The 67,841-nt window shown below is 36.4% G+C and overlaps 9 protein-coding genes across 19 annotated transcripts; 4 read left to right on the top strand and 5 right to left on the bottom strand.

Moving 5' to 3' along the window:
* Positions 1–1,569: 1,569 nt before the first annotated feature.
* Positions 1,570–4,187, bottom strand: LOC106656978 (lariat debranching enzyme-like). Its single transcript, XM_014378205.2, has 3 exons — positions 3,727–4,187; positions 3,272–3,563; positions 1,570–3,203 (listed from the first exon to the last, which is right to left on the bottom strand). The coding sequence occupies exons 1-3, from the start codon at positions 3,921–3,923 to the stop codon at positions 1,683–1,685; spliced, it is 2,010 nt and encodes a 669-aa protein (XP_014233691.1). The 5' UTR covers positions 3,924–4,187; the 3' UTR covers positions 1,570–1,682.
* Positions 4,188–5,599: 1,412 nt separating this feature from the next.
* Positions 5,600–7,168, top strand: LOC106657104 (tubulin alpha chain-like). The gene is made up of 3 exons (XM_014378413.1): positions 5,600–5,615; positions 5,730–5,967; positions 6,048–7,168. The coding sequence occupies exons 1-3, from the start codon at positions 5,613–5,615 to the stop codon at positions 7,166–7,168; spliced, it is 1,362 nt and encodes a 453-aa protein (XP_014233899.1). The 5' UTR covers positions 5,600–5,612.
* Positions 7,169–7,759: 591 nt separating this feature from the next.
* LOC106656906 (serine/threonine-protein phosphatase 4 catalytic subunit) lies at positions 7,760–10,730 on the bottom strand. The gene is made up of 6 exons (XM_014378080.2): positions 10,252–10,730; positions 9,379–9,556; positions 9,156–9,308; positions 8,825–9,076; positions 8,474–8,712; positions 7,760–8,388 (listed from the first exon to the last, which is right to left on the bottom strand). Exons 2-6 carry the CDS (start codon positions 9,526–9,528, stop codon positions 8,259–8,261), a joined length of 924 nt encoding a protein of 307 aa, XP_014233566.1. The 5' UTR covers positions 9,529–9,556; positions 10,252–10,730; the 3' UTR covers positions 7,760–8,258.
* A 207-nt stretch (positions 10,731–10,937) lies between these two features.
* Positions 10,938–12,286, top strand: LOC106657165 (protein POLR1D-like). Its single transcript, XM_014378526.2, has 3 exons — positions 10,938–11,023; positions 11,269–11,452; positions 11,574–12,286. The coding sequence occupies exons 2-3, from the start codon at positions 11,430–11,432 to the stop codon at positions 11,947–11,949; spliced, it is 399 nt and encodes a 132-aa protein (XP_014234012.1). The 5' UTR covers positions 10,938–11,023; positions 11,269–11,429; the 3' UTR covers positions 11,950–12,286.
* Positions 12,287–12,294: 8 nt separating this feature from the next.
* Positions 12,295–27,377, bottom strand: LOC106657164 (carnitine O-palmitoyltransferase 1, liver isoform). Of its 5 annotated transcripts, none has more exons than XM_014378523.2 (13): positions 26,725–27,377; positions 17,751–17,984; positions 17,545–17,675; positions 17,184–17,460; positions 16,722–17,045; positions 16,043–16,555; positions 15,942–15,967; positions 15,581–15,646; positions 14,483–14,597; positions 14,141–14,410; positions 13,922–14,071; positions 13,636–13,845; positions 12,295–13,558 (listed from the first exon to the last, which is right to left on the bottom strand). In XM_014378523.2, the coding sequence occupies exons 2-13, from the start codon at positions 17,889–17,891 to the stop codon at positions 13,454–13,456; spliced, it is 2,328 nt and encodes a 775-aa protein (XP_014234009.1). In that variant the 5' UTR covers positions 17,892–17,984; positions 26,725–27,377; the 3' UTR covers positions 12,295–13,453. The 5 variants fall into 5 exon arrangements, with proteins under 5 accessions (XP_014234009.1, XP_014234011.1, XP_023318384.1 ...); XM_014378525.2 differs by lacking the exon at positions 15,581–15,646 and adding an exon at positions 15,076–15,138 and having other exon boundaries at positions 26,725–27,376; XM_023462616.1 differs by lacking the exon at positions 26,725–27,377 and adding an exon at positions 26,611–26,627.
* A 2,386-nt stretch (positions 27,378–29,763) lies between these two features.
* On the top strand, positions 29,764–34,296 carry LOC106656928 (xenotropic and polytropic retrovirus receptor 1 homolog). Of its 3 annotated transcripts, none has more exons than XM_014378123.2 (10): positions 29,764–30,166; positions 30,870–30,967; positions 31,042–31,195; positions 31,272–31,513; positions 31,576–32,205; positions 32,283–32,628; positions 32,736–32,759; positions 32,879–33,048; positions 33,125–33,258; positions 33,329–34,296. In XM_014378123.2, the coding sequence occupies exons 2-10, from the start codon at positions 30,899–30,901 to the stop codon at positions 33,588–33,590; spliced, it is 2,031 nt and encodes a 676-aa protein (XP_014233609.1). In that variant the 5' UTR covers positions 29,764–30,166; positions 30,870–30,898; the 3' UTR covers positions 33,591–34,296. The 3 variants fall into 3 exon arrangements, with proteins under 3 accessions (XP_014233609.1, XP_014233610.1, XP_023318450.1); XM_014378124.2 differs by lacking the exon at positions 29,764–30,166 and adding an exon at positions 30,195–30,525; XM_023462682.1 differs by lacking the exons at positions 29,764–30,166; positions 32,736–32,759 and adding an exon at positions 30,196–30,525.
* A 242-nt stretch (positions 34,297–34,538) lies between these two features.
* On the bottom strand, positions 34,539–38,801 carry LOC106656971. Of its 2 annotated transcripts, none has more exons than XM_014378196.2 (9): positions 38,320–38,801; positions 38,004–38,268; positions 37,830–37,941; positions 37,393–37,540; positions 37,240–37,327; positions 36,823–37,165; positions 35,592–36,750; positions 35,122–35,249; positions 34,539–35,028 (listed from the first exon to the last, which is right to left on the bottom strand). In XM_014378196.2, exons 1-8 carry the CDS (start codon positions 38,432–38,434, stop codon positions 35,185–35,187), a joined length of 2,295 nt encoding a protein of 764 aa, XP_014233682.1. In that variant the 5' UTR covers positions 38,435–38,801; the 3' UTR covers positions 34,539–35,028; positions 35,122–35,184. The 2 variants fall into 2 exon arrangements, with proteins under 2 accessions (XP_014233682.1, XP_014233683.1); XM_014378197.2 differs by having other exon boundaries at positions 38,004–38,241.
* Positions 38,802–39,151: 350 nt separating this feature from the next.
* Positions 39,152–41,559, bottom strand: LOC106656955 (malate dehydrogenase, cytoplasmic). Its single transcript, XM_014378173.2, has 4 exons — positions 41,189–41,559; positions 40,411–40,606; positions 39,624–40,324; positions 39,152–39,541 (listed from the first exon to the last, which is right to left on the bottom strand). The coding sequence occupies exons 1-4, from the start codon at positions 41,189–41,191 to the stop codon at positions 39,443–39,445; spliced, it is 999 nt and encodes a 332-aa protein (XP_014233659.1). The 5' UTR covers positions 41,192–41,559; the 3' UTR covers positions 39,152–39,442.
* Positions 41,560–48,755: 7,196 nt separating this feature from the next.
* Positions 48,756–67,835, top strand: LOC106656880 (period circadian protein). Of its 4 annotated transcripts, none has more exons than XM_023462602.1 (14): positions 48,756–49,355; positions 56,200–56,283; positions 57,399–57,607; positions 58,872–59,017; positions 59,634–59,832; positions 59,916–60,128; positions 61,811–61,995; positions 62,141–62,425; positions 64,497–64,646; positions 65,544–65,793; positions 66,004–66,661; positions 66,746–66,957; positions 67,049–67,635; positions 67,710–67,835. In XM_023462602.1, exons 1-14 carry the CDS (start codon positions 49,252–49,254, stop codon positions 67,800–67,802), a joined length of 3,375 nt encoding a protein of 1,124 aa, XP_023318370.1. In that variant the 5' UTR covers positions 48,756–49,251; the 3' UTR covers positions 67,803–67,835. The 4 variants fall into 4 exon arrangements, with proteins under 4 accessions (XP_023318370.1, XP_023318369.1, XP_023318376.1 ...); XM_023462601.1 differs by having other exon boundaries at positions 56,197–56,283; XM_023462608.1 differs by lacking the exons at positions 48,756–49,355; positions 56,200–56,283 and adding an exon at positions 56,890–56,980.
* Positions 67,836–67,841: the final 6 nt, after the last annotated feature.

The raw sequence follows: 67,841 nt of genomic DNA, 5'->3' as shown, positions 1-67,841 counted from the left end.
AGATGATCAACCACTAGACCTCACAATTAAGAAAGAATTTGAAGAAAAATTCTCAGAAAAACTCGAAAAAAAATCTAAAGAAAAGGTCAAAAAATATAAAAAATACAGTCCACAAGCCCTAAAAATAGCTATTATATTAGCGTTTAGAGGTCGTTCAAAATCTCTGGTCGCCAAAGCTTACGGTGTACCCTTACGTACATTGCAGCAAAAAGTAAAAGAAAGAAGAGATGCAGTTGAAGCACTACTACTACTACAGTACGAGCCACAAAAAGACGAGAAAGGGAGGAGAACATTAATTAATTTCTCCTATTCTTCCGATGATGCTAGAGGAAAAATATAAAATTGATTTAATTAAACATCAAAAAGTTGTACATAGTAGTTTTATAATTAATCGATAACAGAAAAACATTGTAATATAATTATTTTTTTGTATTTGAATGAATTTGACACTTAATAAATTGATAATATTATTTTAAATTACTGTTTGAATGATTAATTTTTAACTGACCCTTTCACTTTTTTTTGTGTATAATTGAATAATCAACATAGCAAGACAATAAATAATTTTCATATGGTATATTACAATAAATTTTTCAAAAATATATGATGATTAGAACATTAATTTTCTACTTGTTATAAAATTATGGTATGTAATGTTCTGAGAAGGGAAATTATAACTTTTTAAAATTACTGAATACAATTATAATTAAATATGAAAATAGAATTTGAACTTGAAAAATTTTAATTTTTTATTCGATGAACATTTCAATGACTTTTAGCTCATTTAACCAATGCAAAGACTTATTTTTAAAAGTTGAACTTTGTATTTGCATTAAAAAATAATAATTTAAAAGAGTTGAAATGAAATTATTATACTTACAATGAAAGCTTATTTTAGTACAATATTATTGTAAAAAATTGGAAAACATTTAATTTTATGTGTAAGTATTGACAGAAACTAGAATTTATTAGAAAGCTATAAGTCGAATAAACCTTTTATTGATTCATTAATGCTTACAGTTACATTTAAATACTTTTTAGATTATAAAAGGAGTATATTGATTAAAATTTAAGTTTGTTTGAAATTATCAGTAATTTAATTGAAAACTATGAACGAAGGCAGATTTTTATTGGATCCATAATGAATTTCACAAGTTCAAAGTCTAATAATTGCATAGTGGATACTAAAAAAAACTGATACGATATGAGGTCAACAATTTTAAATTTTTAATTTTCTGAAACTTTTATGATGGTAAAATAAATATTAAACTATAAATTCAAGTTTATCATTGTAAAGTAAAGTTTTATTATATTTTATATATTTACAAAATATTTACTATCTATTTGTAAAAGAGTGTACATATCTAATAAGTTTATTACATTGTTAATTACGTATTTTTGGACTGCGATCAAAACTTTATAAAATCAAATTTCCTACACCTAATGTCATTTTAATTTAATTAATGCACATCAAAATTCATATGAACTTATTCAAATTTCTTCTAGACTAGTACATAGGAATACATAATCTCAATTCTACACGATTAAGTTGACAAATATTTATTTATTTATTCATGATGAATCAATTAGTTGAAAAAATAATATTCAAAAATTGCAATTATTTGTACTCTGGTGACAACTTAGACAAATTAAGATTAATTATAAAAATTTGGTAAGTTATTTTACATGCTCAAATCAGACTCATCTGTTCTATATGAAGCCTCATTTCTTCTTTTAAATCGTTTAATTTGAACATCCCTGGTATTTGTCAAATGATATTTTTCATTTGTTAAAACTCCTCTGGTTCTTTTTTCTGAATTTTCAGAGGAATGTGAAAGTGAATTACTTGGAGAAGAAACAGTTGCATTTTTTTTGTTAGGTGTTAACTCCGATGAATTATTTGATATTGGAGTTGGCGAAGTATCTATAAAGAAGCCAAAATTACTATTGTCTTCGACTCCTTCAGATGAATGGATATTAACAATATCTATCTTATTCGATTCAGCAGAAGAATCTTCTGTAAATGAATTATTTTGATAAATGTCGGAGTATTTTTTGGCAGGTGGTAAAACTAACGGAGTTCGTTTAATAGGAGTTGGTGCTGTATCTATAACAAAACCAAGATTACTGGTATCTACAATTCGATTAGTTATATCTGAATGTTGAGTGTCTTTTTTATTTGATTCTGCCAAAGAAATTTTGGTAAATGCATCACTTGGAGAAGAAGTGCCTTGATTTTTTACAGGTGGTAAAAGTAATGGAGTTTTTGAAAATGGAGTTGGCAACGTATCAATGAAAAAACCAAGATTACTTTTATCTATGATTTTAGCACTTGTATGAAGACATTCGACATCTTTTTTGTTTGAACCTGCAACCTCATTTGAAAATTGTTCTGTTCTGTTTTTGGCAGGGGGCATAACTAATGGAGTCCTTTGAATTGAAGCTGGTGGTGAATCTATGTGTCTTGTACAATTATTAACCTTGGTTTGACAAGATTTATTTTGATTGATATGACCTTGCTTAGATTGTGTTTGAACAAAATCTGGCGTTTTTTTTATGAGTTCAAAAGGATCATGAATATCAAGTTTTTCACAAAATTCAGTAGTTTGATTATTAATGGCTAAATTAGGTTTGAATGCAAATCGATTTAGAGGTTCATTAGTGCTGAATGCACTTACACTCTGTTGAAAATTCATTGGCACAGTCAAGTCAGAATTGAATTTTTTAAGAATCAACTGCTTTTCTTCTTGCGTGGGGGTGAAATTATATCTTTCTGTTTGTGATACCCCTGGCATATAGCACATGCCATTTTTTATACTTAATAAGTGATTTGTCAAGTATAATATAGTAAGCCATTCTTTATCATATGATATATTAATTGGCAAACTTGTATCATGCTTTATATCGATAAATTCAAAGTACTTTCTGCGAGGTAAACATTTGTCTAATGCTAAAAATGTTGTGGTCTTAGTTTTATCTTGATTCTTAACTGTTGCATCAAATCTACAATGCAAATGAGCTGCAAACCAATATGTTGGATGATGCTTTCTCAATATTTCCATCAATGGTGGACTACCAAGTTTATTGGTTTCAATATCTCTTTGGAAAAATGGCTTTATCCTCAACAATGCATTCAAATTGCCGTACTCTGCTATACCCGAAGGCCAGTCGTGAGAAATAAAGATGTCAAGTTTTCCTGAAAGCTGAATTAATACAACATTAGTTGAGATTTTTGCAATGATTTTAATGTTAGAATGTAACTTTCATTTACCTGTTTCAATCGAAAAACTTCTAAGTTTCTGGTGTGATACACACTCCTCACTGAACCATCGTTGTACGGAGGATATTCATGATGTCCTTTCATAAAATCGTGGCTCTTATAAATACCTGATATACCGCCAATACGTATACCAGCTATATTAATGACCGAGGCATATCCCAAGTAATAAATATTGGGAGCTACCCATCCACCGTAGGCCAATTCTTGAAGATAATTTGATGCTTCATGATTGCCACCGATGAAAATGGTCAAAACTGGAGCTAATCTCTCACCGGAGTAGTACCTGCAATGTCAAACGAAAAACAAACCAATGTCAATAACGCACAATATGAACTCAAGTTTGAAGAATGAATTTGGCTTCTCAATGAAGTGTGCATGCAGCATTCAAGTTTTAACATAACCTCAGATTGCATGAAAAATAAGTCATATATTCTTGTGTTACTCACTTGTAGAACGAGCCCTTATTCTTAAATTTGTCCGGCACAGCCATGCACTTGAGATCCTGGTCATTTCTGACGGATTGAAAATCGCCGCAGCAGATGAGCAAATCGATTTTCTTACACTCGCGTCTCTCGCAATCGAGCACCGTGTCGTAAATCTTGTCGAGCTCGCCGTGAGCACAACCCTCGATGGCGATCCTCATCCTTTGTGTTAAAAATACTTGTTTGTAACGACGAAAAAAAAAGATTTCCCTAACGCACACACGAACACGCACCGTAATTCTTGTTATTACTATGTTACACTCGATGAAAACAACACAGTGAGGCTGGCGTGCTTTGCTTGTTTTGATAAATGAAGGAGCTGCTGTATTCGGCTGCTACTGCATTAGGTGTGGCAGAGATTGTGGGTCCTCGTGCATTCAAGTCATTGGGATCCACGTGGTTTTGTGACTAACTCGAGACTTAGATGTTAACAATGTATTCCTTTCAATGCTATATGTATGCACTGGAGTACACAATAGTATATTACTGCCCTAGGCCGCGAAAAACAGAAAAGTCCCAGGGCTCGTGTAATTAGTGGCCGAGGCGAAGCCGAGGCCAATAAACACGTGCCCTGGGGCTTTCTTTTTTCGCGGCTTAGGCCTGTATACTATTTTTCATACCCCGTGGCCCGAAAATAGCTCTTCCCGTTTTGCGCAGCGGCCGGGAAGTAGTCAATTTCGGGCCGCTGGTATGAAAATTCTGTTTCAAGCAGTTAATTTTACTCAAGTATTTTTGTTGTTAGAAAAGGAAATATTTCCTGTAAACCGAAAATTACGAAAGAGAACAAATGAACTATAAAATGAACTATGAAAGAGAGAAAGAAATTATCAGAGCAATAACATTGATTAGTATAGAGTGATGCCAATACCCAGACAGCCACAAAGTTATGTATTTTGTATCCAGCCATTTCCTTTTAAAATTATAAAAAAAGAAATTAAATTTTCTCATAATGACATTAAAAACTTGAAGATTATTCGAAAAACTTACTGAAATAATTTATTTAGAGTCTTGAGAAAAATCACTCGTCACACATCCAATCAGTTTTCAACTCCTTACATTTCCATTTATTTATTTGGAAAACATGTTTGTTAAATGAAAATTAACAAAACTTATTGTTTAAGGACATGTTTGTAAATGAAAATGAGCAAAATTTATTATTTAAAGAGACACACCTGTGTTTATATGCTAATCTAGGATGAATTTTAATAATAAAAGGAACTACAGACATATTTTTCATTGTATATTTTAACATCAGAAACAAAAAATTTTAATATTAATCCTTAATTTTCATGTTTTTGCATTCATTAACATAAACACAGGTGTGTCCCCTTAATTTATTTTCCTCATTTCTGAGTTATAAATATTATTAAAAAAAAAAAAAAATTGTTCACATTAATAAAAAAAATATCGCTAAATCGGTATCGATTTTCAGCCTACTGCAATGCAAATTATGGTTGAAAATTTTACACCCTTGGGAAGTAAAGTAAAATTATTGAATTTTCGTAAATCAAACTCGTTGAAAAATGTGTGCTTTGGCCTTTGAATCATTTATACAGAATTACGAATTAGGCCGACAACATGTGTCATTTTTCATTTATTTCATTCAGTTTCCATAGGCACGCGGCTACGGTCACACCGCTGCCCGTATTAATCGCGCAAACCCCCCTTTTTTTTCGACCTCTCGGTCTTAACCCAAAATTCTCAGTCATGAAAATTTAAAAGTCTTTAATTTTGCCATCCGCGTCAAGTACCCCTCCAAAAAGAAAAAAAACTCACCTCTCGATACGTCAAAATTCCTAGTGTTATCCTTACAAGTCCTGCTGCGATAAAAAAAAAATTCCGCCATCGCGATGGTTAGTATATTCAAAAAATAATAATAATAATAATAAATAAATAAATAAAATGCAGCATCGCGAATCGGTAACGCCGATTTTTTTTTTTTTCTTCCCACCCCATGGATTCGACAGCAGCAGCAAAACTCGCAACGCCAGTGCATCTGCATCCACGTCGGCCAGGCGGGCGTGCAGATCGGCAACGCCTGCTGGGAGCTGTTCTGCCTCGAGCACGGCATACAGCCCGACGGCACGATGCCCTCGGACAAGCAGATCGGCAACAACGACTGCTACGACACCTTCTTCAACGAGACGAGCAAGGGCCACATGATACCCAGGGCGCTGATGATCGATCTCGAGCCCACGGTCATCGGTGAGTCGCAACGCTACTACTCGGTAAATCGCTGAAGAGAGAAAAAAATCGTTACCCATAATCTCGCGTGCGCCGTGTAGACGAGATCAGACGCGGCACCTACAGACAGCTGTACCATCCGGAGCAGCTGATAAACGGCAAAGAGGACGCGGCCAACAATTACGCGCGGGGCTACTACTCCGTGGGCCAGGAGCTCATCGGCACCGTGATGAATCGGCTGCGTCGCTTCACCGACCAGTGCCAGAGCCTCTTGGGCTTCTTCGTCTTTCACTCGTTCGGCGGCGGCACGGGCTCGGGCTTCGCCTCCCTCCTCATGGAAAAGCTGTCCCACGAGTACGGCAAGAAGAGCAAGCTCGAGGTGACGGTCTATCCGGCTCCCCAGGTCTCCACGGCCGTCGTCGAGCCCTACAACTCGATCCTCACGACCCACGCCACGATCAGCCACTCGGACTGCACGTTCCTGGTGGACAACGAGGCCATCTACGAGATCTGCCGGCGCAAGCTGGGCATACAGAGGCCCACCTACACGAATCTCAACAGGCTCATAAGCCAGGTCGTCTCGTCGATAACGGCCTCGCTGAGATTCGACGGCGCCCTCAACGTCGACCTCACCGAGTTCCAGACCAATCTCGTGCCCTACCCGAGGATACACTTCCCGCTGGCCTCGTACGCCCCGGTGATATCTGCGGAGAAGGCCCACCACGAGTCGGTGAGCATCAACGACATCACCAACGAGTGCTTCGAGCCCGACAATCAGATGGTCAAGTGCGACCCGAGGAAGGGCAAGTACATGGCCTGCTGTCTGCTCTACCGGGGCGACGTCGTGCCCAAGGACATCAACACGGCCATCGCCCTCATGAAGAGCAAGAGCGGAGTCAAGTTCGTCGACTGGTGCCCGACGGGCTTCAAAGTGGGCATAAATTATCAGGCGCCTACGGTGGTGCCGGGTGGCGATCTCGCCAAGGTGCAGAGGGCCGTGTCGATGCTCTGCAACACGACGGCCATCGGCGAGGCCTGGTCCAAGCTGAATCTCAAATTCGACCTCATGTTCGCCAAGAGGGCCTTCGTACATTGGTACATCGGCGAGGGTATGGAGGAGAACGAATTTTCCGAGGCCAGAGAGGATCTGGCTGCTTTGGAGAGAGATTACGAAGAGGTAGCGGCCGAGTCGCCGCTGCAAGGAGAGGAACTCGAGTTCTAGAGTAGTCGTCCCTTCGTCTTAAGACCTTGACGTTAATGTTGCAGTATTTGAGGTATTATTTTTGATTCAAACGTTTGAAGAATGATAATAATGTCAAGTTTTTATTTGCAGACGTCTTCTTCAGAGGTTGCAGATTTAGCTGTCGTCGAACGGCCAACGCCGATCTTTTATTATGCCCTGTACACATGCAGCCAACGTCATTTTGTACCAATTTATTCCTGTTATTTACTTGACTCTTTTACATGTTTTCGATGTTTTAAAATTGTTACCGTGATAAATGTGCTATTTGTATATTTTTTTATCATACTCAACCAACGTCAATGTCCAAATGATTATTATTTATTATAATTTACAAAAATATTGTACAACCGTCTTGAAAATGTACGAGTATCTTTTATTTTTATCCACCTTCTTTCTTTTTCTTTGTACCCCCGCTACTTATAGTTTGTAGTAAATAGTTTTTTTTTGCTTTTTTATAGCGATAATTACAATGGATAAATATACTCGAGTTCTCTTCAGTATACAGAAAAAAGTTTTTGCACTTCGTCTTAAAAAAAAATCACACACAAACAATTTTTTAAATACAAAAAAAAAGAGTTTTACTTTCAATTTTTTTCTTAGCAGTAATAATCATAATCATAATTGTATAAATTATATATAACATACATTATATGTGAATACTCGGAGTAAATTTTAAGCTTTACAAGTTTGGACTTGTTTTTTAGACAAACATTAAAATGTTAAAAGTAAGTTATCCAATATACAAGAAAACCCAAGGATAATCGGTAAAAAAAAGAATATGCTCGATGTATTTACCATTGTAGTAAGGCAGAAACTACGCAAGTTCATAATCAAGATAAAGTAAAAAATTGCGCAAAAATTAATTTACAATTGTGAATGTATTGGTGTATTTCCAAGTCAACAAGCACTCAATGTTCGTTCCAGGATTGATAGTTTGTCGTCATGAATAATTATATGTTTAATTATTAACCACTTCTAAACGTCGGTCCATAAAATTGAATGGCGTCTGCATTAAAAAAGATTTCAACCGTACAAAAGCAGCAGCTACGAGTACGAGGAGAGCGACACTTCACAAAAAGTAATCTGCTTGAGGCTTTTTGCTTGGTGTCCCCCTGCTCTCTTGAGGTGCTGCCTCAAATATAGTAAAATCTCTTTGCAAATGTTCACTCAATTCTAATATCGCTGCTACGTTACCACACCTGCACAATTCAAACAAATACAATCAATCAATAACCAGTTAAAAATTTTCAATCAAAAATGTAATTTGATTGAATAAAATCCTACCTGTAACAGTAGTTTGGAGCTGACCATACTGTCAGTACAGTTTCATTAAAATGCCATTTATAGCCTTCCATCACCAATTGATGTGCACGACAAATCATATCAATGTCGTTGGCAGTATTAAATTGCGATACAACATCACTGCCAAAAAGATAACCAGCTCCACGAGGTGAAACACCCCATCCTTGTGTTTCTTCTGGATCAGACCATAATAAATCACACATTGGACCATCATGTGGAACCTAAAAATTTAAGATTATGATATGTTTAATTGAGTTTAACAATGCAAAAATTAAAATATTATAAATAAAACTTTGTTTCAAGATATTAAATGAAATAGTAAATTAAAATTACCTCTTGCTTCCTGTCTATCGTTCGAATTTGATCAAGAGTTTGTATGCTTGGCGATAATCCTCCATGCACACAGAATATCCTTCCATCAATGATAGCTGATAAAGACAGATAATCAAAAATTTCTGTACAGTGACGCCATACTGTATTGCTTCCATATTTACGTAGGCATTCGTCATAAAAGCCATAAACTTGAGTAATTTGCCTCGACTCATGGTTACCTCTGATTAATGTTATTCTATCTGGGTAACGCACCTTTACACAAATTGTAATGATTAGTTTATCACAGCATCATTTAAAATATTATTTGATTGATAATGTAGAATTTTCATACTTTGAGAGCAAGCAACAGCAGGAAAGTTTCAACACTGAAAAAACCTCTATCTACAAAATCTCCCATAAACAGATAATTTGTTTCAGGTACATCCCCACCAACTTTGAACAATTCTTTGAGATCGTAAAACTGTCCATGGATATCTCCACAAACCTATAAAAACATGATTTTTAGTAATTTATTATATTTTTAGTACAATGATCATAAAATTAGTAGTCCATACCGTCACTGGTGAATCAACTCGCTGAACATTGCTTTCTTCAATAAGAATTTCTCGTGCCTTAGCGCATAATGCTTTTACTTCTGCTTCACTAATAATCTCACACTTTTTGAGTTGTTCAATCTGCCTATCCAAATCACTTGTATCAGACATTTTTCTTACCAGTAATTGTTGACAGGTTCTGAAAAAGAAATTTAAGTCATCATTTTAATTACAGTTGCTTTAGTTGATAATTCAAGTATTGTATAGAGTTGGAAAAGTTATTCGTTGTTATCGTGCTGTTTTTATTTTCATATAAGTAAAATCGATTGGGATACATTATAATTTCTGAATATTAACCACAATATAATTATTTGTTTTTATGAGCCAGCAAATGTTTTTAAATATGGCTGTGACTCCAAAACCAGCTTTTGCATTGCCCACAATCGCAGAGTACCGATTAAAAATGTCAGTGTCAGTCTAATAATATATTAAGCTTGGTTGTTCACACCTGGGTACCTACATCCATACGATGTTGTCAAAAACTCTTTTCTTGCCTTAAACTATACACTTAAGAATGATCAAACCGATTATGATCATCAACAGCATGAAACCAAAGTAATACACGGATATGCCCAGAAATACGGTAAAGATAATTAAACCAGCGAGCACAGCCAACCAGCCGCAAAATTTGCAACCAGCCCAGCTGGCCAGCCTGAAGATCTGATAAGTGTCAAACGTTAATTCTTTGCGTTCCTCCGTCATCGTACACATTATTGCATTATCAGCTTTATCGATTTTAATAAAGGTGTACGAGTCAAACGCAAGCTCTGAACGCAAACACGATGATACGAACGTTTTTAATTTGTAGCAAACGTTGCAAAAATTTCTCCTTACCAAAGAGGAAGAGAAGAGGGTACACGCACAAGTGCAGTAAACCGGACGATGGTAGTAGTGGTGGATTCGTTTTATGGTGGTGGTAGGCGGTTGGATCCTGCGGAACGGTGAAAGTTGTTGGGCAAAAAAAATAATAAAACTCTGCTAACAGCGGCGATGTGCTTCCTCTCTCTTATATATATGCGTGTGTACTCGTCAATTCCTCGAGCGCCGCATCGATGATGGCTCTCGTTATAAACACAGGTACTTGCGATATTTTGACTGTAACGATGCTCGGGATGAACCGCGAATTATCCCAATCTGGATGCTTCCGTTATCTCCTCGAGTCAATGGATTTTTTTTTTTGCTCTCCTCAGAGCACTCACAGTCACTCGATATATAATCAAAGCCGACGATAATACGACACACAAAAACCTCGAGGGGGGTTAACAACGTCGTCTATGGAGACGATGCCGTATATAATTATAAAATCTCTCGAGGGTTCACCGACTAAACGTAGATGGCCGTGTGCGCAGGCAGCAGCGCGAACGAACCCGAGCAGCCAACGGCGCACTCTATGTAGCTACGAAATTTTCGGCCTGAGTTTGGTCTATATATGCGGGTTAATTCTGCGATATGCAGCCGCGGCAACAAAACGCAGACAAAAAAACCGCAACGTCGTAAGGGAGAATGCCGAACGAGACTGTCTCGTTTACGCCGGTCAGAGAGCAGGGCCAATAATTTTTAGCCGTGTTTTTGGCGGGAACTGCTCGGTCAATTACCGAGGGCAACGGTACGTCGTGCATGACGCAATAATATTCAAATTGTGGCAATCGATGTTCCATGCGACAAGATCGATAAATGTTCGATAACGTTAATGTTTAACTTTAAAGATGAAAGAGTGAGCGAGTAATTCATATGGCTTTACGTTTGATAGGGTCAAAACTTTCTTGATGCATGGTTAACGCGCATATTTTCCGCGCACCACGCAGCATCTAACCTTTCGAAACCAGTTACAATTTTCATTCATGATTTCAGTGTCCTACACAACACAGTAGTTATCCTCAGGCTGAGTCCATAATTTTGGTATCGTCGTCGCGTGTGTTTACGTTTTTGCCCATCAAAACAATTCGAGAACGATTGACAAGCAGAGGCGGTGAATTTTGAAAGTTTACCAACATTTTCAAATTCCCTTCATCATGGACGACGAGACATTAACTAGGTAAATAATAACTACAATATATGATTATAATTTTCAGATAACCTCGAATTTCGGTACTTTTCTGGTGTCCAAAAAAAGGCGAGGTAAAGAATTAAAAAATTTTTCTTTTTATTATCCATAGAATGGCAGCAGAAGCTTTATTGAAAGAAGCTAAGGAGGCAGAGAGAAGAGCTGACGTTATGGGGCCCAGTGGATACGTCAAAAAGAAAGATAGTATAAACAAGAGGTTCTTGCATTCCACACTCAGAAATGCAATTCAATCGAATAAACACAAATCCAAAAGTTATTGTAATTATAGTAATAGAAGGCAAAATGTTAGTGATTATAAAGATAGCAAATACCAAAGAGAAGAAAGAATAAGTGAAAGGAAAGATAGTAAATATAAAACCGAATCTAATGTAAAAGAAAGAAGTGATAGAAAATACAGTACAAATGAAAATGTTGGTCGGGATAAAGATTGTCAATCTAGAAAACCAAGAGACAAACGTGATTCATGAACTTATATTGCAAAGTATTGTTGTTCTTATTTAAGTAATTAGATTAATAGAGTATATACTGTTGTTTAATGAGATTAATATACTTATTTTTGTACTGAAGAATTTTATCTTTTGATTCCTGAATAATAACTGTGATCTGTTTTTGTAAGTTTACTGTATCAATTATAATGTTTTAAAAACATTGAAAAGTTTAATAAAAAATTAATTATAACATCTAGGAAAATGATTTTTATTTATTCTAATGACAAACTTTCTGTGTACATATCATTAAAAAACAAGGTAAAACAATACTCAAAATTTAACAATTTTAAAATGGTTGATTTTCATTGAAACTTCTGTTTTATTTTTTAAAATAAATTTTCATGAAGTTGAAGGAGTTGTTAAAAAAAATTAATCATCTACAGCATAATATTAATTACATTTCAAAAACCTTATGTAACTGGGGCACCAATACCGCTACCGATCATGTTAACAACATAAAAATATATTCATACAAAATTATTTGTAATATTTTTTTGCATTGATAGGTTGCACATTTTAGGATCATGGCATTACTTAACATTCCTTAATACTAAAACTTGGCGCGATCACATATTACATTATTACAAAAAACAATTATCAATTTTATTAAGTTCGCGCATGAAACGTTTATTTTTTTCTTAAAAAAATTCATAGTCTTGTTTTTAATATAAATTTTCACTTTTTTGTACGAATAACAAAAACGATTACAGTAACATTACTGCAAGTTACTTACTAATATAAGTAATCTTTATACTCTAATTGCATTGTTCATTAATGGTAGACATCTTTTTTCACGCTCATTTATTTAAATAACAAAAGTACTGGAACTATGTAAATGGAAGCTACACAATGATTTTTTTCCTTAAATATCTCATAAATATATTGCAAAATTGTTGATGTAAAAAAAAAACAATTGATTTAAAAATAAATCTAGCGACTACCTTAATTGTACAACTAACTAATATATAAATCTATACGCTTGGGTATAAATAAAATCTAGATAACAAAAATATCAATTGTAATTTCAGTACTTTTGCTCTTCAAAAAACAAAAAAATCTCTCGTAAAAGACTATATAAATTCTCACATTGATGCAGGAGCAACAATTCAATCAGTCGGAACAATCTTGATTCCGCAACTAAAAATTTCCGCAGTATATTGCGCGAGATATGTATACCTATCCGATGTGATCATCAACTCACTGAAACGTATATTCTTGACACTTCATATAATTTACAAAATTCATTGTCGAGATACACTACGACGTTTTTTATTTTTGCATTAATGTGCTTTTACACGTTGTGGCTAAACGTTGTGTGCGTCTATGTAATTTCTAAATTTACAAACGCCCTCACATCAAGCAAATGAACTTTTGCGCTAGCATTTAAAAAGATTCTTCGATTAACAGACTCGCAATTCGATCGCATTTCTATGCAATTCTTAACTTTCATTTATTGTGCACATTCAATAAAATTCAGATGTCATTACGTGAAACCATTTACTTGATTCTGGATCTTCTCGCGTTCTGTGAACAATTCCTTCATGTCCATCAATGCTTTCTTTATTTCATCAGCAAATTTTTTGGAGCTCTGCGTGTAAAAAACATTCTCATAAGTATTCGAAACAAATGAGTATAAAAGTATCAATGGATTAACAATTTTCATACCGTTTTCGGGCAGGCAAATTTGCTTGAAATATGGAAGAAAATCATATCTTCCCCGGCAATGATGTAAGAAACACCGTAACCATCATCGGCCACGGGTCCAAATCCACCTCCAGCGGATATGCAATCAGGGTATTTTTTTAGATCTAATTTTGATGTTTGTCCATGAGGTGTTTGTGAAGTTGACAGCCTCCATGGTTCGCTGAGTACCTCCTACAAAAATATTTATATAATTAAATAATTTGATGTTATTTTATTATATGAATGAGATAAGGAAATTTTGTTTTACCTTTAAGAAAGGAGAATCCACTTCCAAATATTTAGAAACTACATACAGACAAAATAGATGTCTGTCAATTCCTTTACCGCACATGGCATCTTGGTAGCCTCTTTGATGTTGAGCTACAGCTGCCATGAAATATTTATGTCTATCTTGAACCTGATAGATATAAACTTAGTTATTAATCATTTTAAATTTTACCAAAAGAATAATTAAAATAGTAATTACTGTAGCATTTTTATTTTCCATAGCTTTGACCCAAGCTACAGATTCAATCGTGCACGGCCTGACAGTTTCAGTTCGACCCTCGCGATAAAGTCGAGTCATTGATGCTTCGTAGGTCAAACTGAATTTTCCAGCATCCCGATAATAAGCTAATTGTAGAGCCATTTGAATGTAAGCGTCTGGCGAAACCTTCGACTTCTTCATAAATCCTTTTCCATATAAATCATGGACATAGATACGAAGATCCAAGCCATTCACGAGTTCTTCAGCCACCTTAAGTAAAATTTTCAGTGAATATAAATGTTACTCTTTAAAAACAATAAACATAAATTTTGAAATTCATACCAAGTAAGCAGTTTCAATGGCTTGAAGAGCTTTGGGGCTCAAATCCCACTGCAACCTCGTTGGCATTGGAGGAGTAAATTCTGGCGTTCCCTTTGTATGTCCATCTTCTTTAAATCTAGATTAATTTAGATTTATGGATTAATAAAAGAATTATATAATTACATTTTAACATAACAAATGCAAATATGTAAAAACTGATAATGAAAAAATAAATTTCGAACTGATTTAACAATAAATCAATTTTTCAATCAATGTTATGATAAAGTTTCATGTTTTGTTAATATTTTATGTACATTTCATGTTATATTTTTTATAATGTTATGAATTATGTACGAAATTTCAATTGTATTTTACAAGTTTAGTTGATCTCGGTAAAAATTAAAACATTACCAGATATTTACACATTACTTGTAATAATTATTTGTATTAAATGAATTTAGTATAACTTGACCAAGCTTGTTAATGACCATTCATCAAAAAGCAAGTAAACATAAAAGGTGGTAAGCAAAAAAAAAAGAGAACGATTACATGCGTGGAATGAGTATATGCGAGGAGTGAAAGTAAAAAATTGGAATGTTTGTAAGTGCAATTACCCAACTTCCATATCTGTAGCAAGAACGTATTCCCAAAGAGCTCCCATTATGGGGGCATCTGCCCTGAGAATTTCATGAAAATATTTAAATTGTTTTTTGTTTTTCTTTTTTGTGAACAAACGTAAAAACGTAAACGTTCTCCATACCACAAAATTACAGATAAATTCATCACAGTTAAATATTCATGAGTTCACACGGTAACCAATTTTATCTTTTGAATAACGCCCTTCGGGGGAGCAACCCTGCACCTCTTTTTTTTTATACAAATCGTTCAATTTTAGGTTTTTCGACCGAGTTGTCATTGGTATTATTGCACAAAACTATAATAGAATATAAATTACAACAAATAAGTACAAAATTATAATAAAAATATCGAATGTATAATATACAGGTTTGTAAAAACAAGTAAAAATAAATAAAAGGCAAGGTTTTTTGTTTTAATAAAAGCAACACCTCTCTGCCCCTTTTTCTAATGTAAACAACGGGTTTCAAAGTGAATTCTTACTGTGACATTATCGAGTCTTCCACAAGAATATACTCCCAAACATGTGACATCACTGCTGCGTCGGCCCTGCTCATCACATTATATCCAGGTTAAATAAATTAGTAGGTTCACAAAAGTTATTCATGAACAATCTGAGACTGTATAGAGACTACTGCAGCATAATTCAACGATTTTGTTTTCAGAGAGATATAAATTTATGAACGTTTGCGGACCGATCACCACGCTCTACACGCGGTACTCGGCATCTATTTAAAGATTTTTTTTTTCAATCAAATATCACGATGATAAAACATTTTAAAACGGCTGAATTATCTGTAATTTTAACATCATCCCCCGCGATTTTGAATTCCTTCATACTTACCACGAGTGTTCAGCATTGAAACCAATCTGAAATCGAAATAACCATCGTTAATAAATAAACCACGATAGAATGCATGAAAAAGAAAAAAATCAAAAACTTACCCTTCCATTGCTACCGACGCAGAGGGTGAACGACTTGTCGAACCATCGATCGTGGCCCTTTCCGTGCAGCAAAATCCTGCCGTAATTGTCCAGCTTCTCCGGATGCGACTTGTCGAACTCGTACGGCACGTCGTCCAAGGCCACGACGAAGGCCGATTTCTCGATGAGATCCAGCGAGATCTTGTTGATTCCCCGCGCGAAGTGCTCCTCGCGCGATTTCGCCCAGTGCACTCGTTCGCCCCCGGTGAGCGAGGCGAGTCTCTCCTCGCCCTCGTACGGCGAGCTCGTGTCGTCCAGGATCGACTGGATCTGCAGCTCGATCTCGCAGGGCTGCAGCAGCCGATTCTTGTGATAGATCGGCAGCCTGAAGTATTTGCCCTTGTGATAGACCACGACGTGCTTGGAGTCGTTGAAGTGCACGATCCTGTCGGTCTCGATGCCTGGGATTCTGGTCGTGTTGAAGACTCGCTCGTACTGCCACGAGCAGAGGGGAACGATGCCTTGCACGAGGATCTGTATTATTGACAAAAATTAGTCGTTAGCGCCATTGCACATTGTTGTCGCACTACGGAGAGGAATGTCTCGTGTTTTTTTTCGCACATGAATAAACGATAAAAACCAGTTTGACGACTTCTTCGAAATTCCATTAAAAAAAAAAAAAAAAAAAGTCAATACGTACGGGCTCGAGATCCTGACGCTCGATCAAGCGTCTGTACTGCAGACACGAGTGGATGACGCTGGCCGCGCGGGCCGACTGCACCCTGGTCGGATGCATCAGGATCGCGTCGATCCCGTAGAAGTTGGAGTTGACCATGATGGGCGATCGGCCGCGCAGATAGACGTACTCCTCCCACCAGTCGCTCACGTAATTCGAGGACCACCAGGACTTGAGGATGAGGTAGCGCTGCAGCTTGACGCCGATGCCCTGCTGGAACTCGCGGGCGAGCTGCTCCATGCGCCGGTAGCCGTCGTCGTCGAGCAGAGGTCGCACGCTGCGCAGGTACTGCGAAACGAAAGAGGAAAAACGTATAAATCGATCGCTCGGTAAATTGATTTCATTTACATTCCAATTATCTATACGTATGCTAAATATACTCTATTGTCGCGGCGCGACACGTGTCGAACTTTCCGAGTGACTCACCCGTTGAGCGGTGTCCTCGACGCTGGGCAGCGGCAGCCTCGGCAGCGAGCCCTGAAAGCTGTACAGCATGGGCTTGTGCCAGCCGGAAAAGATCTTGACGGCCACGGCCCAGAGCTTGGTGGTGAGCGAGACCCGACTGCCCGGGCCCCTCGACTCGTACATCCAGCCCTTGTACATGAGCAGCAGCTTGAGGATGTAGCGTATGGCGTGGATCGTGACCAGCCAGAGCAGCAGTCCGACCAGGAAGCAGCCCGCCATGTGCGCCAACACGTACGACCTGCGTGCAAGCAGAGATGCGGCAATGATGTAATTTGGCAAATACAGCTGATGTGTACTACTATGTGTGTGTGTGTGTACTTACGCGAATAAATAAGGTGCGACGCTACCCACGTAGGGCACTTTGTAGCCGGCAAAGTGAATCGCCATCACCATTATGACCGTCAGCCAGAGGCTGTTGAGCGACGCCGGATACACTCCGGTCTTGATGTTGTTCTGGAAAATGAAAAACGATGGTTTTAGTAAAATTGTTGATTCGATCATTATGAAAAATATTATGCACAAACTCACGATAAATCGGAAGTAACGTTTCTTCCATGATCTGATGCCGGACTGCCAAACGAGATTCAGAACCTCCCGATCGAAATTCACGTCCCAGCCTTCGTGGGTGATGGAGAATTGAAAGGCTACGGCGGCATGGGCTTCCGCCATGGTTGCTGCTGCTGCTGCTGCTGCAGTTGCAGCTGTTCAAGTCTTTGGCTCGAAAACTGCTGCTGTCAACCTTACATTCGCTGCTGTTGCTCTCTGAAAAAATGGCAAAAAATCGGCAACTTTAGTACACGCAGATAGACGAATCCGTTTTGCTGACGGTTGGTTCTCGAGAAAAAAAAAGTGTTAAAAAGATCGGTATATTGTACAATGGCGCGCGCATGCGACACATTATCTTTGGCTTGTCTGCGCAAAAATACACACACTCGCCGATACAAACGCACACATGCACTCGTACTGCTGCTAGCCGCCGCCGTCGCGCTTATGTAATGAGCTATTACGAACGACTGTACGAAAAAAGAGTCGGTAGACGACGATCGTAGTTAATGCGCCGCGGCATTACAATGCACACACGACGACGTTTATTAAACGCTCGCCGATATCGAAAGTATACGCTGCGCGTGAGAGAGTCTGGGCCGATCGACAATGGGAAAGAAAACACTTCGCGTCCTATATTTCGAGCATTGCTCACTTTTTCGGTATCGTTAGGCCAATCGATAGAACAGAGCTAAAAAAATCGATCGATTTACGAAGCTTGGGTCTGGCTGATTATGCACTGCATACGTCGTTTATTTTTTGTTTCGCTTCGACAACGAATATCGAGTAACGATGTACAACAAATAACTCCGCGATGAGGGCCCCCCTCGCGCGTCGAGACGATTTAATCGCTATCGATTTTTTTTTTTATATCTTTGTGTCTGCATACGTGCAATATGTATTATAGACGAAAAACGTCGCAGCAGCAGCAGCAGCATGTATCTCGAATCCCGATGCATTTGACCTTACTTTATAAATTGCACATGCAGACGACGTATAATGCTGCGCGCGCGAAAAGCTGCTGCTGCTGCGACTGACTCGAGTGTCTCTCGCGCACGCATGTGCACTTGTACACTCGCTACGACGTTTATAGAAACACTTTGTAATCGTCGTTGCTCGTATCTCTAGGATTCGTTCGATGCGCTTCGCGTGACTAAAAGTCGTATTCGTATGTAGTTCAAAAATTTATGAAAGTTTTATTTGCGCTGGATTTATTGCATACTTTATGTGCATTTTCACGACACAACTATACTCGGTGCATTTGTTTAATCATATTCATTGGCGATTTAAAGAAATTGCAAGCTTTAGTTGAAGAAGAACAATCAATTTTTAAATTTTCCATTCACTCGACGATCGACTTCGCCACTTGCGACAGCGTCACTCGATCCTGGAAAACTACGTACGCAAAATTACTCGTGACTTTTTTTAAAAGAGGAGTAATACAAGCGTATCGAATCACGCTATAGTGTACGGTACACAGTTGCAGCTCCAGCCCAGCTCGGTGCACTGCAACGTAAAGTAATAATTGTCACGTGCAGTGCGCGTAACTTTATAGCATACAAACACGGCATGCACACACACACACACACACACACACACACATCTCCTCGCGCTTGTATTATATACCGAAAGAAGGAAAAAAAAACAACAAATTCAGATCGAAAAGCGACGTTCAAAATCGTTATTGTACCGATCGGTAGAGGAGAGACACGAATTTGAAATACGCGCGTTGCGCGAGAGGAGATGATCGCGTGCGCGCGCGCGCGGTCAAATTGCAAATAAAGAGCTCTCGATAAATCGTAAACAGCTGTGTTGTCTTTTATTATTATTATTATTATTATCGTCGTTCGTCATCGTCGTACTAGTACAGGCCGATATAAGCGCGATATTCGCAGCGAAAGACTTCCATGAATTCGGCGCGTTGCGTAACTCGCATCAAATGTACTATATAAATCGGATCGTCTGTACCTTGCGCATGCACAAATGCTCGCGCCTCGCGAATTTTATTTACGAAATTTTCTCTTGCATGTGTATGTACCGCGTACGCGTATAAAAAAGAGAGAGAAAAAAAATTGGAAAAACCGGTTGTTGACCGATACGACACACACACACGCACACTATATGTATGTATTTCGGAATTAAAAGCAAAACCCGTTGATTAGCTGCTTTTGAGGACTGCGTCGCTGACACTGTATACTGCTGCTGGCGCGCGAAAAAGTCGCTCGCCGCTGCTTCACGTCTGTATGTATAGCGTATACACACACACACATGGACGCAGATGAATCAGTGTATTTATAAAACTCCGACAATATTGTACACTATCAGCGTGATTCAGCATTTCTTTTTTGTATGTTGCTTAACGTTCGAGCCAGTCTCTCTCTCTCTCTCTCTCTCTCTCTCGCATACGTCCGTTTACCTACTTATGCGTACATGTGATGTGGGTACACGTTTATTATTTAAGAGAGCAGATGCACATCGTTTGCCAATTTTTTCATTTCTATCCGTTTTTATTCTCTATACGTGGAAAAAAATAAGAAATGTTCGATTGGCCGGCAATGAAATTGCCCCACCCCCCTCCCTCTTCGCCATTATCAGTCAATAATTTTTTTTTTCTTTTCGCGCATATTTAATCGTTTACTCAATCGAAAATGATATAAGACCGGTCGACCGATCGATCGGTCGTTGTGTGTGGGAGAAACTCCGTCTACGCCGCGACGAATGTAAATAGACTTATCTGGAATGCATAGAGGAACCGCGTATAAACGCGCTTAAAAATGGAAAAAAGGAAAAGAAGTAAAAAAAAAAAGTCAAAGGCCCAGACTGCATTTCAAATAACACGATTGTTATTCACGACGACGAAAGACAATTTAAAACCTCGGGAATTCGGTCGAATTTTTGAATTTCAATGCTATATCGAGATTTTTTAGTTTTTTTGGGGTTTCCCCGGTTCCGTCTTGTTCGCTCGCTCGCGATTTATGTATATAGTGCGGGAATCCGTCAAAATAATTCCATCTACGTTCAAGTTTCGTCATGATTTTATAAAAAAAAAAAAAAAAAACATTTTGCGTAATTCGTAGAATGCACAATTTGCTTCTATACAGGCTAAAAGGAAAAATTTCACCTCTTTGTAATGACTAACATACATTCTAGTTTGAACAGTTGAAAAATTTAACAATTTATCAAACGTATCTCCAATCGGCGTTCAAATTAACTGGACTGGAAGAAGGCCCCAAGGTTATTGATGATATTATTATTTTAGCTGCGCGCAGCAAGCAAAATCTCTCTTGCGAGAGCGATAATGCGTGCTCATCTTCCAGATAACGATCTAGATCTCTCGCGATAAAAAGTACACAAAAACAATTGTATAATTCAATATATTTCAATTGTTCGACGCAAGTATGCCTATACAACACTCGAAGTGTTGTTTTCCTTGTTTTCTATGTGCAATGTATATCGACTTGTATAGAGAAAAAAAAGAACTTAATGATTTACACGAGCTCTTTTTTTTTAAATGCACAACAACAATAAAAGTATAAATACGCCGTAAAGACATTATTCATCGCGATACTAAATCCACAAAGCGATAGCGGAGATAGTTAAGGCAATCGTTTTGTTCATTGCTCATACTTCTTTTTCGCATTGGTCAAGCGTACAACAAAAACGAATATTGTGTTAAGAAAAGAAAACTGCTAATGAGATTACTACACACGCGGGGAGAGAAGGTCGATTTGGTATAAAAATTATCCGCACTTCTGTCTGCGCGCAAAAGAAAAGCGTTAAATTTATTCAAAATACAATCTCGATGAAAGTCATCGAACCCACATCGGTTCTGTAAATATGTGCAAAAAAAGAGTGATTAAAATTATTATTTTTTTTCGAAAATTACACAGTAATATCATTTACCGAATAACAAAGTTGGTAAACAAGAGAAAGTTTTTCGAGCACCTATGGACTTGTAATGCCTAACGCGTGCATAATAATTACTTTTCAAGCTGTATTTCCGTTCCGTTCGAAGAATACGAGCTGCGAGCGGCGCATTTTCTTCAATTAAAATATTCAATGTTGTACACTCGGAGCTCGCGACGACGACGCGTCCGCGGGGCTCTATGTGCCGCGACGTCGCTGTGAAGGTCAAAGTTCTTAGTCGAGCGCTTCATTCGTCCTCTCCTCGCCACGCCGCAAGTGAACAATGACTCCGTCCGCGTTGCTCAAGAACTTTTTTTATTTAAATGATAAACATCAGAGCTAATAGGCAATGATACCGATTGAAAATCGATATATCGTGGAAAATCCATGGTTAAATAGATAACTTTTATTTTTAAATTAAATTTTTCGTCAATTCCTCGAAAAGCGAGAGACACATTCGCGCGCAAAAAAAAAAAATCGGCGGTGCGGTGCAGGGGTCAAGCCGATACGCGCGCGCGCGGGGATTACAAAGATAAAATATTCTCGTAATGACGCAGCGAGCGCGGCGTATAGCCTCGGTGGTTTCGTTTAGTGCCGTTGCTGCAAAAAAGTCTGTATTATACTCGAATTATTTGCCGATAAGCCGCAACGAATCGTATATGTGTATAGGTACTCGAGACTCGTTCAGACATAACAAATCGCAATGACTGTTTGAAAAATTATCATCGTTGATTCTCTCGCGCGCATATTATATACGGGGCACAAATATACACCGATACATCTATCGGCGATTTGTTTGCTCGCTTAACGATGTATCGTTTGCACTGTCGCGCGCGCGCACTTATCTCGCGGGGGGGAGCGGAGAAAACAATGCGTGAATACGTATTATCGATTAGAATGTAAATGGACTCGAAAAAAGAGCGATATAATAATGAGTGGCAGAAAAAAATCGATTTATATTGTCAAATAAAAAGTTCAAGTAGGTAGCAAATTGTATTGCACGCCCATATTCGCGCAGGCACGACGAGGCTTGACTTTATCGACGAAGCAAATAACAATTCGCATAAACGTATGTAGACTCGTTTTACAGACGCGCCTTATGGACACTATTATCGTTTGAAAACATATAAGTCTGGAGTTCATTAAAAAATGCTTGCGTAATTACTGAAAAATAGAAAAACGCTAATCTAAGTAGGAAACGTTTTGGTCGAAATTGCTTCAATTATTATCTAGTATAGCGCGTAAACAGGCGCGTCGATGGATGAAAATAAAATGATGTATTTTACCTAAAATATGGAATGCGCCTCGGCCAAATTGCAACGGGCACAAAAGTTTTGATTTTTCACTTATTTACACGCACACAGAGAGAAAACCCGATCATCGGACACGAATTGAAAAACGCGCATGATCACGCAGAAATTCTACATCGAGCGAGTCATTACATATTTTTTTGTTTTATTGATTAGATTCAACAACGATAATTTTTATAAATTATATGAAAATTCGAGAGCTTCAAAATTCGGCACGTCGCGATCGTGCAGTCGACGCCGAATCTCGCCACAGACTGCGCGAACGACGGCATAATATTAAATAAATATACTTTGTGTGCGTAGCCGTGTGTGTTATATATAAAAGAGACGCGGCGAGACGACGACGACGACGACGACGCGAAATTCCCTACCACGTGTACCTATCTCTCGTCGCTGCTACTCGAGTTTTTGCAGAACCGGCACAAACACACACAGATACGGGATATTATCGACAAGCCTCTTCGCCGCGAGCGCGACTACGTTGTGTATGTTGTGTAGCGTGCGTTTGTGTATGTGTGGAATATCGCGATCGCGATTGGCTACTATCGAGGGTGTGAGCAACGTCGTGCCTCTCCGCTCTCTCTCTTTCTCTTTCTTTCTCATTAAGATACTCGTGTGTGCAAAATGTATATACATCGAGTTATGGAGCAACAACCAGAATGTCTCTCGATTATACATGCATACGCAATCGAGTAGTAAGGATTCTGTTTTTGGATATTTCGTCGAGGTCAACAGCAGCAGCAGCAGCGACTCTTACTCGCGAAATACACACAGACACGGCCATTCGAATGAGAGAAAGATAGAGCTGTCGCTGTGTTTACGGAGTTATTCGACATACTTCGAGATTAAGAGACACAGACGCAAAAATTGTCACTTTCGTTTTCTCGAATTCGTGACGACGCATATATCCTACGAATGACCTGTTCACACATATATCTTTCTTAGAATGTTTATATATCTTTCATTGAATATATCTTCCATTAGAATGTGTATACTTTTTTTGTCATCGATCATTTAACCGTTCATCCCGAAACGTCAAACGAAACGAGTCAATGTGGTGCTGCTCTTGACACATATTTAAAACCTATATCTCGATACACGAGCAGCTGCAGCAGACACTATTGAACCAGTTCACGATAATCATTGACAGATTTCTTTATTTTCTCGGAGTCTATATAGCAGTGAACGTATATCACGAGGTTAAAGAGGCAGATCGATACGATACACCACCGAGTGCGTGTACCACATACATACATAAAACTAGATCTTTTTTTTTTCCAATCCTAAAACGGAGTTCTCGCGCGCTCGCGCTATTGAGAATTGCAAATTGCTGTACAACTGCGCATGCAGCTCTCATGCAGATTGCTGTATTGGCGCGAGAAGAAAAGAAAGCGCAAATTTGTGCATATACGTAGCATCCGAGAAAATCTGCAGCGTGCAAAACTTTGTATAGTGCAGCAGCGGAGAGCTGCATCCCACACTCTCGCCTCGAGCATAAATCCGTTATGTTGTCTCTCTCTCTCTCTTTCTTTTCCTCGATGACGATCGCGATGATGATGATGATTGTTACTTTCACTGCGGCATTGACAACAATACGACGTATATACGGCGGCATGGCTGTATCGTAGCGATTTTTTGCCGATTTTTTAATAAAAAAAGTACAGTGCCAGTCTTATGTGGGACATCGCGATCGTAAATACATAACCTTAAAAAAAATCTTTTAATTAACGCATCTATTCGCGAATTTTTTTTATGCATCGATCAATGATAAAAGTAAACAAAAGCTATACTCTGCACCGCGAGATTCATTGCCTCTGTAAAGCACAATCGGGATTACGTGGTGCTGCGTGCGTGACGTCTCTTGGCTGTCTTAAAAAAAAAACAAGAAAAAAAACTCGTTGATGAGTATTACGCATCGATGATGGACAAATGGCTTATTATTATACCTCTGCACTGTACTGCGCGCGGAGCGAATGACCTTCCGGCGTCTGTTTAAGCTTCGCGTACGTATATGTGTGCAATAAGCCGCAGGTGTATTACACCCATCTATATACACAGGTATTATACTACCTATCATCCGTTTCGCGTATCTACTTGTTGATTATTACAACTTGACCCGCTAATGCGTTCGATGCCCGATTTCGATTGTTCGGCTTTAAATTTCTAATACAGTTATGTTCAAGTGCATTTGTGATAAATCTACCGCGCGATTAACACTCGTCATCCCTGCTGCTGCTGCTGCACAGTCATCGTAATCACCTACTTTTCCGATTATTACCCACAGAAAAAAATGCCCGAAAATCCGCAACGCAACGATGAAATGAAATATAATCGATCGTCATTTTTTTCTTTGCACACACGTTTTACTTATAAATAAACTGAGCGATTTATAACATCGCATTCCCAGTATATAGTCGGTAGCGTGCGCCACTCGCTTATGCACTCGTGTCTGTGTGTGCAAGTGCGCGTTTTTCCTTTTCGGAGTTCACCGTCAAAACTAGGGCGCGTTCGTTCACTCGCTTGCGCTCGCACAGTTTGCGCTGTACATATAGCTATATCTATCTGTCTCTTTCTCTCTCTCTCTCCCGCGATACGATGCCATGTCTGTATCTGTGTGTAAGTATGTACGTGTATATGTATTTATAAGCGAGTCGAGCAACTTTTAGCAATGGTCCGTCCGTGTGTGCGTATCCTACATATGGAGATATGCGCTTGTGTGTGTGTGTGTGCGAGTAAGTATAAGCGCACGATGATGAAGCGCGATTGATATTGTTGTTTGCCATCATCGACGAGACGCGCCGCAGCGCACGAGGACGACGACGACAGATAGATAGTGTGTGTGTGTGTGTGAAGTCTCGCGAGAGCTGCTTACATATCAATAAACGAATAAATATCTTTCCAACTTTATTGCGAATCTATCAGCTTCTGCTTCTTTTTTTTGCAGCTATTTTGCATACGCACTCCTTGATATCTCATATACGTATACGCGTGACTGTGCATTTACTTATATTATTAATGAAAAAAAAAGAAACGTATAAGTAAGTGAACTCTTAAATATTCAGTAACGCACGTGACCAGATTGAATTAAAATGTATGAATTCCTTACGAACGTTAGAGAAGGTAAACAAGGATTATACTAATGAGTAAAAAATTCATGCGATTCTCGGTGTATTTTTTTATCACACACACAAGCACACAGAGTAAAATCTCTCCTCTCTCGTACTCGAGCATGCACTGCACATTCGCTGCACGCGCGGATGGATGATGATGCTGACGATGATGATGATGATGCTTTTAGCACATCTAAACGTGTGCACTCTTGTATGTATGTAGGTAAAACGAATTGCTCTTCTCTCGCGAGGCTTCCTGTTCCGCGTGTGGCTCGTGCCTAGGTATGTGCCTTCGCGCGGGTGTGCTGTACATAAACGAACGTGTCCTTGCGAGCGGGGGAGTATTATTATAAGTACGTTAAATACCACCAGCTGCTCGTGCGGTCGCGGTTACATCTCCTCGTCGTCACAGTTCACTCGCTATTATTATACGTACTTGCATTCTGCACTGATGAATACACAAAAAATTTTCGCGCACGCAATTATCAAACGGACGCTTCTACCATCCAAGTAGTTTACCATTCACTTGTTTCACTTATATACTCCATCGTTCCAACGAGAATCAATTTTTGCTCTCTTTTCAATCCTACTCGCACACTTATGATTATTGCGAATATCAGAGATTATATTTACATTTGGCCGAGGTGAGAGGCTGGCTGCTTATATGCTTGGCTTTTGCTGCTGATGCTGCTGCTGCTGCTGCCTGCTACTATACGCGAGAATATAGGAGTGCTGCTGCGCTGCTGCGAGTGCTCCTTGGCCGCTGCTGCTACGCTGCTTGCTGCTGCCGAGCGACTATCTGTACGATGTGTAGCAACAATATGCGAATTCGCGCGCTCTCGACGCACACGTATTCGATATTATATGCGTATACTCCGGACTACTACTACTGCTACTACTACTACGATACACAGATACTCGGCACGTGTACCAACAACAACACGATATGCGAGATTTCACTCACCGCCGTCGCACATTTATCTATTTTTTATTAATGCAAATAAATATAAATAAATACAATGACGATATGTACACACGAGCTCCGATTCCGAAACTTCTGACTCCACGCTACACAACGAGAGTCGAGAATTGTGCGCGCGAACGTCGATTCCTATATATATTTTATATTCTATACTGCACCTAATGACGTGCGTTTGGCAAAATTCGTAGACGTGCAGTTTTATAGCTTATTTAGCAGCTCTCGTGCGTACGGACTCGATCGAGCCTACGTACCGACTGCCCCCCATGCACAGCACAAGAGTACAATATAACTACGCGGCGGCGACGACGCTTCTGCTCGCAGAGCTAAAGCTGATTTTCTGCATACGACACACACGGCTTTAAATGTATATCTATAGTTATGTAGGTGCAGTATTGTCCGTCCGTGTGTGTGTGTGTGTGTATGTACGAAAATATCATTCAAGTGGGAGAGTTTATATGCTGCTGCTGCTGCTGCGCGACACGATGGAGAACGAGAGAAGAGAGGGTTAACACTTAACACGGGCTTTGGATAGAGTGAGCTGGCTGATCTCAGGGGTGTATAGTACGATAAACGAGCGATTCCATTTATTTTAATTTGTTACATTAACCATTGCGGGATGAGAGAAAAAATGAATGTAAAGCAGCTTTTTATCGTTATTTAGATAATTGTCTTGAGTGTCTTGAAAGCGGCGAGACGATGTTTTTGCGTGCGTATCTTTATCGTGTTTTTTTACTTCTTTCGTCGAGGGTTCGTCGATACGAAATTTGATCGACGTACCGAGACGTTATCGGGAATTATAATTTTCAATGACTCGCTCGGGTCACGTTTTTAACGATAACAAATTAATACAGGCGATACATCATAGGTTCGACGTGTACCGATATATATTATGCGTGCATCGTGTACTTGACTTTCCTTTTTTTTTTTTTTTTGCTCGATTCCGACCAGCTAGCCCAATCGATGAAAATACGATGTAACATTAATTAAAATAAAAGCAAAAAGCTCGACTCCGTGGTGACGCGCGCGGGCGCCGTGCGCTTCAGGTTCGGAGTCTTGGGGAGCTAAAAATTGACGAGCCGTCACTGCAGCACGCAGAGGATTTTGCCGCGCGCCGCACACACACACCGCAACATAGTCGAACTTGCAGCAGCAGCTAAGAAGACTATATACTCCGCGTTCGAGCGCGAAAGTTAAAAAGAATTAGAGCAAAGTCCGAAAGGAACGGCGGAACGCGACAAGTGTGCTCCGTGCACACGGGAGCATCGCATTATGTCGAAAGCTCGGCGCGTTCTCGAGCTGCACATATACAGATGCGACCGCGGGCCAGCGCACCGTAGGTACCTATACGCGCGATATATTTCGAGAATGTCGTCCAGAGCATCGGCTAAAATTAACCGACAATTGCCTCCGCCGCTTTAAGCTGCCGTAAGAGTCGAAAAAACGTGACAATGGATTGTCTTCTATATTCGTTGCACTATACAGCGCTACAAGACAAATCGGCGCGTTTATACTTGGAATATGTACTTCCGCGTTGAAGAAGAGATATTAATCTCATCGTGCGCGTGCAGAGAGATTATAAGCAACACTATTATAGACAAAAACTGCTCCGAGAGACGCAAGCGATTTACGTATATGTTATTGTATGAACATGCACAGCATCGAGTGTCATAAGCTCGCACGCGTATTATGTGTGTGGAAAATATAATTGCCCAGGCAATTACGTAATATTTTGCGTGACCTCGCCACGATGTGCATGTACTATAAGTCCAAGGTTGCAGTATCGAGATTCGAGAGATTGATAACCGCAGAAGCCTAATGATATTTGGATATTAGGCACTCTCGTGCGATAATAATAATGTAAATTTTTCATCGTTGCGTTCGTCGTCGCTTGGCGCCTTCCTTACCCGGCACGTTCCGGTACACGAACTTTCACTATTTTAAGATCGGTATACTCTTAAAAACCTGTTTATTTATTTTCGGGCTTGACATTTTTTAACGCTTGGATCGTCGTTGGCTCGCGGTACGTAAACGAATACAAAATCATACCCCAGGTATAATGTATCGTTCGCCGATACGCGTATCGATTAATTTTTTCCATCGGAGAGCAAGCCGATTCTTTTTGTACTTTTTTTTTCTGCTCCGATCGCACCGATGGACGGTTAATTGATAAATACCGATACGACTTCGAGCTCGCGCTTATTCGTTGGCGGTGTAAGCGGCTTCGTTCGTTACGATCGGCAACGCAGAGTGTAGCGCACTGGTTACGTATTATCAATGTGGAGCTTTTGTCTGTGCATCGAGCTTATAACGAGTACATAGGAAAATACTTACGCGCAAGAGAGCGAGAGAAACTTGTTGCCATTACGCTTACAGAAATTGAATTGTTATCGTAAAACGAATATCGACTCGTTACACATGCTAAATGTCGCGGAAAGTGATTTCAGCCTATAATAAAATCGGGTCAAAACAAATACAGTTTTGCAATTGATAAAATGATAAAATTACAAAAAGAAAAACCCCAAGGATCGCGACAAAAGACCGCTCGATCGAATTGATTTTTGCGGAATCGAAGGCAGTAGCGGTAGCAGCAGCGGCAGCGGCTCGACCGCCACTGTGCTACGCGCTGTATGGGCACGTGTTATTTTTGTTATACACACATCAGCTGCCAGAGTCGTCCTAGACGTCATTTCTGCTATACCGCCCTAACTATACCTATATATATTCTCAAGCAGACCGTATACACTCTTGGTATAAGCTGTCACGTGATTCGCGCAGCGATTGTCAGTTTACATATACTGTGCTTCAACAAACGTATCTCGTCGTTCGCAGGCTACACGGCGTAGGAGTATACAGAAGAAACAAGTGTAATATTTCGCGCAAAGACGAACAATCGTGCTCGTTTCGATGAAGACGCATCGAGGCATTTATCGAGAGAAGCGGTCCCGCGGTCTCTCTCTGGGATAAATAATGCGTAGCTGCGATTCGCAGCAGCGGCCGCGAGCTTTATCTACTGTGGCCGCCCGAGATACACATCGAGTATTTTTCTGACCATAAATATACGTACAGCAGCAATAAATCGAGCCACATTTCTTGGTGAGAATTTACAACCCGTTGTCTTACACGCTGAAAATTGTGCTTAATTGCTTTTGCGAGTCGCGGCCCGCGCGTGTGTGTCGTGTATATGTGTGACAGTGTTGTAGCCTCTGTGTTTGCATTGTTATTGGCTTATCTCATTCACGATCGTCGAATTGAGCGTCGATGATTTTTACAGCCGCGTTAATGTGATCTTATAAGCGAGAGCCGATAATCAGTCGTAAATTAATCGAACACCTGACTCTCACATGCGAAGCTGACTTTTTTGGCAATTTTTTCTCTCCATTTTTGCGCGTTCCGGCTTTTCTGGATGTGCTTCAATGATAGCTCGTTTTGCAAATAACAATTTGCCTTTATCCGTGAGTTTTCTTTGTTTATCTTTGCCGTTATAGTAATAAATCTTTAAAGTTTCTGTATCGATACTTCACAGATTTTAAGCCCTTTATAATTATCTTGATTCTTCATAAACTTTTTGAGGGTAAACAGGTTAAATTTATCTGATCCTTAAAGTTGTTTCATTTATAGTTTTTTTGCAAATATTAGCTTTTCAGATTGGTTTATTGAGTTATAAATAAAAATTATCTTGTCTCCACAAAATAACACAAGCGTACGAGTACTTTGTTTAAGAGCTTTACAATGATTTAGTTTGGCTAAGAATAATGCTATTATTCAACTAACAAAAGTTTTCATCTATTTTTTGCAGAAGTATACATTTACAAATAACTATTCAAGATGAAGTTCGCGGAGCATCTTGCTGCCCACATAACACCAGAGTGGCGCAAGCAATATATCAGTTATGAGGTAAATTAAAATCATATTGATTATCTAATTAATTTTTTTATGAAAAGTTTTAAATTTTGTTTTTTACTTTTTAGGAAATGAAGGCAATGCTCTACGCAGTGGTAGAAGCAGCACCATCGGCTGAAACTGTAGAACCTGAAGTTATAGTTAGGCATTTTTGCAATTTTGATGAAAGATTTTTCAAGTTTTGTGAAGATGAACTCAAGAAAATCAACACCTTTTATTCTGGTAATTTTTAAACATTCATCCTTTAATACAAGAATAAAAATATACACATACTTATTGAATACTTTTAATTTTACAGAAAAAATGGCTGAAGCTACAAGAAAGTATTCTACGCTAATAAGCGATTTAAAGATTTCTCTAGACGCCCAGCCAGGAGCAAAATCTAAAGACAAGGCTGGAGCAAAAGCCTTAGTACCAACAAGAAAATTAAGAGAGCTTAAACTAGCTTTCTCTGAATTTTACTTGTCGCTGATTCTTCTACAAAATTATCAAAATCTCAATTATACTGGTTTTAGAAAAATCTTGAAGAAGCACGATAAAGTATGTTTATTTATTATCTATTTTCATGAAAACATTTTTTCATAAAAATAATTTGTTTCTAGCTATTAAATGCAGAGAATGGCTCAGCTTGGAGAGTACAATTTGTTGAAACATCTCATTTTTTTACATCAAAGGATATAGATAAAGTTATTCAAGATACTGAAGCAACTTTTACAAATGAGTTAGAAGGTGGTGATCGCCAACGTGCCATGAAAAGACTTCGTGTGCCACCATTAGGAGAGCATCAAAGCCCCTGGACAACTTTCAAAGTTGGTCTCTTTTCTGGTGGCTTTATTGTACTGATAGTAGCAGTAATACTATCTAGCATATTCCATGATACTGGTGACAATCTCATGATTGCATTTCGTTTGTATCGAGGACCCATGTTGATAGTTCAGTTCCTATTTTTAATTGGTGTCAATGTCTATGGATGGCGATCATCTGGTGTAAATCATGTACTTATTTTTGAACTTGATCCCAGAAATCACTTATCAGAACAGCATCTCATGGAATTGGCAGCCGTCTTAGGTGTTGTTTGGACCTTGAGTTTACTTAGTTTTTTGTATAGTGCAAGTCTTAGCATACCACCTTATGTGAATCCCCTTGCATTAACAGTCATAATGCTAGCTTTTCTATTGAATCCCTTTAAAATATTCAGACACGAAGCTAGATTCTGGTTACTCAAAATAATGGTAAGTTACAATTTGATTATAATTTAACGTTTTGTTTCAAAAATAGATTTTAATTCTTGTGATTACAATTTTTTTAGTGGCGCATTGTTATAGCACCATTTGCCTACGTCAACTTTGCCGATTTCTGGCTTGCTGACCAACTTAACAGTTTGGCTGTTGTGTTTTTGGATTTCCATTTCTTAGTATGTTTTTACATAACTAATGGAAATTGGCTTGAAGCTGGCAGCGATACTTCTCAATGCACATCCGGCTCCCATTTCATCAGACCATTAGTTAATTGTTTGCCTGCTTGGTTTCGTTTTGCACAGTGTATGAGAAGATACAAAGATACCAGGGAGGCTTTTCCTCACTTATGCAATGCTGGGAAATACGCAACGACATTTTTAGTAGTCATTACCCTTACTTTAAGAACTTATCACGAAGGTGAGTGTGAATTAAAAATGTTTAATAGTTGAGTGTAATTTATTCAATATAAACTTTTGAATTAGAAGAATATAATTTTTCTTCAAATTTGCACATGCTTACCATAGGAGAAGAACCAATGATATTTACAGGTAGAAAAATTGAATAATTCAATTGATGTTTGCATGTTAGAATAAATGACAATCATTGTGATAATGTATTTTTATATGTAATGTTGATATTTTTATTAAAAAAGTTTCGTTATTTTCAGACAAATACGAAGGTACTTGGGAAAGTCCATGGCTTTGGCTTTGGTTGGCCAGTTGCATGATCAATTCCATCTACACTTATGCTTGGGATATTAAAATGGATTGGGGCTTTTTGGATGCCAATGCTGGTGAAAATAAATTTTTGAGAGAAGAAGTGGTTTATTCAGAAACTGTAATTATCAGAACAACGCTTACATTAATTTTTAATTTCTAATTGTTTAAAAAAATATGTATAAATTTTATTTTAGTACTTCTACTACTTGGCCATTTTCGAAGATCTTGTTTTGAGATTCACGTGGATTCCAAGTTTCTTTTTGACCGAATACGGCTACGCTACCAACGATATGCTTACCTCCATTTTCGCCCCTTGCGAAGTTTTTAGGTACAATTTTTTTACGTAATAATTTAGTAATAATTACTTTATTAAACTATTTGGATTGATTTATCTTCAGACGCTTCGTTTGGAACTTTTTCCGCCTGGAGAACGAGCATTTGAACAACTGCGGTAAATTCAGAGCCGTTCGTGACATCTCGATAGCACCGCTGGAAAGCTCCGATCAGATTCAAATCCTCCGCATGATGGACGAGGAGAACGGTGTGATCAATCGGGGCAAACCCGGCAAGGGAAAGAAACAAGCTTCGACGAAAGAGGATAAGAAACAATTAGTTAACGAGGAAGAAGCCGTGGATATAGATATTTCGAACGCCAGCTGAGCTCAGGCTGTGACTTGGGTGTAAAAAAGCGGATAATTTTAAATGTATGGTTACTGCAGAGAATGGGATATTTATTGCGCGTATGAATGAGATAACTTTCGTACCCCAAAGCAAAAAAAAAATTGACGCTTTAGTATCTTGTTTTTAGAATTTTTTTTCGTCTTCCATCGTTTGTTATTTTTGCTTTTTAAATCTGAAAAATCATGAAATTGTTTATGTGGTAAAAACCATGCTCGAATTTTTGATAGACTTGAAGAGTGCAATGAAATATACTGCTTAAGTATCTCTCGATATTTTTAACTTAGATTATTATTGCAAGTAAAAAAAAGTATTTATGTAATAATGTACTTTGAAAAAACTATGTAAAGTAACTTTTATACTCTATTCAAAGCATTTTAAATATAAAATCTTAGTTGTACTTTTTGATTCCATGTAAAAAGAGTGCCGATATACTGTAGTATAATAAATCCATGGAAAAGATACTTATTTCCTTATCCTGTTATAAAGTATTTTTTTCAAAAATTCAGTGAAAAGCGCATCAATCATACTTTATTAAAAATTATAAATATCTAAAACTACGGAAAAGGGACGCTAACAGTACAAAATATCCTTGATCATTCATGTTTTTTCGTACTGAATGAATGAAAAATTTAAACTTAAAGTGAACTTCATGTTGAATAAAATAAGTTAGTACTTATAAATTATATCTATAGTGGCTTTATTTTGTTCCAAAAAAATTTAGTTGTAATTATTGATTAATTATGTATCGATATATTTCTATAATAAAATATATATTAAAAGAATTTTTTCACTTTGTTTTAAAAAGTTGTTAAAACGATTTTTGGGTAAGGGTATAATTACTAAGGCCTCAGTAATTAAGGTATAAATACTTTTTAATATTTTTAACTTTTCCTTAACATTTTCTAGCTGTGTTTTTTATTGTTTACATATAAATACATGAATTTTTTTTTAATATTATTCACAATTTACAATCCTTATTTATAAATTATTTTAATAACAGAAGAACAAATATGGAGCTAAGAAATAATTTAAAACTATAAAATCAATAAAAGTTATTGGAATTTACAAATTCCTAAATACTAATAATGGTAAGAATGATTAAAATCATATTTTTACGATAAAATCAATAAAATACTCGTATACTTAAGTACATCGTTACAAATGTAAAAAATACATTTAATTTGGACAGCCTAACAAAATGTTTACATCACACCGCGGTTGAGTACTATTACTTAAATTTTCAGTCGTTAAATCTTAAAAGAGTAAAAAATAATTCTATGTAAGTTTTAGTCAAAAATAATCTGGGTAAAAAAGTAGTCTTGATAATCTAGCTTAAAATAATCTGAATAGGATCACTATGGCAATTTTTGTTGGCAAGTTATTTGAGTAATTTAATTTCCAACCATTTACACACAATCTATAGGAACGGAATTATAATTATAAATGTCAGAAAAATGGTGTCTAAAGACATTGAAAAAGATGTTTCACATTGAAAATTTAATTTACTTACATGCAGTAAAAAAGTACTCTAAGCATACATTGTTTTGAACGAAGTTTATTAACGTTCAGGAAATCAACTTCTATTTGAATTTCTCAAACGAGGGGATCTCTTGTTACCACTATTTCTCTTGCAAGAAGCTGAAAAATAAAAATATAAATTTTATTGGATAAAATTTTATGAAATTTATGAAAAAAATCTTCCAGAGATAGCAATAGTTAAATTATATATGATAAATTGTCATTACCATAAGCTTCATTCTTCAAGAAGCTAACTGTGTTACCTTTTCAAAAAGATTTTAGTCTTTTTCGCGGTAAATATTTTTATAGTAAACTTCATTTTCAGAAAAAATTTTAAAAAATTCACGTTTAGTAGAATCGAAACTTTTCAGTGACGATCACGTTAAATGATACCGACTTTATACCAATAAAAATAAATGTTCATTTTCAAATTCAATTCAAAATGATACAAGCAAAATCTACCTTCAAGTTGATTTTTAACATTTTCTTCAATTGTTGGAATATCAGTCTTGGGAAGTATCTTCATGAATGAATCTTCTTTGAAGTTTGTAGATTTTCTTTTTCTTCCTGGTTTTTTCTTCAAAGGCGAAATTTGAGCTTCAAATTTATGAGAATTATTCACGTTTTCTTCTTCCTGTTGTTGAGAACTAGTTATTTCAACGTTTTCAAATTTTCTGAAACTATTTGATTTTAAATCTTCAGGCAAGTCGCATTTCTCTTCATGTGGAAGTTTTGAAACAGTATTCACTTCTTTCTTCTTAGCTGGCGAGATAAGCTTCTTTTCATTGATTGAATCATCGTAGTTTAATTCAAAATCTAATGGAAATTCTGAATTCAACGGTACACCATTTTTCCCATCAAACTCACTAAAATCAAAGCCAGATGAATCTTGACCTCGAATTTCAGATAAAAGAAAATCTTTATGAGTTAAACATGGGTCAATAGATTCAATAGGTTTTGGAGAGAAATTTGAACCGATTCCATCTAAACTAAAATCAAATAATGAGGGAACATAATCTTTTGGCATCTCACTGATGAATTCTGGAGTCGATCTCAAACATGAGGGATAAAGTCCTTCACTATGGTTTAAAAATTGTGAGCTGATTGAAGTATTACTCAAATAGTCACTAAATGAATTACTAAAAATCTCATTATTTTGATGTGTTCTATCCTCAGAAATATCACTGTCATTATAAATACCATTAGTATTGCTTAATATTAATGTATCCTTAAGTTTATAATTATCACATTTGTTTAGACTTGAGTTCAATCCATTAAGATCAAAAGATTCTAAATTTTTGCTTTCTGTCTTAAAAGGATTTGTTGCAGCCTTTTTATCTACTTCAATCATTTGGTTTGAGGTTTTATAAAGCTGTTTTGATTTCAAGCAAGATAAAAGTTGGCTTTTCTTTGTACTTTTTGTGGTTTCTATGTTTGTATTTAAATCCATTTTCTTCTTACATTTTTGGTATAAATTATGATCTTCAGTTAAATCAATACATACTACTTCTCCTGGTCTAAATCTTTTTTTCATAATTTTAATATTATTGATAGATGTGAAATTTCTACCCAGTAGAATATCCTCATTTACTTTCAAATGCTTACATGTTGCTACTTTTAACTGTAAAATTGAAATAAATTATGTGTGATATTAATTAGTATTTTTTAAAATGTCATTAAAAATTATTATTACCTTTAATTTTATTGAATTGTAAAATAAAAAATCATCATTTGTGAATTCGTCATGAGGATTTTTTAAGAAACAGAAATTATGTACAATTGTGGTAGGTAAGTCAATAGAATCTGCATCAATGTACCATAGTGATTGTTTTATATACGATGTAGAGGAAATGCCCAAGTCTTTATAACATATTTCAGGTATAGAAGTTCCTAAAATCACTGAAGCCAAGGAATGTATTTCTTCAATTTCTTCTTGATCATTACAAATTGATTTCCAAAGTTTCAAAGCAATAATATAATATGTGTACTTATATGCTACAAGCTTTTGATGCGTAGGAATTTTCAGAAAGATTTTCCTGTGAATAAAAATTTTACAATTGAAAGAATTATTCTTCAAAAATTAGAAGGCATAACTTTTAAATTTACATACTTGAATACTGAGAAACAAATTGATCTGTGTTTCAATGTTGCAAGTTTACTATTTACCAGAACTTTGAAGATTTGATCTTCATTATTTTCTACAAATAAATTTCAAATTAATAAACAGTATAAAAATATTAATTCAGAACCAATTTATAAATACCAAGGTAATTTTGCAACATATTGATAATTTTTTCCGTTATAGCATTAACTGAGTTTGATTTGCTTTCGAATAGTTCAAGTTCTAGATCTATATAAGCTTTTAGAATTATTGCCATGCATTCGTAATAGAAACTATCATCGCTCACATGCTGAAATAAAATGACATAATGAGTAATTGATTCAATAATTTATACTTGGAAGTATTATACTATAGCAATCTCTCTTTATACGTGGATAAGTTCACAGAAGGTAAAAATCAAGATCCAAAAAATATTTTTTTTTAATCTTGTATTTTGACAACACTTTGAAACCATTAAATTTCGAAAATTTTAAATTCGTTTCGTTCATTTTTAAAATTTGGGGCTTTTCATAAGTGATACTTTTATGAAACATAACTACCGCGTATAACTATCACTAATTTTTTATTGGATACATTACTTTTTTAATACTGTTCCAGTGAAAATGGAAAAATAACAATTTTTGATTCAGATCCTTTTGTAGTTCCTTAATTTTTGTTTGTCTATTGTTATAGACATCTTCAGTAATATTCCTAGAACAGAGATTTTATTGATATAAAATAAATTTTGTTTTAATATAATTCTTATCACTTACTCTGTGTAAAGGCAAAGAAATCTCTTTAAATCGAAGTAATCATTACTAGCGGCAAGTTTACAAATGGCTTTGCGAAAGTCCAATCTCCACGAGCAGCAATTTTTCGACTGCTGTAGAGACTTTTCAGTCGAGAAAAGAGTAGTCTCTCCAACGGAGTGACAAGTTATTGGCGATACCACCTCTGCTTCCACCGTAATTGCTTTGGCACTATTATTATCCGATGACTCTTGGGTACCACCTGCGTGACCCGAAAATGAAAAAACAACTGCTTCGATAAATCAATTACCGGAGAAAATTCATTTCTTCTGAAACTCACATTGTTGCACTTTGCTCTCGGCGATGAAGGCCGTCGCGTGCAGCCCAGTGACAGTACTGCTGATCACGGTGTCCTGCATCGGAAAACTCATCTTCGTCGAGCTCTTGTCAAGCATCACCGGCCCTTTGAAACCCGCAACAAACTCACGTTATATGACTATAATGTTTACACCCTCGCTCCTATTCACGTATAATATATTTGTACGCATGCAAAACACGAAGACGTGCTCGGCACGCCGGCGGCTTACGAGAAAACCCGTTATACGGTCGTAGTACTGGCAGCGACGTGCAAAACTTTCCTCGCTCCGCACTGCTCGGCGGCTTATTTTATAATGCAAATTTCGCGATGCACTTCTAATTCGACACTACGCGCGCCCCCCGAGATTCACCACCATCCGACGCGACTCGTCATTGTGGAATATAACGACAAGACAGAATTTTAACGGCGAGAGATGGATTTTCGGTTATATATATGCAGCGCAGCGTCGCGCTCCAACGAGCGTAAACAGTATGGGTGTATGTAATCGAATACAAACGTGCCGCGCGTCCAATGCTTCGTATTACTCGTGTGTGTGTTTGTATCTGTGTATATAATCATAATAATGTGTGTGTGCGGGTACGTGTATGTATGAGTTTACATTGTTGCGTATCGAATATCGATTTGTGCCGAGAGTAAACTTCTCGCGCCGTCGTGCGAGTGCGCGAGCGCGTAGGGATTGGCCTTTTTTGCGAAAAAATTCCGGGAAATTCGAATGATTGTCTACCTGAGATGCCAGATTCGACCCCTATTTCGCTATATTCGGGTAAGAAATGAAACTTTATCGTTTAAAATTTTAAATATCACTTTTTTTATTAATAACCCACATAGAAATTTTCCAATTTTTTCAATTGATTAAATGGTAACACCGAAAAATAATTTTTTGGCTTTGCAGCCACTTTGGTCCGCGCACATTTTCTGTAAATATCCAATGTGCCGGATTGATTGTTTATAAATTATCATCAACATCGATTAATAAAAAATAAATTGATTTTGAATCATGCTCAGTTATAACATGTTTGTATAATGCTAAACTAATTTATAACTTGGATATTGTCTCTTCTTCGGTATTTTTCGCTCCAACTAGTCATTGCTGAAGTACCGCGTTCGCTTCGGCTCGCTCCTCTTCCAGTTCCTTGGCAGTGATATCGAGTTTGGCGCGAGCGTGACTGCTGATTTCCAATCCCTTTAAAAAAAATTATGTTACATTTATTAAATTAAAAAATTAAATAGAAAATATTTTAAAAAATGTAGATAAAAAAGTGTACCTGAACAATGGTATATTTTTTATCCTTGATGGTCACAGGTAGAGAGAAAACAACGTCTTTTGGAATTCCATAGCTACCATCAGATACAACTCCCATGCTTACGAATTGATTTGGTTTTGTGCCAAACCACCAGTCACGCATGTGATCTCCAGCAGCTTTGGCTGCAGACATGGCTGAAGACATTTTCCTTGCTGCAATAACTGCTGCTCCACGTTTTTGGATTGTTTCAACAAATTCACCATTCAACCAAGCATCATCATTGATAGCTTTAGAGACTGGGTGAGCAACGCAATCTTTTTCGACAGTAGCATGAGCTGCATCAGGGTATTGGGTTGAGCTGTGATTTCCCCAGATAATAACATTTTTGACTTTGTCAACGCTGACACCAATACGAGAAGCTAAAGCAGCTTGTGCTCTGTTTTGATCGAGCCTGGTCATGGCTGTAAAGTTTTCTTTTGGGATTGATGGAGCATAGTGGGAACAGATCAATGCATTGGTATTTGCTGGGTTTCCAACAACTAAAACTTTAACATCTTTTTTGGCAAATTTATCAAGAGCCTCTCCTTGAACTTTGAAAATCTTAACATTGGCAGCGAGAAGATCTTTGCGTTCCATTCCTTGTTTACGTGGCATGGATCCTACTAAAAATACAGCATCAGCATCTTTGAAAGCTGGTTCTGGATCAGCAGTTGGTAATACATCTGAAAATTTACAATAATAATATAGTATCAATGAAATAATTGGAAACATTGTAATTTAATATTTTCAAGTATATTATTTTTCTAACTTTTAAGTAAAGGAAGTGCAAGATCCTGAAGTTCCATAACAACTCCTTCAAGAACACCCATCATTGGTGGAATGTCAAGTAATCTCAGATCAATTGGTTGGTCTTCACCGAATACTGAACCAGCAGCCAACTGATACAACAGGGAGTAGGCTATCTGTCCAGCAGCTCCAGTAACAACAACAGTGATTGGTTTGGCCTGTAAACAAGTAATTGATATAAAATTTTACTCTTAACTTGGGTTTTAATAATGTTTTACAACCATAATACTCATTTCACAGTAGCCTAATGTTTCAATAAAACAAATGATTTCATGTACACAATGTTACATATTATTTGAATTTTTATAAATGAATCCTTCAGATTACGTAACAGATGATACCTGCGGACATTGTAGTGCATTCCATTCGTGCATATAGACTCGCTCGATTGATCGCGAAAAGATAAATCTATATGTAATGTAGAAGTTATAAAATCGATTTTTAAAGAGGAGTTTTCGCGTAGTTTTTTCGATAAAAGTAAACAATTTATAACTTTATTTACGAAAACGAATCTTAAACGTTTTAAAAGTACACATTAAGTTAAGAGATTCAAATAATCGGATAGGCAATGTCAACATACGAATCAATTTTTTTTGCTGACAGTGTACTAAATAAATATTAGTTCATGGCAGAATTCACGGCATTTTCCAGCTTCGAACCCGCGGATTATATTCAATTATTAATTTAAAATCACACGAGATAAATAATTTAAGTGGAAAATCGATGTAATAGGCACTTACCATTTTGTACCGGTGAACTTTATTCCAGACACGTTCAGAGAGAATACAAACTTTTTCAGCTAGACGCGGAGACACGGATGAGCTCTAACTGTAATACGAAGCCGATATAAAAATTGATCGATCGAGCCACGATTATGAGAAAGCTCAAATCTGTGTGCTACGTATCCGACGAAAAGGTGGAATGATAAAAAAATGTGTTTACGACGGGGGATAGACGTGTGTTCTGCTAGTCTCAGCCGAGCCACGAAGTCATAACCACGCGATAAAATCCCGTTAAAACTGGCAAAGGTCAAAATGATAATGTGTGAGCGATCTCTCGGTCGATGATGATGATGAGCCAGTTACAATACATAAACACGGACGTTACGCCGTGAGCGTGTGTTTGTTGCGTTCTGTGTTATAGGGGATGATAAACGTGTGTTAGTGTGCGCGATAATACTGAAAATAGGTGAAATTTCGCGCATTCGCTGCGTCGTGCTGGAGAAGTTGCGCGACGCGACTGGAGGAGGAGGTCGGAGGAGGTTGGCAGACGATTTCGCGCGCGTGGATTGAGTTGTCACGAATCGAATTTTTGATTGCTTGAAAACAGTTTTGAATTTACTAAATTTGGGAAGGAAAAACAATTGATTTATCTCGATGCATAAGATACTTAGTATAGAATCAAATTTTTCATTTGCCGAAAATTCGATGACGATATAAAAAGACATTTCACGTTTAAAGATCCACAATGACAGATTGATTTTCACTATAAGGGGCAGCTATAATAATAATAATTATGAACTTTTGATTAAAAAAAAAAAGCTTATGAAGATTTTTACCATTAATTTTACAATGTCTATTGCATTGATACGTAAAAATCGAATTAAATATTAATCAAGATAATAATCAAGAGACTAATTAAGATAATAATTCTATTAATCAATTTTTTCATGAAAATTGCTAAGAATGGTATCAAAAAGTTTTCAATCGATCGGTCCGAAACTTTTTGGACAATTTTTTTTTTTAGATTCGTTACTAATGTTGTTTTTTTTGTTATTATGCACTGCAATGGTATTTTCTATACATTATTTTCAAGTTCTTACATGTATTGAACAATAAAACTTTTCAACAATTTCAGGATTTATCGTTTTTGGGTAAATGTTTAAGTGATTGAGTGGTTTTTGATATCCGACTTCCTGAAAGCTCAGCTTTTTACAACGACCGATGACACTTGTAGTAAATAATATTTAATAAATTAAAGAGGGAGTGGGGTTAGCAAAAAATCGACTCTTTAAGCGTGTTAACATTACTTGACACATATTTGAGTACTTAGAAATTGATCCAAAAATTTTAATTCAATAAAAAATTATTCAATTGAAAAAAAATTGTACAAGATTTCTTTTAATTTCCACATTTCAAGAAGGCTTAATTATAGATAGAGATCAACGCAGTGGTGTAGGATAAAGACAATTAAATAATCTAAAATAAAAAGTAGTTATACGAATGAATTAAATTAATTTTTGAAAAGTTCCTTGATCAATATAGGGTAAACCAGCTAGTTATCGGACAATTAAGAAAATTTTCTATTATAATCGATTAGGGGAGCTTACTCGTTAGATAAAATTTTTTTTTTAATATACCATCTTTTGGCAAATTTTCTGCTCTTTCTGATGCATATATTTATTTTTTCCTACAACAATTTTTTCAGTTATGTTGAGAGGAATTTCTAAAAAAAAACCGAAAACGTTGGTTTTCAGACATTTTTTATTTAATTTTCGGACAACCTTAAAATTAGCTTTGACATAAATAATAATGTTCAAGGGATTTATAAAAATGAAATTAATAAACTAAAAAAGTTAAAAAATTATATACTGAACCATTTTTATTATTTTATTAACAATAAAAATTATTTTACAAATTTAATTTTACAACTTTTTTCTGTCTCTCGACCCTTATTTATTCGGCTTTTCGAATTCATCGATAATTTCCCTTTTAATTTTTTTTCTTATGGTTCTTCTACTACTAATTCATTCCTTGATGAAATCGTTTTTCTTACTTTGTTAATTTTTTTAATAGCTTTTTGAATCTTTTGATGCTCTTGACTTACTTTCCTTTTAATTTTTTTGAATAATTCTGCTTCATTTTGGTCTTTAGCTTTTTGAATTTTCTTATATAATAAAAAAAATTAACATCTTTCCACAAAATTTTTATATTACATTTAAGAAAAACCACTGGCAAAGTTCAATGTTAAATTGACATACGAATATCTTCTAAACGAAGTACTAAACTTGCATACAATTTTGCAAGTTCATTTATATCATTAAAAAGGATTAGTGTACGTAGTTTGAGTCGAATCTCTTCGGTAAATTATGAGTGGAGGTACCTCCTAATATCACAGAACAATAAGTGTTAAAGTTTCATCAGTCATTTTTCAAGAAACCAAGACGAGTAGGTTACCTGCAAAATAAATCCAAACACAATGATATGGCCTCGAACTATGGTTGTTATTCATAAATTGTAATGGCTTTAACTGAATGTAAATGATTTACTCTAACCCATATGTAACAAGCATCTATTGTGAATTTACACAATAGAGTGTAAACGATTCAAAAAGTTATATTAAATAAAAAATAAGAATTTATATTTATATAATATAATATTGCACTCGTGGGTAACTAATAATGTAACATATTACTATTGAATAAAATGAATCAAGAATAAAACCGATTTTAACTTCAATAAAGAGTGAAACTTTGAATTATAAAGAAAAGGTTGTGTGATATTTCGTAAAGAACATGTTGCAATATTGGCCGATTATACAACAAGAAGCGATTGGAAAAAAGGATTTAGAACAATTAACAGAATTAGATTTATCAGAACTTGAAAAATGTATCGGGCAATACATAACTTCCTTGATAATACCTTTTATGAAAGCTTCGTTTCTCTGGCCTTTTTGGACTGGCATAAAAATGTATGGGTTATGGATATCATTTGTGCTCAACGTTTTAATTTTTATAGCTACGGTAATTGTTAAAAATGTGCATACTTTTCGTTTATGACTGAATTTAAGTTAAAATATACTTGGTTTTGCAGTTTTTTTACGTAGCACGTATGATAAACAACAACAAATTAGATATAACATTAGCAACGGAAGTATGCGTTCAGATACTAGTTCAATGTTTTATTATTTTTGGCACGTACTTTACAATTTTTGACAAAGAAAACTTCGCATTGGTAAAATAAACAACATAAAATTTTTAGAGCATGCTAACGAATTTTGCAAATAATGGAAAGCTTTTTTAATTTTATTAATATGATCATGAAACTTACAAAAGTTAATAATAATGATGAAAAGGAATTTGATTCAATGTAATTCCGAGGAAAGAAAATTTCTACAGTATTACATTAATATAGCTAATTTTGCATCTTACATAATCACAGGTGAATATTTTAATTATCAAATTTGATAAATTTTACTAAAGTGATGGTTCAATTATTTTTCAGGTCTATTATGTTGTTCCTACAATATGTATTGCATTATAATTCCCGTCTTATGGCCAGTTACAGCAAATTTTATTTTACCCGGAAATAATACACATGCAAAAAAATTATCGATTCACTTTGAATTATTCATTGATGAGGAAACACATTTTTACTATTATTTTATTATTGTAGTAATTCTATGCTATAATGCACAATTATTTATTTCAAGTTTAGGAATTATATACATTTTCTCAGCCGCCTACTTGGTAGCCAAATTTAGGTTTATGGGGTAATTAAACATTTTTTTCATCATCTATAAAAATAAAAGAACAATCTATTTTTTTAAATTAGATTCAAGTTGAAAGAGATCTTGATTTTGTCCGAGGCAGAGGATATTTTGGAAAAAAAAAATGAAATTCATAAACATATTACTGACCTGGTTCAACTACACCAATATTGTATCTAGTTAGTGATAAAATAGACATTTATTTTTCTCCGTTGTAATGCATTTTTTTATGATTAGTTACTTTGATGTATTAAATTCAATTACTAGTCCAATATCAATCTTTGGAACATTGAATGTGATCATTGTCTTCAGCCTTTCTGTATATGTGGTACGATTTGGCTTGTTCTTATTCAATCGTTAATCAAGATAATTTATAGTTCATTACTCGATGTTTTCGTAGATGGTAGTGGAATATAAACGAGATATTAATTTAGCTCTGAAAATGTTCTTCGCGTACATCTTGTGTTCAGAGTATTTGTTTGTGTCCAGTCATCCCTCGCAGATGATCCTTGATGCTAGTGGTGACATTTTTGACGACTGGTAAGAATAGCTAAGTTACAGTTTTTAAATAAAATTCAAATCTAGTAAAGCATCAAACCTATTTCGTTTGCAGTAAATAAAAACTTTTTTATCGTTTTTGTGTATTATAGTTATTCTACTGATTGGTATAAATATCCAATAAAAACCAGGAAAATGATACAGCTAATAATGATAAGGTCCAGTAGACCTTCCTGCATTAAAATTGGGCCAAGCAAATGTTCTAATTATGAAACGAGTCGGCAGGTAGCTAATATACTATTAGTAACATGTATTACAACCATATCTATTCATGCAAACAATTTTTATTTTAGCTTGTGCAGTTATCTTTGTCTTACTTTGTTTCATTAATGTCTATCCATGGACATTAAATTGTATCTCTTGAAATGTGATCTTACACAAATTGCAGAGCGACAAGTTAATGTGCGCTAATGGCCAAATTATAATGTAACCCGTCATCTGTAAAAGTATGAATCGAGTAATGATTTTAAGATTATTCAGTGATTTGTGTATTTCGTCTAGGAATATAAAATATTCAAACTAGTAGCCTACTGAAATGTTTACAATAGAATAATTCAAAACCGTGGTAATACTTTTTTCAAAAGTTTAAATAGGGGCAAGTGTGACAGTCTGATCCTTTTGATTTTAGTCTAAATTTCAAATCCTTTTGTTTTTCTAATTGTTGAAACTCTTATTCTCAATCCACCATTAATTAATTACTTAACTATGATAGTAATGAAATCAAACATATTAAGACAAGTACTCACGGAGATGTAATATTTTTATTTCTTAAACGATAATAACAATGCAAAGTTTATGACAGAATAATTCAATAAAATAATTAATTAATATAATTGTTAAAATTCATGGTAACTATTATTCAATTTACAATTACATACAGTGATAAGTGAAATGATAATCCCATGCGATCATTCAAAGTCAACATTGGTATGTAAAAAACCAGAATGTAAAAGGGCATTAAATTTTACATAAAATTTCGTATGTGTAAAGTCGTTTCAAGGCCCTAAACATGGGAAACAAAAAATTTCGTCACTTTGAGCGTTAGTGGATTAACATGCATAAAAATCGAAAAAAAATTTCTCAGAAACGGATTTTAACTATTGCTTCTTATTGTACATATAAAAACCCACCTTTTTTGTACACAAAAATTTTTTCTACGCCCCCTCGAACGTGGTGTACATACATTTGAACGAATAAAAAGGTCATTTTCGCAGTAAAAGGGCTGTATATTTGTCAAAAAAGCTAGAAGGACAATTTTTCAAAAAAGGGTTTGAAGGTCTCGTCAAAACCAACAAATCCATTGGTTTAAAATGTTTTTACGACCCTTCTAACTCAAATGACAAGAGAAATACTAAAGAAAAAAAAACAATATTTTTTATTCCTTAATTGTTAATAAAAATTGATAAATAAATAAATGAGCCTAATCACAATTTATATAGCTTTAAAGTGCTGGCAAAGATTTTTTGAATGGTGTATTCAAATGTCGATCCGACTTTTTTTGACTGAGATACAAAACTTTGAAGTTTACTCATTTTTTGCTCAGGTATGGCAAAAGTAATTGACGGGCAGTGTACATCGTTCGCTCGTAAAAAGACAGCTCTGGTTTTTTGCCTATAATTTTTTAACCAAATCGATTTTGGTAAAAAGGGTTTCGGGGGTGTATTCGATGGAACATAAGTAACCAAAAAAAATCAATTTTTTGATCGAGTCTCGTGAGAGCCTCCCCGTAAATGATTCTGTAACTTTCAGGATTATGCTTAATACCCTTGATTAGTAATAAAAAAGTATCATTTATACGTTCAATATCAATTTCATATCAACGTTCCGCATTTTATTATAATCATTTCCACTGGTATTAAATTTTTAATAAATCGAACTTTTACCTCGACGCAATATAATAACGAGTAAATTAAATTCCCTCCCCCCCCCCCCCCCCCCCCCNNNNCCCCCCCCCCCTTCTTCTTAAAAATAGGAATAATAATGCTCATCAACAGTTCGTATGCAACATGTTATCCAGCAATCGATACACACATGTAGACACGATGTGTACGGTCAATACACGGTCGAAAAATAGCTCTTACATATGCATATGGGAGGTGTGCTAGCGTGCGAGTAATGTTCGATAAAAAAACCGCAGCCAATTTATTGGCCAAGAGCTTCCTCATAAAAAATTATATTAATGAAAGGGTTCGATTTTTAGAATTTCGTGTCAGATTCCCTTGCAGTACATTTCCCTTGCAGTACAGCAGTACATTTGCACATGATTACTTTCTATATAGATACATATTTTTAGTCATAATCTTTTGTTACATTGATAGCTATTGTCACATATACTTCTATCTTAGCCAAAAGGTCGAGAAGACAAGCACACATACAGACATTTGTTGGCAATTCAATGTAGTCTCCAAATATGTAAGCTAAATTTTCCTAAAACGTCTGGCTCCAAATCTCATTTTCAAGCCTATCACATAGCTCCCTCTATTAGGAAGCAAAAACTCCGAGATAGTCACTTCGCGAAGAATTGTCTCGTTATATACGGAGGATAGCCGCTTTACTCTCTGCAAGCTCTCCATCTCTCTTTATATTGTTATTGTAGTGAGTAAAGTTAAGTGATAAAAACGTATTTGTGCGCCTCTCTTGGCCAGTCAAGCGCGCGCCACTGAAACGATCTCGAAGCACGTGTCGCTGCCGCCTCGAAGCAGTACATAATATGTAGGAAAGTAAACAAATCGCCAAGAGCGAGAGAAGTTTATATATGATGAGGGGGGGGGNGGGGGGGGGGGGGGGGGGGGAGTCGGTGGCCGTGTGCTTATGTAGCCTATGTGTGCCGCGAGAACACTGGACTCACGCGGCAGTACGCGTGACTGCAATTGCGACGCTCGGCAGCGAGTTCCACGTATATGATATCTGGCAGCGAACGGGTTGCAGTCGAGGCAGTGATGCCAATCCAAGTTCGACTTTCGAATAAAGCTTTCTTCGCTTCGAGATATCCCTTTGAGGAAAAATATAACTCTGTAGTTATTTCAAGAAAATTTATGACGATAAATTACAAAAATCGACAAAAAATCGGTTCAAAATCGATACTCAAAGCTGATCGATTTATCAGCTTTAAGTTGGCATCCAATTTGAACGACCGGATAGCGCTTGCGCATCAACGGCTGCAGAATACTTCTGCCACCGATACAAACACACAGACATACACGCGCTCAATTATTCTCTCTCTCTTCTCTCCGCTTAATTCATATTCGCGCTCGGGCGTACGCTTTAAACAATACACGGAGTCAGTACATATCTCTGTCACGAAGCAGTCGCAAGTGTCAACACACTCACGTCGACGACCTCTCGACAATTCACGATTTTTTTTATAAAACTACCTTCGATTTCCTTTAATATTGGATCGATATTGAAGGATCGGTCGCGTAAACCATTGAATCGTTCCAAGGCCAAGCGCGCTGTCTTACCTCCGGTGCGAGATCGAACCACCGATCGTTTCATGCGATCTTAGCTGGCGAAATCGGCCCGTTTTTTAAAAAGCGGCCGAGATCGCTGGCACATCTGTAGAATCTCTTGCGGGGTTTTCGGGTGTGCTTATCACCAATTACAAAAACAATTCAAAGTGTGCAGTGAGTTGTGGTGAATTATAAAAAGAAAAAAAAAATTAAAACTCAGTGCTCAATAATCCATTGTGCTGCGTGTGTTTTCGTGTGGTGAAGTTCACGCATGTGCCCAAGCGAGAAAGCATCAGATATCAATCACGATGGAACAGGGCAACGTCGAGGAGTCGACCTCGACGAAGAACGCAAAAATCTCCGATTCGGGATACTCCTGCAACACCTGCAGCAACAGCCAATCCCACACCAGGTCTGTTTTCATACTTTTCCCCAACAATATTATAATAATAAAATACACATTTATTACCGGAACTATTCTTAGATTGGAATTTCTATTTTTCTATGCGTTATCCGCAATTGTCGTGCGATTTTTTTTTCCGTATAATATTATAGCTGCACATGTAAATTCTCGTATAAGTACACTTACTTACTACTCGAGTGTGCCGTCGATGCCACGTGACTCGTCGTCTCGGAGCGTGACGACAAAAAAAAATAGTCCGCTACAAGCGAGGCGCGAAGCGAAAGAGAAACAGAATAAGATAAAATGCCAAGAAATCGATTCTCGAGCTGTCAGAGCTAGCTATAGGTACCGATTTCTATTAAGGCCGATAATAATGCAATTGTTTGTGCGTATATCGATGCTCATAGACGTGTGTTTAACGTATATCTATATCTACATGCTGTGTGTTTTCTTGGTGCTGCAGCACATACATTGCGTAATTCATCACGGTCGCATAACGCCTAATATATAGTGAAAGAAAGCTCGGGGCAGAGAGAGCATGTGCGCAGTGCGCACATATCGGAAATGTCCTCGCATGCCTGCGTGCGTCTGTTTGGAGGGAACGAGAGGCGATTCTTATAATTTAGAAGAGAATTCATAAGACTTTAAACTTGAGATGTGTGTCTATGTCGCGAGAGAGAAAGAAGCCGTAGAAAATCTGCCGTACTCACCCGAGTGCGTGTGCACTTGGAAATTATTTTGGAAAATTTGAAATTTATTTATTTATTTTTAGACTTAATTTTGGTTTCGTGCTTTATATTTAAACTGGTCAATAAGGATAACAATTACGCGTGCGTTCAATTGTCTATCCAGGAGTATAATTTTACCCCGTCCCTGGATATAAATAGCTGAAACAAAACATATAAGCTCTCGCGCGGACAAAGCACGTGAACGATTTACTTTTCGCATATTATAATAGGAAACTGGCACATTTCAGGATTATCAATTGCCACGCTTATTAATACGACTCACGGTGCTGAAGCTGCCATATATATAAATCGAAAATAAACGTGCTTCGTGCGTGCCTATTAGAGTCTCCGCGATGTATGCCGATTTATACATACGAGTGTCTATATTCAGCATAATACAGATTTGCAGCTTTGGCTGGAGCTTCACGTAACGATGATGAAGTATTGATACCAATGATGATGATGATGATCGATTATTTATAAAATAACTTCGGCGATGTTCATCCATTGTTCCTGGCTTGTTGTAACTGATTGAGCCGAATGAAGAGTTGTTGACATTTCTTTTTAGTAAAGCTTTAAAATTTAATAGTTCAACCTTCATCTAATAATTTCTTTACCTTTGCGGTGAGAAAATTTTAAATTTCCATTCTGTATGATCTTATTTTCTTTTTAATTTAATATTCTATAAAACGCAATAAGTCGTTCATAATAAATCGATAATCGTCAAAGTCAAGCTAACTCTTGAGATCTACACTATAATATTATAGATGTGTATGAGTAAATCTCGTGAAATTTTGATAATTGTGTCAACCCCACAATAATCGTATGAAAACCTAAAGCTTACCACTCCTCGCATTGTTTATGTTAAATTTTCCACTTTTTCTTTTCTTGAGAACAACTTTCAGTGGGATCCAAATTTGAATTCATACAAAATAATGCATTTTACGGCGTTTTTTATGCGTTTTAAAATTCAACGCATCTTATTATTAATTTTCAAATTCTGATTCCCGATAGGCCCATCGAGCTTTTTTATCCAAATCATCGCCAAACAATCCTCAGAAACTATACTTTCGAAAAAAATGTCACTGAATGGTGTGCGTCGTTACCCGCGCCTTCTACACTCTTAAGAAAAACTCAACTGGATTTTTAGTATTTTAATGTTTTTTTTTTTACAAAATCCATTATCCCGATTGGCCCCACCATGAATCATAACGAAATCATGAGGAAAATGGTTTTTGAGTAGCAGAATCGAGTGGTATGTCTATTTATGATGTGTGTGCTTTGTAAAAAAAGTTATATACGATATAAACATGGGCTTCGCCCGCGCCCATTGTTGATTTTGCGTGTTTTTTAATCGAATTTTGATATGCACATCAACAGTTTTACTTTCAATGGCGCAATTTACATTGCCCATTTTAGTTTTCAACACATTGGAAAAGATTACGCTATATGGTTTTTTTAAATGTCAAAAAATCAATATATTAATCAATTTTAGGAGCAAATATTGTCTTAAAAATATGGTTCATCAGCTTCAGCTTTTAAAGTCCCCAAAAAAAATTTTTTCCATCGCTCCGGCAAAAGTATTTACTTTCGCTGTACTATTAATCTATTATTCGCGAGTGTGAATAGTAAAAAAATTTTTTTTTATTAATAGCAAAATATTAAAATTTCATGAGATTTACTTATTTTTAATTTTTAATTTTCTATTCATTTTTATTCACCCTGTGTTTCGCTGTGATATGGTGCAAGAGTCATAATTTTACTAGTATAGTAATAGCGTTGTTGGATTTCTTTTTTCAAATATGTCGGCCAATCAACATTCGGACATTTTTGTAGAATGGTTTGAGACATTTTGCTTTCCCGAGTCATTATTATTAATTCAGATAATGCATTCATGCTTTCTGTGGCCTTTTCAAAATAAAAATGTTCAATTCTTTGGACGAGTATTTATCATAATTCAGTTTGTTATTTTCACCATTGCCGGGGTATGTATTTTTGGGCATAATTCAGAACCACCATTTCAATAATTGATTGCATATTCAGGTTATTAAAGTGATTGAAAATACCATAACGTATGGTGCCAGCGGCAGTCTCTTTCTCGAGGATCTATTTCAAGAGCTAGTTTTAGTAATGATGTTGTATTGTTATATCTTTATAATCTGGAATTACGATAAAGTACCGAAAAATTATATTCTAAAAAAGATTTAATCATTAATTGCTGTATCATTCTCAGATCGTTTTGAATGTGGTTAACATGAAAAAAGTACTCGAAAACAATGATAAATTTGGACGACGCTTGGTCAAAAAATATTACGACCGATCGAACCATTTCGGACTGATTCTAATCCGTTAGTAATTAATTTACTCGTTCGTAAAAATTAATACAATTACAAAAAAAAAAAAAATGATTGTTTTTAGTGCTATTCATCCCGATATACGCAGTCATTACATTTGGTCCAGTGGTTATACCAACTTTATTAACGCGATATTTACCAGATAATCAAACGTTTCACAAAGAGCTACCAATTCACGCTGAGTTTTTCGTCGACGAAGAAAAATACTTTTATCACTTATACGCTGCCCAAGTTTTAACTATAACGATTTACGTTATAATAGTAGGAGGATTGAATACCTTTCAGTATTCAGCTGTGGGATTTATCATTGGTGAATTTAAATACTTGCAGTAAGTGGTGCAATATGACTGCTGAAATAGAAAACAAAAATCAATCCTGAGAACCGATAAAGCATGTGAAATTTCAATTCTACCTTCTAGATATTATTTAAAAAAAACTGACAACGTCTATAGCTGCATGATTTCTGAAAGTAACGAAAACGCTCACGACTTTCTTGTAAAAAGTCTTCAATATTTTATCCAGCAACATCAAAGAACTACGAAGTATTTAATTCTTTCGTTTCGATCAATGAAAATTATTTTTCAATAAATGTGATTTTTTTTTTTTAATGACTTATGTAGGATACACGAAATTTTATATTTTTTGACCGAATCAATGATGCTTGTGGTAATGCTTGGTGCAGCTACCAGCCTCGTCATAACTGGTTCTACGGTGAATATCGTGAAAATAATCAAATATTTTAGTAAATTTTTTGTAACATTGATAAAAAACATAATTGCATAAAGGATCTTTTCAATCGCAATAATCGATATTATCCCTTAGATGGTAGTTTTTATAGATTCAGGCAAACCAATGGCTTTGAAAATGTTTTTTATAAGCAGTGCCGCTTTGACGGTAATCTTATTCATATGTGTTCCTGGACAATTTTTGAGTAATGCTGGCGATGAATTGTTCACCAGATGGTAATTTTTCTCAATGAATAAGGATTAAAAAAAATTTTTTGAATAAACTAGACTATTGAACTAACATTCACATAGTTATTGCGTCAATTGGGATGGATATCCTCCAAAAGCTCGAATTTTGTTGGTAATGATACTACTAAGGACGATGAAACCTTTGATAATTGAAGCAGGATTTTTAGCTGTTTTAAACTTTGAAACCTTCAGTTCCGTAAGATCATTCATTTGCTAATATTGAAAAATCGTACGATCACCACTGATGAATAAACTATCATTTTAGATTGTGAAAAAATCAACGTCATTTGTAATGGCTTTCAGATCGATATATTCCACGCTTTGACTTCTTTTATTTTACTCTTTAGAAACAATAGTTTGTTATTAGAAAATGCTCAATAGATATTAGATTCAGTCTATTTTAAGGAAAGCTTGGTTATATTTTAACACGAGGCACAAACCAGCACATGCTCTTATTAATAATATACACACATGTGTGGCCGTGTACACATAATATTTATTAATATATGTCAATCCCAATCGAGCTCGAGCAATATATCGATACCTGCTATATGGGCAATTTATAAAGGCCGATTATGCGCAGCCGGGGGCACGTGAAATTTCTTTGTGTTACATGGGCTCAACTTATGCATCGATTTGTACGGCTCATGCTTTGCGAGGCAAATTGATTCGCGTGTATCCTTTTGCAGTGCTCCGCCTGTGTGCAAAGAGGCATGCGGCGAGCATACACACACACAAAGACGTGCAATTTATATAATCAAAGGGCTCATAACAGCTTTACGAATGATTCAATTAGGATACGGACTATAATGTTGTGTATAAAATCACCCTTTATTTTCCGTTGTTTCGAGCGTTTCAATTATTTTACGATGATGAAAGCTCGATACCGACGAAGGTCGGGATCATTAGCGTTGAAGTTTATGAATTATAATTTCAAGAGCTTCCGTTGAAATATGGAGAAATTCAAGCTTATAGTTTCGAATAATGACAAACTTTTGAATTGGCACCTTGTCAAAGGAAAGCTCCCCTATAGTCTTTGTGATTTATATATTCTACAAAAAATAATGCAGCATTTCTCTCGTTAGTGCTTTTGAACATTCTTCATCTGCATTTGCATACTTCAATCAAGGCCTCTTTAAAATAATTTATTTCGGTGAATCCACAACGCAGATAGGAGAAATGACGTTACGCAATTTTTTTATCAAATTGAAAAATAAAAAAAAAAGATAAGTGCAATTAAAATCTCGTAACGCACAGGGTGCAAACGAGCTGCGATATTTAAAAATAACTCAGCCTTCATTAGCGGCAAAGTGACAAGAGTGCTCTGTTAAGCGAACCGACGATTTATTATGGCTGTAATATAATACGCAGTTATGAATTGAAATCCATAAATGGTGCAACGGCGCGTTGACGATCCAGCGACGATTTACTCATTTAACCCAAATGCTTAGAAAAGTAACGTAATTGGCATGATTCAACAAAATCCGACATCATTTCGGATTTTCCCTCCTAAAATAACCGGACATTTTCCGAACAAAATAACTATGCAACTCTTGCATTCAGAAGATGGCAAGGCCAACCCATAAATCAAAATTTCAATCCGGTTTTTTGAAACTTTCTCTGAAAGGGTTCGTGGTGACCTTTTATACATAAAATGTGCGATATGGATTGGCTTCGTCATCCCTTTAAGTACAAATTTAAAAATAATATCCTTGACAACGCGCGCGTCGACGTTTCGCGATTGCGATTTCTTCGAGATCTGCGAGATCGCGACACGTACATACAGATATGCATCGTCGTATAATGCACATGTACACAGCACCGAGAGTATACGGAGAGCAGGCCGTGACGAGCAGAAATCACGAGGCGAAAAACGTGAGTGTAATGAAGCATCCCAGAAACAAGTTGTATACGCGTCGCGGCGCTGGTATTTCTCCAAGCGCACAGCACGCGCAGCAGCGGCAGCAGCAGCGAAGCGACCCTCTATATATACATATACGTTGCGAGGAAATTATTAGCTTTGATTATTTTTAGATTCCCGCGGCGGTATATATAATAGTGTGGAATTCAAATGTACAATTATGGTTTTATACGAAGTGCAGGAGACGACTTTATTGACTGTATTGGATGAGATTGATCGATGCCAACGGAAACATTTTTTGGATCGATTTTTAGAGCTTTCTTTCAGACACAATTCTGAAAGCTCTCATCCTTAACTTTTCGGTTTAGACCCAACAACGCAACACAGTTGCTTATTTATAAAAAAATTCTGTACACTTGAATTGTCAAAAGTTATTCTTATCATTTACTCTTCATATACTTCATACAAAGAACAAGTTAATCGTTAATGTACATCAGCTAATGTTTCTCTTCAATAATGAAGTGTTAACATATGATTACGTTTGCATCGGTGCATGATAATTATCAATTAAAGTTTTAGTCGAAGTTTGAGCTTTCAATCGCGTATAGTATGCAATTATAATTATCAAAATAATTCGATAATAAGTATATTTTCTGAAAAAAAAAACAGCTCATCATAACGTGCAATTGATTTGAGGTAAAAATAATAATCTTGAAATATGTTCAAAGTCAACAAACGAATGCGTAAACTTTTTATGTTCCGCATTCGATCATTTTATTTTGATAATGAAATTCTGTCAACACATGAACGATTTTTTTTAAACTTATTGAAAGAATGATCGCACCATTCGATACTTTTTATCCAACCGACCAAATTAATTAAGGATGATATAGCTATCAAAATTATTAAAATAAAATCTTTACTTTGTTTCAGCAGCGAAGGGGATTCGCTATCAAGGAACAGTAACAGATCCGCGAGCAGTGGATACCATGGGGGAAATCAGTCAACTTTGGGTTCTTGGTACGTAATCTCAACTTTTTCAAATGCTATGAAAAAATAATGACAGTCGTATACGCTATATGTGTAACGATAACAATGAAACGAATGAAAAAAATGAGAATCCATAAATATGGTCAAGTAGCTGTAAGGTCTCCGTCTTTCTATTACATAATAATTATCATTTATACGTAATGATAACAACACTGTGTGAATACGTTCTTATATCAATAAAGCATCGTACGCTACAATTTAAAATTTTTTATCATCTCAACAAAGTATGTAACTTGCATATATCTTTTACCGAATCGCGATCGTAATGTCTTGGCTGTCGATTATTTGGAATATGTGTGCGCTGTGCTGCTATATACACACGAGGCCGGCGACAAGAGCACGTGTCGATCCGCGTGCACCCTTGCTTGCCCGCCTGTCAGTTGGCGCAGTAGCTCATGCCTGCGCCTCAAGTACGTCGACGCCGCAACTTTTTTTTTCGCATAGTCAACGTGGCTATTTTTATGTTATATATAAAGAAAAAGCCCGGGAACTTCGCGCACGATCGCGTTTCATGTATACGCGTTGGCCGTATGTTAAGCGACTCTTTATCGGTCAGTCTTGCACTCGAGGAAAGAGAGGCTCGTCATATTTTTCGAGAAGCCATGAGAAGCACTTGATTCTCTATAGGAGATATTCTAAACCAATGAGACTATTAAATGAGAAAGAAGTGAGAATGATTAATTTTTGGATTTGTAAGGAAAAAAAATTGTCGAGATTTTTTCTCAAACGATTAATATTAATTGATTTTACAATATTATATCATTTTGAAAATGTATTAATGTTTTGCTTGAATAATAGATACACGTGTAAATTATGTTCGATTCGATCGTATTATTAGTGATTAGTATTATACAAATACGAGAACAATTATAATGACCTTAAAAGGTACTGGCATTTATTATCTAGAAATAGTTATTAGAATGACCTTCTTAATACAATTATAATAATAGTACATTGTATCCTCAAATAGAAAGGATGTAATTTTATCGTGTGTCTACATCGGAAATTGTATTAAATTATTATTAGAATTTAAAGAAAAATTTTAAAATCGAATAGATAATCATATTTTATTGATATTATTGCAGTACGCAAACTATCCCAAAGCCAATTAGCAATAAAAAGGAGAAGAGCCACAAGAAGAAGAAAACTAAGAATATCATAACGACAACTGCCCTGATAGAGAGCACGCAAGCCCTTAGCAGCTGTACCCATACGAAACCCGAGCCTGTGACAAATGCACAAATCGCACAACAAGTCTTTGAGCCGGTCAAACCCATTGTCGAAAAGAAAACAGGTTGGTTCAATGTTGACCGTAATAAAATTTTTTTCTCTATTTACCTCGCATGTGCACGAAATATAATTCATACTGACGACAAAGGTTTCTAAAAAATTTTCTTGCGCTGATGTAAAAACTTGTACGATGGTAAAATTTTTGAGAAAACTTTCTAGTATGGTTTTTGATGTAAGCCTGTGCGTATTCATATTGCATCTGATTTATATTACTGATAAGGTAAACTTCCCCATTAATTACCTATCTAATTATGAGCTTTGAATTCCATAATAGGGACGTTTACCTTAAATGACTAGAGAAATTATCACGAATAAAAACATTGCATCAAATGACACAAAATCTTTTATAGATGACACAACCAATTGAACTCTCTCTCTTGTATTTGGTAAACTTTTTTTCATTTCGAACAGAAGAAAGACTCGGTTACTGCATCGATATGTATCATCATTGAATGTGTTATAAGAATATATGGTTTTGTCACATAACGTAATGTATATTTTTTATAGAAATGACTTACGTTACGTTACGTTACGTTACGTTTTCGATTTCTATTATTCTACTTAGAGGTTTATTACATGTTTGATGTTTTTATTTTTTGCAATAATGATAATATTTCTGGGTCGATGCGTAATGATATTGGAGTGCATCGTACGGATAGAGGACTGCGGGCGATTCATATAATTTCGGTATTTTAATAAATTTTTTGATCATTACAATCCTGTTGGACGAAAAAAAAATATTTTGCATAAATATGATTATCATGTTGATGAATTAGAATAAAAAATTATAGGTTTCTACGTTTTCTATATTACGTGATTAGTCGAGATAAAATTGCGTAAGTATTTATGCAACTTTTTCGTCTCTTTTGCTCAGACACATACAACGCCTCGCTCTCGTAAAGTCAATGAAGAACAGTTTTGTTCAAAGAGAGTTACGTATCTCGAAAATCTGTTAACGTCAATTTCAGCTGCTCCTTTCTGAGTACAAAAATTCAAGATGTGAGGCCTTAATTTAATGTGAGCTAAGATGAGCTATAATAATGATAATAACGAGCTAATAGTATGCTCTTATGGTTGAAAGTAAAATTATGAATGCATAAAAAGATCCATATCACGATTACGGACGAATAAAAAACAGAACAGTCCTCTTAATCTACTAAGTACGAAAGAAAAGTTGAAAAGCATTCAGTGGGACAAGAAAATAGTAAAAAAACTGAAAAAAAATGTTATAACGTTGGTAATTTTTGTTGAAAACCCGAAAAATGAAGAAGAGCAAGCAGTTGTAGAGTTGGTGGATGCCACGGATCCAGGAGTTCACAATGACAGCAACAGCTTGCTGCCCACGACGGCGACAGACGCCGCCGGACTGGCCGCAAAAATTAATCCCATCGACGAGTCCAGTTCACAATTCACCGTTAGTATGACAAAAAAAAAATAAAGACAAAAAAAGGCAGAACAGAAAACAATGCAGATAAATAAATACATTTATCGAATATATCTATTTTTCTCTGAGACTTTGTCCGAAGAAAAATGCGACAAGCCAAGCTCTTATATGCATCGAAATTTCAAATCATTTTTTAAAATATTGTAATCTTTGTATGGGTCAGAAAAAGAAGATAAGGTTCAAAAGCTGCAAATCAGCTAGAACAAATAATTAGGCAATTTTGAGGAACCTCGTTAGGTTTCAGCGATTACATTGTCTATACGGCCTCTTATTTTTTAAAAATCTGACTGCGACGATCACTAACATTCGTCATGGATAAGTGAGAGCCCAATCTTCGTAAAATCTTGATGTAAAAAAAAAATAATAATAATTACAAAATCGTCGTTGTAATATTTTGGAATAAATACTCGTTACGATTGTATACGCTTGAATTGAGATTAGAGTCAAGCAATCTTGCAAAAAAAAATTTTAATTTAACGATTTTATATTTTTCTGTGTTATACATAAAATTCTTTAAATTCAAATCGAACGATGTAAACCCAATACCACTGAACAGTTTTAATATCACTTTATCCACCTTATTCAGGAAGAATACTACGCCGTTATATCGTTGCGCGATGGTCTCGTCCTGCAAGCGACGTCCTCGCTTCATGGAACTTTGGGTTATCCCAAGGAGTCGTGGACAGGGAAATTTTTCACCGACTTTCTCGATCCCCGAGACAAGCAGATTTTCACCGAGACCGTGGCCTCTGAAATCGCTCTGTGGAAAGATTACACTTCCTCGGGTACATTTTTAATTTTATTTTTAATAATTTAAAAATTAAATTTATTATACTAACACCATGAATGCTAATTTTATTTCACACAGATAAAACTGGAAAAAAATTGAGAATATTCTGCCGATTGCGACAGTTCAATGCTTTCCAGTCGACCTCGAAATGCGACGAAAGTTACTACGTGCCCTTTCGAATGAACTTGATCGTTCAAAACTTTCAAGTCACCGATAAGGACTCGCTTCCGTCGCAGCACCCGAGGATGCTGCTCATAGCGTCGTTTCAACCGCTTCGTTCGGCATACAAAGGTATGATGATTTTATTAAATTAACATGAGGTATGTCGACGTTGAATGTATATTATGTAATAAGTATTCAGAGGAAACCAGCACCAATATCTTATGCAACTAATTCATAAAGTTCGAAAATTTAACTTAGAATATTTTGATGAAGTTTCATCAAAATTTTTATTTTCCAAAGCTTGATAGTTTCATACAGTTCTGGTGCTCGTAAACTCATTATTTGTATCTAAAATGTAGCAAAAAATATTTATCGATTAATAGCAGATACAACGCATCAGAAAAGAGAAATTTGTTAAATATTGAACTTGAAAATTATTAATTAATTCTAAGATAAAGGACTAATTTTCATTAAATTGCCATGTACGCTACACGAGAATTCATTTTCTCGAGCAATATTATTATTTTGAAATTTCATCAAAATTATATTTTGTTTAATTATTAATTTTTTTATTTATTCATTCGATTCGATATAATGTTGGACATTCAATCGGCTTTAAGAAATATTTTTTGCATTATCATTCTCTAATTCGTAGATTATTTTTCAATATTTCTACAAAGACTTTATTTCTTGATTTTTAATCTTAACTAATTTATTTTATTCAAGTAGTAGTATTCGATCGGTTGAATAATTTTCTTATTATTTTTCTGCATCGCGATGATGCATTGCAACTGAGATACAAAATTAGGATTAAAAATCATATATTAGACAGTTTTCAGTATAGTAAGCGCTCCTTCCGAGTTTGTGTAGAGAAGATTCGCAGGTATGAATTTTTAATTGAGCAATTTTGGTAAATAGTATAAATACAGGTACGTATTTTAATCTTCGTCTTATCTCTTGCAACTTCATCCAGATTCAAAATATTTTTATGCATAATTATGTATAACCAAGTATAATTTTATGTGTATAATACGTAAAAACTATGTGAATGCTCCCATTAATTTTTTTTAATTCGCGCATTCATGGATAGTATAATAACGCATTACGAAATAATTTAATAAATCTTATTTATTAATTTATTTAATATCTTTTTTATTAAATTATACATAATTATGTATTTTTATGCGTTTTTATAAAATCCTTCGATGCCTTTCCAATTACTAACGTAAGTATTACCGCATTAAGTTTGTGACTCGAAATCCCGAGACTCAAAGTAAAATTTAAGGTAAGACGTACTCGAAATGACGAAGTCATGCCATTGTATTGGGTATTGCAGTTCTTGATGCCAAAAAATTTGTCCCTTTTAATTTTATCAATATTCACCGGAGGTTGAATACTCGTTGTCTCGAGAAAATGAAGGATTCAAACATTAGCGTAAATTGGTTAACTTTTTTTATATAAAACAAAGGTATGAGCGTTAAAGTTTTTTTTTAAGCAAATTAAAAACTTTGATCCTCGTGACATCAGAAAAAAAGTTAAAAGTAACATTATTATTTGCTCTTTGGCGTTTGGCAATATGAATTTGCAACAACTGTTAAAAGCGAGTGATAATTTATATTGAATATTAAATTAAATATCTATTACTATAATTTTTCTACATTATACTCGCATACCATGCGTTAAAAATAGAGAACACATTGTTACAAATGTTAAAATAAGAATAATAATTGGGGGAAAAAGCAAAACCAGAAATTCTCTAACAAGGGCAATAATTTAATCGTGTGTTTTATTCTTGTGTCGTTTATCCGTAGGGCCAGAAGAAACAATAATACCCACGATATTCAGTACGCGCCACAACGCGACCTGCCATTATACCTACGTCGATCAAGACGTCGTGCAATACATGGGTTATCTGCCGCAAGATATGATCAATCGATCTCTATTTTGCTACTACCATCCGGAAGATTTACCGCTCATTAAAGACATCTACGAGACTGTGAGCATAATAACAAAGACCATAAAAGCCCTTGACCTTTTTTTTTCAATTCATTGCAACCGTTCATGCGATTTCGCACCATGGGCTGCGACGATTTTTTCGTCAACATTGTTTCAATTTTGCAATTATTTCACAACCTCGATAGATCATCAATCAGGAGGAGAGCTCGTCCTTTCGCTCGAAACCGTACAGATTCATCGTCCACAACGGGGGCTGCATCGTCATCGACACCGAGTGGTCCTGCTTCGTCAATCCCTGGACGAAAAAGCTCGAGTTCGTCGTCGGCAGTCATCGAGTCTTGAAAGGTCCGGTCGACCCGAACGTCTTCGGTCCGTTCAATCGCAAAGATAACGCGCTGACCAACATCAGCGAGGAGGTGCTCAAAGAGGCGCGAGTCATCCGCAAGGAGATCGAGGACATGCTCGTCCAGGTAATGTACCCGAAAATTCTGCTTACATTTAACCCATACGAAAAGTCTTCAGTTATAAAAATTGCATGCCACGATCCATCTATAAATATATACATTTTTTACATGTCTATATATTATATCATAATAATTTATTCGATCCCAATGCGCAAAATAGAACGGCTATATTGTGATCGCATTAACTTTTTGACTGGTTTATTTCTTTTTCCAGGCCATCATGCATTTTAACCGAAATATAATCTATAAAAGCAAAAACTATATTAATAAAAAGAAATACTTGCCCTTAATTTTGATCCAGTTGTAATTTCAATATATTAAATTCTGGGGATATCGATGAGAGTATCCCGCAAGTTTATGCCGCAGTTCTCCCTGTAAAGGGCCCTCGACACGCACGAAACCCGTGAACTACGTACTAATACGTATATGAGTGTTTCTGACTAACTTTTAAAATTGCACGTACTGATATGTAAGTCAGGTAATTTACCATGCACAGTTCTGAAATTTTATCAGGGTCTTTAAGAAGACTTGAGAGATCTACACTTTTATTTTTGAGCGTTTTGGTGGCCCGTCCTTTTTGTATCGCACGTTTGAAAATCGATTTTACTCTTGAGTCAAAAAACGTACTGCGAATAAAATAAATTTTCGATAGCTTCTTAAAAAATGGACTATTAACCAAATGATCTGAAATTATCATGTTACCTTCCTTTATTCACATACTTTAGAAAAATTTGTGACCTGAACTTGATCCTCCTAAATTGGAAATTTCCCAGAATGTTTTCCGCGCGTACTGGATTATTTGAACTTTTAGCTTTTTTTATACATTTTCATTTTTTACAATGGACTATTGTTTTTTTTTATATCTGTATACATGTTTAAAAAGGGCTGGAAAAGACGAACAAAATGAGCCCAACCAGAACTCTGTCCCTTATTTAATAAGAATTGTACGCTGGATTGAACATTCGATAATCCTGCGTTAATCACTTAAAAATTTTTGAAAAAAATTTTTTTTTCATGAAATTTTTTTCTACTATGAATAAATTAATTAATTTATAAAAAAAATTTTTTTCATGGGAAATTTATAAACAATTTTTATAAACAATTTTTTTTTTCATGAAAAATTTTTATAAATATATTTTTTTTCATGAAAAATTTTTTTCTTATCATGAATAAATAAATTATTCAACAAATAATTTTTTTTCACACACTTTCTTTTTTTATTTAAAAAATTTTGCTATATCATCAAGGGCAAGGCCGTAAAAAAAAAATTTTACATTTAATTCATTTATAATGACTACGCAATTCGCCTACGTAGATAATTATGTGCGGGATGATATAAGTAATGTCACATGAAAACACATGAAAGAAAAAGGGGTTTTTTCGCTTCAAAAAGTGCATAAGGAAACTTGAAAAAATCCAAAGCAATTTAAGGTCATGTTTTTCAATGCATAAAACAGAGAAAAAAATTTTCGAGTTTGATATTAGCTCGTATCGCCGTATATAAATTTTCCAAATTTTTAATTTTTTTATCTGAAGGCCGAAGCCCTCGAAAAATCTGAAGAAATTCAAGGTGCTTAGTTTTGTTGATATGTACTATTATGAATTTTTTCAGAGTTTTTAATTACTTCAGGGCTTCAGAATGAATATAAATAAAGAATGGACGTTTATAGGGGTGGAGGGGGTAGGAGGGGGGGGATGGGGAGTAAAATTTTGGCTTTAGGATTTTTTTACCATGTACTATAACATATCAAAAGCGCATCTAGATCGGTGTCATTCGAAAATTTGAAGAAGTTTTATTTTGACCCACATTTAAATCGGGTTTCCCAAATGGACTATGGAGGAAAATAAAGCCCAAAGTTATTTTTGGGATTCTTTGTTGATAATATTCAAGAAAAATTCATTCCGGATACTGTGCCGCTAAATTTTTCATCAAAAATTTTTTTAGGCGTTATTTTAAAAGTTAGTCAGAATCACTCATATATGCGCCGTATATGTACAATGGGCTATTTTTCCGTTTTTCTCCCTTCATGATTGGTGATTTGGCTTCGATGCACAAAATTGCGCCACATTACTTCAGGGCGTTAAGATGAGACTACGGCCGCCGAACAACGACGTCTTGTTGTCCAAGACCAACGACTTCACGACTTTCGTGGAGAACGTGCTTCAGGAGCTGCGCAGCCCGGTCCCGCTCAAGGACCATATGGCCGTCGACGACCGCAGCTTTTCGGTAATTATCGTGAAAAAATTAAAAAATAGTAACAACCATGAATTGTTCACCTAAAAAAAAGCCTGTACACCTGATTGAAACTGAATAGAGTATTTTTTGTTCATAATATTTACTGTTTTGGTATGTGCTTCTTTTAGCAATTTTTTTACGGAGCTTTCATAAAATAAGCAATAAGAAAGTTTAATTAGTTAATTAAAAGTTTAATAAGTTTTTAATTTCTTCCCATTTATTCGATAATTAAAAATAATCACGAACTTTTTCATTTTGAAATACAATTGTGCAGATTAGAATTTAATATATTAATCTCAAATAGTGTTTGGAGGTAAGTAATTGGTTACTAAAAATAACTAATTATTTGATGTTTTCAATCAAATCTCTTTAACATCAACGTGTTTATTGTTTTGAAATTTTTAGGTAATTTTGAACTCTTTTTAGCACAGGGTATGAAATATCTTTGTTACGGATTGTTCATAAATGGTAATGTTTTTTGAGATTTAATTTTTTTTCATCAGTGCAACGAATGATTTTTATTTCTCAATGATGTACATGGTTCTTTCTTAGGTGTAATTCATAATTCATCAAATAACTCACATAGTTTTGTTCTTTTCGTTTTTTTTTTGCTATTATTTTTTTAATTTTTTCTTTTACCGAAATTATCATCTCGAAACTTGTAGCTCTTTCACGTAGACTACCACTTTTGAATATAAATTTGCTGAAAAAAAAAAAAGAAAAAATACATATCGACAATTTAAAAAAAAAAAAATGCCATCAGTGCGAGAAAAAAAGAGAAGGTGGAAAAATTTTCCGAGATCGAAATCCAAAAGTGGTCGTCTCCATAATCCGGGTCTGATCGTACGATGAATTTTCTTACAGGGAACACGTTGTCCCTTGTTGCAGGAACACGACAGCATCATGCTCGGCGAGATATCGCCCCATCACGAGTACCTGGACAGCAACTCGTCCACGGAGACGCCGCCGAGCTACAATCAGCTGAATTACAACGACACGATCGAGCGCTTCTTCAACAGCAACGTCGTGGTCCAGGGTACCAAGGGCCCCTTCGCCAGCGACAGCGAGGAGATAGCCCAGTCGAGCGCCAACAGCAGCGAGGAGCTCGGAAAGAATAATAACACGGCCTCGAGACCCGGTGAGATAAGGAGGACAGGGAAAAATTACACACGATTGCCTTGTTTAAAATAAGTGTACCTGGATTCAAATGGATTCCATGTGGGTTGAGCTGGAATCCGCATGTCTTCCAGATGGATTTTTTTGTTGATTTATTTTAAACAGGGTAAACAACGTGTAAGTATTCAAACCTCGCGTATATTTATTCTTCACCGTTTTTCGTCAAATACAGATGGCCGTCGTAACAAAGATCTAAAGTGCGCCGCCTCGTCGACCAACGGCAGCGGCAACGGCAGCGGCAGCAACGAGATGCTCAGCAGCGAGTCGAACAATCAGCAAAGCTTCAGCGGCGGCACCAACTCCAACGCCACGACCAGCCAGACTACGACCAACAACAGCAGCAACAATAACAACAATGACAACAAAAACAAAGGCTTCAAGCCGCCCCTGCTCACCGAGTCCATTCTTCACAAGCACGACGCCGAGATGGAGACGCTCTTGGTGCAGAAGCACAGGGAGTTGAAGAAAGGCGACAAGATCAGAAATAAGTCCAACGATCAGAAGGCCAAAGCCGCGGCCGCGGCTGCCGCTCAGTCCGGACAGGCGCCGAACAATGCCGCCAATAACAAATCGTCCAGGCTCAAGCGTAGCGCCAGCCAAACGCTAGATCCAGAGGGCAATTTCAAAGTGTCCAAGCACGACGAGACATTGAAATCCTCGCAGCAACAAAATAGTCTCGGCCAAGCCATTCCGACTACGAGTAATGCTTTCGCGAATAAAGCTAATAATAGAGCGGGAAATCTGTTGTCCCAACCAATGCCAGCCTCCTTGGCCGGGCCCGCACCACCTGCTAGCGCCCACGTGAATAATCAATGTTTCGCCAATGCAAAGTAATTGAACGATCCAACCGTACATCGTTTCGCTCTCCCGATGATCGATTTTCTAACTCCACGCGCTTTTTTGTTATTTTGCAGCATTTGTCCACAACCGACGGCTCGATACCCGTCGGGCTTCTTCCAGATGCTTCCGATCTACTACGTGCCGATACCAGCGGCGCCGATTCCACGCGAAAATCCCGCCCTCGGTACCATCGCTCCACAGGATCATCATCAACAGCAGCAGCAGCAGCAGCAGCAGCATCACATGGGCTTTCCCGGAACGGTGAATCCCGCCCCCGCTCCATACTGTACGTTACACATACCGATTTATACCGATTCCGATCGATTCCTTCGCGAGAGAAGATTGCGACGATAACCTGTACTTCTGTGAACCCACAGGTTACGTGCCGATGCCGTGCATGCCCGCACCCATGTCGGGCTTGATGTATCCGCCCGCGGCAGCGGCTGCGTTCGGTGGTCAGCATCATCTGTCCCATCCGATCGCGGCCGCGGCTGGCATGTACAAACGCTCGCAGGCCATGATGCCGGAAGCCGCCACGAGCACCGGAAATGCGAACGCGAGTCTCGCTGCGGCGCCTAAGGCTCACCAGCAGCACCACCACCACCAGGCTCAGCTGAATCCGGCTCAGTTTCTTCAAGCTGGACAGCAGTTGCAGCAAGCTCAGCCGCAGCCGCAGCAAGTACCAGGCCCGACCATGAGTCCGTTCGACGACGACAGCGGCAACAACAACAGCAGCAAGAAGCGTCCGGCCAGTCGAGCCACTAGCGTCAAGGCCGAGCCCGGCAGCAGCATGGCCATGTCCGAGTCCTCGAAGAAGATATTCTCGCCGGCGGGCATCGTTTCGTCCTGCCTGACCGACGACGGCGGTGGCTACGTTCCCACGAGCAGCAGCAGTCGCATCAATCGCGACTGCCGGAGCAACAGCAGTGCCAGTCAACAGCTCACCAACTCGTCTTCCTGCGGGGTATTTAACTTTTCTAATCCTGCCTCGCCTCGAGCGTCGATCGATTCTCTGTATATAATTCGTCTACGTTATAGCTCTACCAAACGACCAAATCCCGCGAAAGCTGGACCGACAACGGCACCACCCTATTGAAAAAAAAAATGTGGGGACCTACGAGGTATATCTAATAGGTTTACGTATGGGGACATACATGAGTTCCAATCAGT

The sequence above is a fragment of the Trichogramma pretiosum genome, unplaced genomic scaffold (assembly GCF_000599845.2).
Source record: "Trichogramma pretiosum strain Unisexual culture from Peru unplaced genomic scaffold, Tpre_2.0 scaffold145, whole genome shotgun sequence".
Taxonomy (NCBI): Eukaryota; Metazoa; Arthropoda; class Insecta; order Hymenoptera; family Trichogrammatidae; genus Trichogramma; species Trichogramma pretiosum.
This window is presented reverse-complemented; position numbering and strand designations above follow the sequence as displayed.

Excerpts from the sequence above, each read along its gene's own strand:
- LOC106656880 (XM_023462601.1), top strand. The coding sequence starts at position 49,252 with ATGGAACAGGGCAACGTCGAGGAGTCGACCTCGACGAAGAACGCAAAA. Across the intron at positions 65,794-66,003 it reads TAACACGGCCTCGAGACCCG|ATGGCCGTCGTAACAAAGAT; the intron begins GTGAGATAAGGA and ends CGTCAAATACAG. Across the intron at positions 66,662-66,745 it reads CAATGTTTCGCCAATGCAAA|CATTTGTCCACAACCGACGG; the intron begins GTAATTGAACGA and ends GTTATTTTGCAG.
- LOC106657104 (XM_014378413.1), top strand. Across the intron at positions 5,968-6,047 it reads TCTCGAGCCCACGGTCATCG|ACGAGATCAGACGCGGCACC; the intron begins GTGAGTCGCAAC and ends TGCGCCGTGTAG.
- LOC106656978 (XM_014378205.2), bottom strand. The coding sequence starts at position 3,923 with ATGAGGATCGCCATCGAGGGTTGTGCTCACGGCGAGCTCGACAAGATT. Across the intron at positions 3,564-3,726 it reads AATAAGGGCTCGTTCTACAA|GTACTACTCCGGTGAGAGAT; the intron begins GTGAGTAACACA and ends TTGACATTGCAG. Across the intron at positions 3,204-3,271 it reads AAGTTTTTCGATTGAAACAG|CTTTCAGGAAAACTTGACAT; the intron begins GTAAATGAAAGT and ends GTATTAATTCAG.
- LOC106656928 (XM_014378123.2), top strand. The coding sequence starts at position 30,899 with ATGAAGTTCGCGGAGCATCTTGCTGCCCACATAACACCAGAGTGGCGC. Across the intron at positions 32,760-32,878 it reads AGAACCAATGATATTTACAG|ACAAATACGAAGGTACTTGG; the intron begins GTAGAAAAATTG and ends CGTTATTTTCAG. Across the intron at positions 33,049-33,124 it reads AAGTGGTTTATTCAGAAACT|TACTTCTACTACTTGGCCAT; the intron begins GTAATTATCAGA and ends ATTTTATTTTAG.
- LOC106656955 (XM_014378173.2), bottom strand. Across the intron at positions 40,325-40,410 it reads TGCACTTCCTTTACTTAAAA|ATGTATTACCAACTGCTGAT; the intron begins GTTAGAAAAATA and ends GTAAATTTTCAG. Across the intron at positions 39,542-39,623 it reads AAAAATATACCATTGTTCAG|GGATTGGAAATCAGCAGTCA; the intron begins GTACACTTTTTT and ends TTTTTTTTAAAG.
- LOC106657165 (XM_014378526.2), top strand. The coding sequence starts at position 11,430 with ATGGACGACGAGACATTAACTAG. Across the intron at positions 11,453-11,573 it reads GACGACGAGACATTAACTAG|AATGGCAGCAGAAGCTTTAT; the intron begins GTAAATAATAAC and ends TATTATCCATAG.
- LOC106656971 (XM_014378196.2), bottom strand. The coding sequence starts at position 38,434 with ATGCTTGACAAGAGCTCGACGAAGATGAGTTTTCCGATGCAGGACACC. Across the intron at positions 38,269-38,319 it reads CGAGAGCAAAGTGCAACAAT|TTGTTTTTTCATTTTCGGGT; the intron begins GTGAGTTTCAGA and ends TTATCGAAGCAG. Across the intron at positions 37,541-37,829 it reads ACTGGAACAGTATTAAAAAA|CATGTGAGCGATGATAGTTT; the intron begins GTAATGTATCCA and ends ATTTTATTTCAG.
- LOC106657164 (XM_014378523.2), bottom strand. The coding sequence starts at position 17,891 with ATGGCGGAAGCCCATGCCGCCGTAGCCTTTCAATTCTCCATCACCCAC. Across the intron at positions 17,046-17,183 it reads TCGAGGACACCGCTCAACGG|TACCTGCGCAGCGTGCGACC; the intron begins GTGAGTCACTCG and ends TTCGTTTCGCAG. Across the intron at positions 13,559-13,635 it reads AATTTGCCTGCCCGAAAACG|AGCTCCAAAAAATTTGCTGA; the intron begins GTATGAAAATTG and ends TTTTACACGCAG.
- LOC106656906 (XM_014378080.2), bottom strand. The coding sequence starts at position 9,528 with ATGTCTGATACAAGTGATTTGGATAGGCAGATTGAACAACTCAAAAAG. Across the intron at positions 9,309-9,378 it reads GAGTTGATTCACCAGTGACG|GTTTGTGGAGATATCCATGG; the intron begins GTATGGACTACT and ends ATGTTTTTATAG. Across the intron at positions 8,713-8,824 it reads CGATAGACAGGAAGCAAGAG|GTTCCACATGATGGTCCAAT; the intron begins GTAATTTTAATT and ends TTAAATTTTTAG.